Source organism: Gossypium hirsutum, chromosome D06 (genome assembly GCF_007990345.1).
Source record: "Gossypium hirsutum isolate 1008001.06 chromosome D06, Gossypium_hirsutum_v2.1, whole genome shotgun sequence".
Classification (NCBI taxonomy): Eukaryota; Viridiplantae; Streptophyta; class Magnoliopsida; order Malvales; family Malvaceae; genus Gossypium; species Gossypium hirsutum.
The window spans coordinates 62,540,284-62,612,372 of NC_053442.1; the positions used below are offsets into that span (position 1 = coordinate 62,540,284).

Consider the following 72,089-nt stretch of genomic DNA (forward strand, 5'->3'; position numbering starts at 1 on the left):
TTTCAGAATTGGTGGAATTGCGGCATTTTCGGTCGATCGTTGGTGTGTCAAAGAATATTAATCAGGTGTTTTTCTAAACCCTTAGTAATTAGAGATTATGTTACGGATGCTAATTCACGATTCTTGGTCTGTTTCGGTGTGGTTTCGTGGCCAAACGGGCATGTGCTGCACACGGGTGGCCACACGGGCGTGTGCCACACACAGGTGGCCAGACGAGCGTGTGCCGCACACAGGCGGTTCACACAGCTGTGTGATATTGGGAATTAAGGTTTTTGGGCAATTTTTGGTGCCACACGGCCGTGTGGCTACGATTATGGGATTTTGTCGAATTTCACACGGGCGTTTGTTTTGAACACACGGTCGTGCCCCTTAGCCACATGGGCGTGTGAGACTTCTACACGATTGTGTCTGCTCTGCACCTTATTTTGACAATTTTGGACAGTGAGTTACATAGGCTGTTCGCACGGCCATGTAACTCAGTCACACGAGCGTGTACCTCCTCCACACGGGTGTGTGCAGCTTGTACAAGGGTGTGTAAACCCCCACATGGGCGTGTAGACCTCCACACGGTCTAGGCACTACCACAGGGCTGGGGCACAAGACCGTGTGGCCCTGTTTCGTAGATTTTTGTTCCGTGTCGTATTTTGACTCGTTTTGTGTTTCTATGTGTTCCGGCCATCAGTTAGCCTTTGGTAATGGTGTTTGGACTCTGTTTTAGCTAGGACTCATGCATTTATCTGTAACTATTGAATTGAGTTAACGGTTTGATTAAATGTTAAAATGAAGTGTTAATGGGATTTGAAATGTTACCTAGTAATTGAATACGGGTATAACTGATTCTGAATCTGATTGATCGAGTATGTGCATTTCTGTTTCTGTATGATTGGTTGCATGTAGTGTGCATTTTGCATTTGCATGAAAACTTTGAAAGTGACCGACTGAATATGAGTTTTCGTATTTGTGAGACTGTAGTGTCTGATGAGCATTCATAAACTTGCATAAAATCGGGGTTTTTGGTTGCAAAGAGAAAGGAGTCTGATTCGACATTCCAACTGCAATATTTTTGTACTGCTGTTTATCGCATAATTCTATACATATGTCAGCTTTGCTGCATATCGTTACTTGAGTGGCTTAGTTCCACAATATGTGGTATGTAAGGTGGATGGCCTATCATAGTCCTATGTGGTGTGCAGGGTGGACGGGCTTGATATAGCTCATACGTGGTGTACAAGGTGGTTGAAGTGGTGTTTAGATGGTTGGGGCAGGTTTTTAATCTATTGCATTCATGTCACATTCAGTTATAAGTTTATCTGTTTGACGGTTGGGTTTATTGCGAAATAATGTGAATAGTCCGACGTGTTAATTACACCATTATGATATGTTTGTATGTTTATGGAAATTATCCGTAAGATTGAGTACTAATACTTGTTGCTCATTCATTGTCTGTGTGTACATACCAAATATACGTTTGATACTCTGTCAGTTGTTTTTGTTTGTGAATTCAGACTCACGCTGAGCTCGTATAGCTCACCCCTTAGTTTCCTCTCTTTCAGGTAAATTTTGTGTTTGAAGTTGGACTCGACAGCTAGAGGTCTCAGAAAGGTTGATTGATTCGGTTTAGCTAAAATTTTCATAAGATTTATATGGTTGGTTTTAAGAATTATTGTAAAGCGATTATAAACTGTGGTATGGGTTAAGGTTTAAACTTTTCGTTAGACTACGCGATTTTGGTTTTAAACAACATTCGGAAGTTTCATGTGCAGGTTTTAGTGGGGTTTCTGACTGTTTCAAAGTTCGCTCACGTTTTAGAATACAATATATTTTTCACACAATTTTTAATCTGATATTTCGCAGTACTTTTGGCAAATTTGATGCATTTTGAAACTATACAATAATTACCGTTTTAAAACGTAAATTGTTAAATGACTTAGTTCAACTTTAGCAAATTGTGTTCGAAATGAGATTTAAACAATTCTTTTTGTAAATTGCTTTTAGATCGCTTCAGTGGTCAATGTAACCTCTAGGATTTGGTCCAAACTTCTAGGCTGGGTTTTGGGATGTTATAGGCAATGTATCACAAAGAAAAAAAATAGAACATGCAGATTTTACGTGGAAATCATTTCGAGAAAAAAAACTACGGGCAAAAGAGAAGAAAATTTACTATGTTGAATTCAAAAAATACAAGAGGAGAGACGACTAAATCTATTTATAGGTTTGTAAAACCATATTCTAATCAAAGCCAAACAGAAGTAACGCAGTAAGGTTAAAACACCTTATTCTAATCAACATCAAATAGAGGTAGTATACTTCTATACAAAATTCAGTTGTGCAGCCTGTACCATGTCGAGGCCTTCACCCTCGTAGATCTCCCTATCTTGCTACTTGTATTTTATTTTAACAATAATTTGAGTCACATATCTTTAATAATTTAATCTTTATATTTATATTTTTAGGAATTTAATCCCTTATTTTTTTTCAAAAATTTAAAATTTTGGTCAATTTGTTAATACTGTTAAAATCCTTATGTTAAATTTGCTAGTGTGACGTTTTGAAATTTAAAAAAAAAATCATTTGGTATCCATGTAATGAAAAATAATATTATAATGGACTTAAATTTAATAGAGAATTTAATGGTGTTAACAATTCTTAAAAAAACACCTCAGCATTTTAATCAGAAAAAAATTTTTAGACTAACTAATTTGAGCGAAATATATGGATCAAAATTAAAATTTAACCATTCTTGTATAATTTTAAAAAAGTAGACGGATTAGAACTGAAATTCATTATTTTCTCATGTCAAGAGAAAAGAAAAGAAAAAGAATGAACAGATGTCTAAATTATGTCAAAATTAAAGTATAGAATTTAAATATTAAATTTGAACGAAATATAAAGATTGAAATTGAAATTTAACCATACTTATAAAATTATATAAAAAGTAGAGAGGTTAGAACTGAAATTTAACCATTACTTTTAGTGTGAAAAAAATAATCCACATATGTCTTTTAAGGAGTCTGACACAGGTTAAATTTTGTTATTAAATCCTGTACTTTATAAAATTTTTGGATTTAGCCCTTATACTTTAATTTGATCATTTTTAGTCTTTGTAGTTTTTGAATTGGTCAATTTTATTCTTTATACATTTTGAAGTTTGAAATTTTAAGTTTAATTCAATTTAGTCCTTATTATCTAAAATTATCAATAAGCTTTAGAATTTAGTCCTTTTTCATATCTAAGCTTAAAATCTCTCAATTTAACACCAAAAGCTTTCAGTTCTCAGTAATGGCATCTTTCAAAATTTTAAAAATTTCACAAATTGGTACATGAGCTAGCTAAATCAAGCTCCCATGACCTTAAATCTATAAAAATTACAAGAAACTAATTAGGGACTTACTTGAATTTTGAAGTTAAAAGAGCTTGGAGCTACGAAAATGACTTCTTCTTCTTGTTTCTATCTTAGGTTCGGTTGGGGAAGAAGAGTTTCTCTTTCTCCCCACCAAATTTCACACACATATATATAATTAACTTAGGTAATTAGGTAATTAATCTTAAATTAATATATAATACTTAGTTTAATGATAATATGCTTACGCCGTCCACTACCTAATGTTTAAACATGGTATATTTTTCTATTTTGAACCTTGAGTTAATTGCAATTTAAGTCCTCAATTCATTTCCTAATTAAAAATCTATAGCGATTACACTTTTGTAATTTAGTCCCTTGACCTTAATTAAACACAATTTCAACTAAATTACTTATCCAAATTTCAATTCACCTATATAAAAATATTTACGAGCTCGGTTTACGGAAACAAAATTCCAAAACCATCTTTTCTAACATCATTGAACATTGAACCATTACATTAGCAGCTTTTAAAAAGGCTTGAAATACATCAACTTCCAATACATTTAAAAGATATGGATGAGGATAAAGTTTTCTTTGAATCAATCTCTTTTCTCATTCAGTCAAGAAAAAAATAAATCATCCATCAACAATAAAGTTAATCTAAGCAAAAGCTAGAACCAAAATTATCCAAGTAAAAAATGTCAACAAACTCACTACATTTAACTTTCCCAACACATTGTTTTAAGTGCTATCTTGTTGTTCCAAGTCTTAAGGTGGGTTTGGATGGGCGATTGGGTGCGGTGCGGTGCGTTTAGCTTATTTTTTGTCTCACGCTATAGTATCTAATCTCATCGCCACCGCTGTTTTTACACTAAACGCAAGTAAACGCACCGCCCATCCAAACTCACCCTTATTCAAACAAAGAACGTAACATGTTGTCCAAAGTCTTGTCCTATCTTGCTATCCCAAGTGTTATTTGAACAAAGAATCAAACAATGGCATCCCATATAGTTAACCAACATAAAAATATATGTTAAATAATATTTGATTTAAATAATTAATGATTCTTTAAAAAAAAAAAGAATGGTAGTTCTTTTCTAATTTAATAAAATAATTCCTGAAGAGATAATTTTTTGTCAAGTATTGTTTTAGATATTTTTATATATTTAAATATTAATTACTAATTTATGTAAATGGTTTTTAGATCCTTTTGTTACTGAATTAATAAAATGAGCAGAATGGAAGGGAGGGTTGTTCTGGCAAAATCAGTGCTTGCTTCCCTTCCTACGAACACTATACAAACGACACTACTCTCGACGATAAGCTTCGTGGGGGGTTTTGTATGGGATTCGACTTTACAATCTAATTGAATTCATCTTATGTTCACCAACCAATGCAGGTGGAATGGTATTTCGTGCAATGAGGGACTGGAATCTTATCCTATTAGCTAAATTAGGATAGAGATTAATGGTCAAAGCGGATGCACTATGGCCGAGGGTTGTTCATGCGAAGTATCTTTCATCTGGGAACTTTTTGGAGGCTATTAAACCACTAAACTGTTCGCATACATGGAGAAGTATGTTGGCTGGTATAGAGGTGCTTAACAAGTGTCTTCGGTGCCGAATAGGTAATGGATCTATAGTGTGGTTTTAAAAAAGTGGTTTGTTAATTTTTAGTGCACTTTTGACCTCACAAGTCAGATGTTTTTCATTGCTTCTGCGGTGAAAAGCACTTTTAGAACCCCAAACTTGATGAAGAATGAGTTTTAAGTCGACCTCTAGATTGTATTTTGGAAGGGATCATAAGTCTTCTCCTGTTGCCGGTGGCAAATATGGCAGGCATGGAGAGAGAGAATTTTGTCAAATGAGAATCGCAAGAAGAGATTGATCAAAGAAGGTTATGGCCATATTGGAGACAGTACTTCGCATATATTGAGGGGCTGTTAGGCAGCAAAGGAACTTTGGTTGCAGTTTTTAGGAAGAGGTCATGATTCTGGATTTTTCTTTTTTGCCAACCGCTGAATGGTGGGTTGTATGATGGGAGACTGGTGTTGGACTGTTGTTTGAATTGCAAAGGGATGTGTGTTTGTCTTCAACATTCCTACAAGACTGCAATGGAAAGGATTATGGAAAATCCGAGCTTCATGGAAATCTTTTAAGTAGATGAACATCATGTACATATCTCTAAAAATATATATGATACATGACCCAAAATCAAGATTTATTTGAATAATATTACGAATATAATATAAGAAAAAATAATTAAAATATAACATGAATACACGAACATGTCAAAATCTATATAAAATATTATTAACCTATCAAGTTTTATAAAAATATACAATAGCTTAAATAAAATTAAGACATTAAAACCAAACATAAGCATCACGTAAATACACAAATTTTCTTTTTTATCTAGAAGTACATGTGTTCAACTTCAACCCCTATATCTTCATATGAACTTTTAAGAATCTTCTGAATACATAAAGGACCTAAAATAAAATTAAACCTTACTCATGTCTAAATAAAACCAGTTTCTAACAATCACACCCATGTCTGAACAACCAAATATTACACAAGGGGTTAAAGAGGATTACCAAATATCTTGTTTGATGAAGAGCCAATATAACTGAAACCAAGAATTACATCAAACAGAGACTTCCAACGCATATCAATAAACAGTGAACCAGAGAACCTGACTTCAAAAGTCAAACAAGGATGAAGCTTTGAACCTATTTTAAGCTCCAACTTTTCATTTTTATTGAAATATTCATGTCAGGCGTGTATTCGGACATGAATATAGAGATATGATCCTCTAAATATATGAAAGCACATGAAAAAATTGAATATATCCATGTCGAGCACATATTCGTGTGTGACAATCATACCCAAGCCAAAATAACGTAACTTAAGAATATCATATCATTACTACATACCATATCCATGGGAGCTTTAAGCAGCACATAACAAGGACGAGTACAAACTACAACCATTGACAATGTAAATTAGGAAATAATGACCAAGACTACTTTAAAAAAAATCAATCAATTTTGTTTTCCACCATTGAAGCCTTTGTGTTACCAGAGGAGTTTGACTGACTAACTGAATTTACATCCAGTTCTTCATTTCTCTTAGGAGATGATAGTCTAGAACTAGACCATTCTTCTAAAGCTTTGTAGTGGAGAGAGTTCATTTTAATACAAGGCCGCCTTTCTCGTATGTATTTTTCAGCGGCTTTCCAGTTTTCCACAACGCCTAAAGCCACCAGTAATGCACACATCACAGCAACACTTCGACCATGGCCTAGAAGAAGGACGAATAATTAAAATACGTTCTGACTTCTGTATGAACTTTCACTTGCAAAGTAAGTTAAGAATATCTAATATCAGTACGTGGATCATATAAACAATGAGGCATTTCAAATCTCAAATATCCTGCAACAACTATACTTAAGATTCATGGTTGATTGTGGCTTAGTTTCCCATTTTAAGTTTGTAGAAATTAACTCAAAGAAACACTAAATGCACTAAAAGTTGAGAATCCAAATACATTTAAGCAAATGCAAGTATATAAACAATAAAAGTGCAAGTCCCACGAATCTTGCAAATAGTCTTACTTAATAAGTTACAAAATATCATGCACATTTCAACTATGTTTCTCTGACTCTTCAGTTTATTTGAAGTAGCCATGTCTGACACAAATATGGACATCGGTATAGAGATATGACCCTCCAAGAATCCTCTAAGAACATGAAAAAACTTTTTTTAAAAATGAATATATTCTATCAGATGCATACTCATATGTGATACACTAACTAAAACCAAGTAACATTGGAGCATTTCAAATTAATAAAATCCTCACTAAAGATGCGCATTTATTTCTCTAATGCAAGAAAATTCACAATGCCTTCCTTTTTTCTTTTTCTTTCTTTTGGAAATACTCATGTCCTACACATTTTCACACACAGGTATTTGATATGGCTCTCCAAAGACTTTCAAAATACATGGAAAAACTTGGAAAAAATAGACCATACCCTTGCAGGACACATGCTTGTACCCAACACTCACACTCAAGTCCAAGCATCATAGAGTTAATGGAAATAGTAGAGGCACCTCAAAATGAAATCAATTTATATATCGGCGGGAAAAAGAAAAAAGGGAAAAAGGGAATGAATTAGAAGACGACAGCTGCTGGTTGGGATCAATTTTTATAAGTGGCTATGGAGAAAGTTCTAACATGACCTAATTCACAATCCCACTATTGAATCACTTTTAAATGATAATCGGATTATACCTTCATGTTTCAGCTACTAAAGACTCGGGACTAATCTCTACACATCTATTCAAATTGGAAAGGTTGAGATAAACTTGTTTTACCTCCGGCTAAGCCTAATTTGTTGTATGGAAAATGTTTGTCCTTGAATATATACACTAAGAGGTAGAGCCAAAAAAAGTCGTTGAACTCTATCCTAAAATGCATTCAAGCCCTCCAGCTTTCAGCACATTCAACCAAGAATATAAACTTGTTTAATGCAATCAGCCCATCATATATGAGGAATAGTGTATTAACTAGCTAAACTGGTACAATACCATAATAAAAGAAGTTTAACAGGATTAAATACATCCAAGTGAACAACAAATTTTACTAAACAAAATGAATTGGTGGTAGTAGGCCTCCTGAAGCTGAATTGATGATTGAGCAGGTTAAATCTATCATAAAAGCAGTGAATAGAAAACCAGACTGGACCAGCGAGTCAAACCAATTGAACCAGGATCCAGTAGCCTCTTCAGTTTGGATACTGCAAACCATACTCACCAACATGAACACACAAAGCAAGCACTTGAAACATAAATCAAGATCAGTATTTAAGCTAGCAAGCAAAAATAATAATAAGACTTTACTTACTAGTAATAATAATGTCATCATAGGTAAAAGCTTAAGCTTTAATACAAGTATGCGACTACATTTAACCATACTCACCTAGATGAGCATACAATGCAAGCATAAGAAGCATAAATCAAGACGCCATATTTAAACTAGTAATAAAAAATAATAATACTACTCCACTTACCAGTAATATCAATGTTACCATAGGTAAAAGCCTAAGCTTTAATACTAGTATGCAACCACATCGAACCATACTCACCTAGACGAACATGCATTTTTTTAAAATGGAAAACAATAATTATAGTCCACTCCACTAAAAACTAGTAATAAGAAAACGAAACTCCATGTTAAAGCAAGCAAATTGAGCAGCAATAAATGAGAATAAACTGTGTCGATTCAGTTTTCAGAACATACCATAAGCACGATGGACGTAAACAGGCTGATTTCGAGCTCTCTTTCGACATGCCCACTTCACAGCTGATTCTATCTGGCCTGGCTGAGGTGCCCTTGTGTCCCAAGTAGGAACACATAAATATGAATGACCCTTGAACTCCTTTATTCTTGGGAATTCAGATGTGCAATCAATAATGGCAGGGTTACCAGGCGGCAATAAACGAGGTGAAGCAGGCCAACCACCAACATATAAACCCTCACATATTTGAGAGTAAGGTTCTTCACCAGCAAGGAACCTTCTCGCCATTGAAAAAGCTCTAGCAAAATACAGATATGGGGAGAACATGATAGTGGACAAAATTGGGAAAGTCCCATCTGGGTTTTTGCCCAAAAGCATGGGAAGATCGATTGAAGGGTGAGAAGCAATTGAAACAAGCCATGAAATCAATGATGCATACAATAATGGTATTGCCAACACTGTGAACCCAAATCTACTGAAGAAGAGATATAATAACATCCATGCCGTTGCCTTCATAGCTATTAAGACTGATAAGCCTAAACCCATCTCTGATTCACAATCAGAAATCAAAAACAAGAAATTCCCAAATCAGAAATCGGAAATCGGAAATAATTTGATAATTTCACAAATTTCTTTATCTTTAGGCTACGAAACTGAATATTCCTTTAACGCTATTGTGACTGATAAGTCCAACGCGAATGCGGGAAACTTCCCTTACCCTTTGCCCCTTTAAAAATGAAATTTTGTGCGGGGAATGGATGGATTTTCTAGATGCCAATTGACTTAATTTATAAGAGGAAAAAGTTATGGTAGTAACTTTTGTTTGACTGGAATTATATTTTAATTAATTATATTTGAAATATATATTTTAGTCATTTATGTTATTGTTTTATTACGAAATTGTGACTTTATTGTTAAATTTTATTATCTCCCTAATGACAGTCCTATGTGGTCGTCCAAGTGGGTTTAAATATCAACTTAGATATCTAATTATTGGGATAAAAATATATTTTTAATTAAATAAATTTAATTAGGATTGTCAGGTAGGACATTTAAGTTGACATTTAAAACCCATTTGGACTGCCACATAGGACCGTCGTTAGAGAGGTAATGAAGCTTAACAGTAGAGTAATCACTTCGTAACAAAATAATAACGTAAGTGATAAATACGTAATATTTAAAACATAAATGACTAAAATGTAATATAAGACAAACAAAAGTGACTACTTTTATAGTTTACCCTATTTATTATTAATATATTTAATATAGTGATGAAATTTCAATGAAATTAAAATTAAAATAGTATAATAAATTATGGGGTGTTTGGTAAACATAATTTTGAGCCTTTTTTAGCTGATTTGGGCATAAATGAAGGATTGAATAGTCAAATCCTTTGTAATATTTGGTGAATGAATACTTGCAATACATTATTGAGCTAAAATCTCCAAAATAAAAAACGCTAGAATGGGTAACTTTTTTCACAACTGATTGGAAATGAGATATATGGAATGACATATTTGATCATATTTGCTAAAAAGTTACTTTGTTTGCCACTATGTACAATTATATTGGTACGCTAATAATATTTATCAATTTCCATAAGGTTAATATTTACAAATAACGAACTTAAGAAATTTGTTTATTTAAAATTTTAAAAATATTCACTAATTAATTTCGATAATGGATGTTTTAATTCATTGGTAATAGTGTTTTATTTCAATAATTTCACCTAATAAAAACTAAAGTATTATAAAATAAAGAAATACTTAATAATAAAATATGTAATGTTTTTATTTATCATTTTACACATATCAGCTTTCAGCTATCAGATAAGTTTTACTAAATACTTTTTAAATAATAGAATCAAACGGTCAAATCAATTAATAAAATCAGTTGATTAAACTAGTCATTACAATCAACTAATTACCAAACAAGATCTAAAATGTGGAATACTTTAAAATGTGATAAAAATATATAAAATAATTAAAACATTAATAATAATGTGAACACCATATGAATGATTTTTTTATATAAATTGAATCAACATAAAAAAATTATGAAATATATGAGATAACTTAATACATAACACAAACACAAAAATTATTTTTTGAAATAATTGAATTGTTGTAAAAATACATATATAAAATATAATACAATATGAATATAACATAAAAAATTATTTTTAATTGAATCACTATGATAAATTATATAAAATATAATATAATGCAGAAATAATTTAAACACAAAATGCACAATGAATAGTGTGAAAGTTATATATAAGTTTATAGTATTCTTAACACATAAATATAACACAAACACGAATATAATACCAGTCCCCCTAATTAATCCCGAAGCTATTAACCACATCTTGATACTAATGACAGTATTAAAAAAAACATTATTGGATTACTTTGAATCAATTTAGTACATCAAATGAGCTATCTAACTAATAAACAAATTTAATCCATATTAATGGACACATTATTTATCTATAAAAGCAATACATCTTAAATCGAAACAATTCATTAAATCAAAGAGTAAATTATCGGATAATCAATAGCAAACGCCACATTATTACTAGTTGAATGTTGCCGTCATTGTTGGTGTATTGCTGGTTGGGTCAATCATAAGATCAGCTGAGTATCCATATTTAACATTTATAGCTTTATACTCAGACACGCTTTGGTCTAATGAGTCTTTTATCGAATCTCACTCAATTTCTCTTTCACTTGCTTCATTAATCTCACTATACACCTGCAATTTATATTTAATACATAAATAATTATTTGAATTTCTGAAATGTTAAATATTAAAAAATTATATTCTGAAAATTATTTTATATTTACTTCATGAATGTGGTGAAGTTTATATATATATAATTCAGGTTGACTTTTGCCTAATTATTATGCAACAATAATTTTTTAAAATTGTTATAGTAAATCAATATTTGATTAAAGAATTCCAGTAATAATTGAACTTAATAAAATATATTTATTTAAATTTAATTATGATATATATTAATATAAAAAAATTTAAAAGTTAAATTATATTTTATTTTATTTATTTAAAAATAAATAAATTAACTCAGGTATATTATATAAAAAATAAATTGATTTTTTATTAAAAATTTTATGTATTTTATGATTAAAACCTGATTTATATATGTAATATAAAATGTAGGTAGCCTGTGTCATTATTTAATTATTTTATTGGTCACGTAAAATTATAATGGTAAAAATGAATAAAAAAATGCATTGAATATGAATGAATATGATACCTTGTTAAGCTTGGGCTGATCTTCGCTGTTGCTCCAGGCAATAATCCACCTAACCTTATCTCCGACAAGATACGAAACAGCTCCGACTGAACCTACTGAGTCTCCCGAGTGCCTAAACTCACTTGCCGACTGATTTTGAGCTATAGTTTCCGGTGGTTCTCCACATCCTTTCCAATTAATGAGGCCTTCCAGCTTTAAATCATGACCGTAAAGGCTCCGAAACTGGCACTGCGTAAAATGCAGAACCCCCATTAAATTTGACGGCGACGGTGACGACAAAACTTCAGGATTGGCAGCCATGATTCTCGTGCCTGAGCTTCTGCTGGGAACCGAATTTCTACGTAGTAATGGGGACTGTGTCTGTGTGGGTGTAGAAAGAATCGAAGCTGCACGTCCGTATTTCACTGCTGGATTGGCAGCCGCCATAGCTTTGTGGCTTTTGGCCGCTGTGTTTCTATGAACACCCATGGAATATGGTGCGGCTACTGCTGGATTGATGGCAGCCATGGTTAAGAGCTTAATTTCTTTTTTTGTTTACTGAAGTTTTACAACCTTGAAATGAGTATTTGGTTTTGATTGCTTTGTGCTTCCAAAGTTGTGTATATATACTACTTTGTAGCCAACATGACATTGACAAGTATGTACTCTTTTATTTTTATCTATTTTTATACTTTATTTTATTTTTTTTATCTAAATTTAGCATATTAACATATTGACAAAATTGGACCGTCACAAAAAGGTCCATCCTTATCTTTTCAGGTAAAAAACAATGTGAAGTGCATGTTAAAAGTACAAACCGACAATTATTATTATTTTTTATCACAGCCAACCTTGTGTAATTCATTTTGTTTTACAATCAATTATTTATTATATTTCCTACTTAATCAAGCAGATAACTCAAATTTAATTTTTAATTTCTTTAAATTAGTATTTATTTTTTAAACTTATTAAGAAATAAAATAAATTCCAAAGGCCCCAAGGATTATGCAATTTTTCTAAGTAAAATTTTAAAGGTTATAACATTCTCAAAATTTTTTTACTCTTTATATATTTGGAATTTTTGATAACAGAATGTTGATAACGATAATGTCAGAATGTTGACCAATTCAGTTTGCTTTCGTTTTAATGTCAGAATGAGTTTGTTAGTTTGGTGGTTAGATGTGTGTTAATTTACCTTTGGGTTATGGCTTCAAATCCTCATATGTATTTTGAAGAAGTAATTTTATTTTTTAGGTTTGTTTTTAAGTTTTAAAATGTTTATTTATTCTTATTTTTATTTTATTTTATTGAAAAAGGCCAAAAATCATTCTCACTTTCTCTTCTCCCTCTTTGGCACGTTTATTTTCTTTTTGTTTTCCTCCTCCTTTCTCCTTTTCGTTTTTGGTTGTTCTTTTAAACCATTGAACTTTTGTTTCTTCTTGCTTCTTCTGTTTCCGCATATTTTGTTATTGTTCGTTGGTCAAGGGGTTGTTTGTCCTCGCGTTTCCAACTGATTGGATTTTGAATCGGGTAAGTTTTAGTGTGGGTTAATGGTTTTTCTTGAGTTATAGGTTAATGTTTAGTTGATTCGCCTATATCGATCTGGATTAGTTGTAAATTAGCATGTTGGTTTCTAGTTTTCAAAATTGGTGGAATTGTGGCATTTTCGGTCGATCGTTGGTGTGTCAAGGAATGTCAATTAGGTGTTTTTCTGAACCCTTATTAATTAGGAATTACGCTGTGGATGCTAATTCACAATTCTTGGTCTATTTCAGTGTGGTTTCGTGACCACACAGGTGGCTACACGGGCATGTGCCGCACACAGGCGATTCACAAGGCCATGTGATATTGGGAACTAGGGTTTTTGGGTTATTTTTGGCGCCATACAGTCGTGTGGCTATGATTTGGGGATTTTGTCAAATTTCACACGGGCGTGTGTCCAAACACATGCCTGTGCCCTTTAGCCACATAGGCGTGTGAGACTTCTACACAGTCGTGTCTGCTCTACACCTTATTTTGACAATTTTGGACAGTAAGTTACACGGGTTGCTCGTACGGCCATGTAACTCGATCACACAAGCATGTACCTCCTCTACACGGGTGTGTACAGCTTGTACACGGGTGTGTAAACCCCTACACGGACTTGTAGACCTTTACACGGCTTAGGCACTACCACACGAGTGGGGCACATGGCCCTGTGGCCCTGTTTCGTAGATTTTTGTTCCATATCGTATTTTGACTCGTTTTGTGTTTCTGTGTGTTTTGGCCATCATTAGGCTTTGGTAATGGTTTTTGGACTCTGTTTTAGCTTGGACTTGTGCATTTATCCGTAACTATTGAATTGAGTTAACAATTTGATTAAGTGTTAAAGTGAGGTGTTAGTTGGATTGAAATGTTACCCAGTAATTGAATAAGGGTATAACTGATTCTAAATCTGATCGATCGAGTATGTGTATTTATGTTTCTGTATGATTGGTTGTATGTAGTGTGCATTTTGCATTTGCATGAAAACTTTGAAAGTAATCGACTGAATATGAGTTTTTGTATCTATGAGATTGTAGTATCTGATGAGCATTCATACACTTGCATAAAATTAGGGTTTTTGGTTGCGAAGAGAAGGGAGTCTGATTCGACAATCCAACAACAATATTTTTGTATTGCGGTTCACCGCATAATTCTATACATATGTCAGGTCTGCTGCATATCGTTACTTGAGTGGCTTAGTTCCACAATATGTGGTATGTAGAGTGGATGAGCTTATCATGGTCCTATGTGGTGTGTAGGGTGGATGAGCTTGATATAGCTCATACGTGGTGTACAGGGTGGTTAAAGTGGTGTTTGGATGGTTGGGGTGGGTTTTTAATCTGTTGCATTCATGTCACATTCAATTATAAGTTTATCTGTTTGATGGTTGGGTTTATTTCGAAATAATGTGAATAGTCGGACATGTTAATTACACCATTATGAATATATGTATGTTTATGGAAATTATTCGTAAAATTGAGTACTAATACTTGTTGCTCATTCATTGTATGTATCCACATACCAAATATACGCTTGATACTCTGTCAGTTGTTTTTGTTTGTGAATTGAGACTCACACTGAGCTCGTATAGCTCACCCCTTAGTTTCCTCTCATTCAGGTAAATTTTGTGTTGGAAGTTGGACTCGGCGGCTGGAGGTCTCAGAAAGGTTGATTGATTCGGTTTAGCTAAAATTTTCATAAAATTTTTATATGGTTGGTTTTAAGAATTATTATTAAGCAATTATAAATTGTGGTATGGGTTAAGGTTTGAACTTTTCGTTAGACTACGTGATTTTGGTTTTAAACAACGTTCAAAAATTTCACGTGTGGGTTTTAGTGGGGTTTCTGACTATTTCAAAGTTCGCTCATGTTTGAGAAAAAATATATTTTTCACACAATTTTTAATCTGATATTTCAAAATACTTTTGGCAAATTTTATGTTTTGAAACTATACAATAATTACCGTTTTAAAACGTAAATTGTTAAACGACTTAGTTCGACTTTAGCAAATTGTATTCGAAATGAGATTTAAACAATTCTTTTTGTAAATTGTGTAACACCCCTTACCTGTATTCGACACCAAAATAGGGTACGAGGCATTACCGGAGTTTACTAATTAATTTTCAAACATTTCATTTTTATCTAGCATTCATATTTATAACCAATCAAAATCAATACATTCATATTTAATTCCAATAATAATACACACATATATATAATTTTCATTACCAAATAGCATTCACTTCAATTAAAATTATTACAGAATATAGCTCATTCGAGCTTACCAGACTAAATTGCAGAAATACCAAAATTCAGGGATATTTTGGAAGTTTTCTATTTTTCTCAAATTTTCACTCAATCTTGATCTAAATTAATATTTCATTCCATTTACTAGTTTAAATAATAAAACAATTCATTTCATGCAATTTGGTCACTTTTTGACATTTTTACAAATTTACCCTTAAAATTTTACTTTCATTTAATTTAGTCCCTGAGTCTAAAACGTACAAGTTATCCATGCTAACTGAATATTCATATATATATTTGCCTCCTCCTCCTCTCCATTCCACATCCTTAATTTATAATACATGCTTATAAGTAACATTATCTATGATTTCACAATTTACTTGTAAATTTATTCAAAGTTGTTCATTTGAGTTATAGCCACTAAATTATTTTTATCTTGAGCTACAAAACTCCAAATTAGGATCCGTTAATTTTACCTGAAACTAGACTCACATACCTTCTTACCATAAAATTTTCAAAATTTTTGGTTTGTCCAATAAGTACAGTTTATTCTTTAAATTCACCTTTGTTCTGCTGTCTGACAATTCCGACCCTTCTTCACTAAAAATTAATTATCTCTTTTTTCAGAATTCGGATGATGTCCCCATTTGTTTCTCTTGAAAATAGACTCATTAAGGATTTTAAACATATAAATTTTAACCCATAACTATTTTTGTACAATTTTTAATGATTTTTCAAATTCAGAACAGGGGAACCCAAATTCATTCTGACCTTGTCTCACAAAATTTATTATATCTCATAATTTACAATTCCATTACTTACACCGTTTCTTTTATGAGAAACTAGACTCAATAAAATTTAATTAAATATTTTATTCATACTCTAATTCAATTTTCATAATTTATAGTGATTTTTCAAAGTGAGCCCACTGTTACTGTCCAAAACCATTTTAGTGCAAGATGTTTATTACCATGTTTATAACACCCTTATTTTCTTTCTCTACACTATTTCTCATCACTTTCTCTTATTTTCTCTTCACTAACATATCAAGAACATAAGACCATAAAAACTTTACATTAACATCATTTCCATGCTTTTTCAACAATATCAAACTTACAAGTATATTAAAATCTTGATGTACTTACCTTGTCATATTGATTTCAATCTTTAACTTGATTTTCTCTCTCCTCCAGCTTCTATTTCTTGAATCTAACTTGATATTCTAGCTCCCCATAGTCTCCTTGTTGTCTTTCTCTCTTGATGGATATGGAAATTTTTTTGATTTCTAGATAAAAATGATGAATTTTTGGTGGAAGGACTAAATTGTAAAGAAAGTAAAACTTTCTTTCTTCTCTTCTCTTTTAACGTGAATTGCATGGAAAAGATGGTGGGTTGGATCCTCCTCATCTTTCTTTCCGCATATATATATATACTAAATATTAAAATAATAAAATAATAACATATCATTTAAAAATCAAATTAAAATATTAATAAACTAATATTTATTTAATTAATCTAAAATATCTCCAACATCATCATTATTTTCTAGATTTCTCTCTCTTCTAATTGACCATTTTGCCCTTCATGATCTTTTAAAATTCCATATTGAGTCATCACTTAATTTGGTAAAATTTTGATTTAGTCCCTCAAACTTCTTCACTTTTTTTAATTTGGTCCTAATCCATCCATTTTTCTTAGTTTCTAGATCATTCCACCCTTAAAATATTTACACCATTGGTCCTTCAACTTTTCATATTTACACTTTAACCTCTTAATTTTTGAGTATTTACTCTTGAGCAACAAAACTTTTCTCACTTTTACGATTTAATTCTTTCTTGAACTAATATGTCATAATATACGACCCAATGTTGACATAACTCCGAAATTTCCCCTTTTTGACACTTTATTTTCTTACTTTATTATATCAAAGATAATATCTTACTGTAAAGATTTTCGGGGTATTACAAATTACTTTTAGATCACTTTGGTGGTCAATGTAACCTCTGAGATTCTTTCCAAACTTCTAGGCTAAGTTTTGGGATGTTACAGGCAATGTATCGCAAAGAAAAAAAAAAAAAGAAAACATACAAATTTTACGTGGAAATCATTTCAGAAAAAAAATAAGGGAAAAAAATTTACTATGTCGAATTTAAAAAATACAAGAGGAGAGACAACTACATCAATTTATAGGTTTGTAAAACCATATTCTAATCAAAGCAAAACAGAAGTAATGCAGTAAGGTTAAAACACCTTATTTTGGTCAACGTCAAATAGAACTAGTATACTTCTATATATAATTTAGTTGTGCAACCTGTACTATGTTGAGGACTTCGCCCTTGTAGATCATCCTATCTTGCTACTTGTATTTTATTTTAACAAGAATTTGAGTCACATATCTTTAACATAATTTAATCTTTATATTTTTATTTTCAGGAATTTAATCCCCTATTTTTTTCCAAAAAATTAAAATTTAGGTCTATTTGTTAACATTGTTAAAATCCTTATGTTAAATTTGTTAGTGTAACATTTTGAAATTAAAAAAACAAACCACTTGGTATCCATGTAATAAAAAAATAACATTATAATGGACTTAAATTTAATAGAAAATTTAATGGTGTTAACAATTCTTAAAAATTCACTTCAGTATTTTAATTAGAATAAAATATTTAGACTAACTAATTTGAGCAAAATATATGGATCAAAATTAAAATTTAACGATTTTTTTATAATTTTAAAAAAGTAGATGGATTAGAACTGAAATTCGTTATTTTCTCATGTCAAGAGAAAAGAAAAGAAAAATAATGAACAAATGCCTAAATTATGTCAAAATTAAAGTATAGAATTTAAATATCAAATTTGAACCAAATATAAAGATTGAAATTGAAATTTAACCATACTTATATAATTATAAAAAAGTAGACAGGTTAGAACTGAAATTTAACCATTACTTTTTCATGTGAAAATAATAATCGACATATGTCTTTTAAGGAATCTGACACAGGTTAAATTTTGTTATTAAATCATGTACTTTATAAAATTTTTGGATTTAGTCCTTATACTTTAATTTGATCATTTTTAGTCTTTGTACTTTTTGAATTGGTCAATTTTATTCCTTATACATTTTAAAGTTTGAAATTTTAGTCCTGAACCAAGTGTAGTAGCTAAATTCATTTAGTTAACTTCAATTACTAGTCTTATACTATGCGTGCAGTTGTAGATTTAGCCCATATTCTCCAATTGGATCATTCTAAGTCCCTATGCTTTTTAAAATTTGAAATCTTAGTCTTGATGCAAACTATCGTTGTTAATCCATTAATTGGAAAGATATTATCATATATGCAATGTTATGTTAGCTTGTAATTTCCACAAATTACTTACTAAAAACCCTATTAATCAATTAATAATTATCATTTGCATGTCAAGGCTAAAATTTCAAAATTCGAAAAGTATAGGGAGTTAGAATGATTCAATTGAAGAATATAGACAAAATCTACAACTTACATATAGTACAGAACTAGTAATTAATTTTAACCAAATAGATTTCACTGTTATTATTTGGATTAGGACTAAATTTTCAAAATTTGAAAAGTAGAGGGGCTAAAATTGACCATTTCAAAAAGCATAGGAATTAAAATTGATCAAATTAAAATATATGGACTAAATTCACAACTTCTGCGAAGTAAGAGACTAATAGTATAGTTCAAATTTAACAAAATAGATTTAACCATTACTGCTCGAATCAGGACTAAGTTTTCAAAAATTAAAAAGTATAGTGGCTAAAAGTGACCAATTCAAAAAGCACATAAACTAAAATTAATCAAATTGAAGTATATAGGCTAAATTCAAAGAAGGGGACTAAAAGCTACGACTTTCTGAAAAATAGAAAAGTATTTCCATATTCCATTGTCGGGAATTGAACCCGGGTCTCCTGGGTGAAAGCCAGATATCCTAACCACTGGACGACAATGGATTTTCGGAAAATGGTAGTGTAAAAATATCTTTAAACTATATAAAAATTTAAATTACTTTTATCATTCTAATTAATTAATTTTAATGATTTAATAATATTAATAATATCTTATAATTTTAAAATTATATATGGAAAATTAAATATACGATAACAGTTTAGAATTAACTAAGTATATTAAATCTATTTGGGGATAAATCTAAAATTATACATGAAATTTGGCTTAATGTGCAATTTTATATATAGAATTTTGATTTTAATCAATTCTCACAAATTATTAACACAATTATTGGTATATCATAATTTTATGTTTATGTATTACATACATAAATAATTCTATTTATTCAATATAAAAATAAATTGATGTATTTATTTTTAAATGTATATGATTGAATCAAAATTAAAATTTCATGTATCAAATTGCATATTGAATCAAAGTTCATGTATAAATTTGAGCAGTGGCGGAGGCAGAAAATTTTCTAGGGGGTTGAAATTAAATTGTAAATTTTACGATAGTAAAAATGTAATTTCCCCATTTTAATAGCCTATTTAATTATAATTTTAAAGGATTAAATTAAAATTTTAATATTTTTAGGGTGTCAAGATATAATTGTACCTTTATTAATTTAAAATTTTATAAATTTTAACGAGCCTAAATAAAAAAAATTTCATTTTTTGGACATCGATAGCTTGCCAAACCCTCCTAACTACTCCCTTGATTTTGAGATTAATTTCAATCTATTTATGAGTTAAGTTAGAGGCATAAAGTGGAAAAAATCATGTTGAAATTGAATATTAAATGAAGTTCTAAATAAACCTAAAAAATATTTTAATTTTTTTAAAAAACTACAAACAAATTAGGTATAGATTAAAAATATTATATTTTTTAATTTCTAAAATTAAATTTATGATAAATTATAAAAAAATATATACAATTATTATTTTAAATTAAAAAACCTAATTTTTTTTCTAAATGAGTAAAGAACAAATACGTAATTATTTAAATATTATTTTTATAAAATTTTATATCATAGGTCTAATTTTACTTGTGAAATTAAATACACTATTTAAATATTATTAGTCTATCAAACTTTTTAATTTCACAAACTTTTATCTTTTTCATTTCTATTTTGTTTTTCTCGGTTTTTAGCTTAATTATATCCTCGATCTTTATACTCCTCAAGCTTTTAAAATTTAGTTATACTTTTAATTTTAAGTATTTAATTCCTCTAATTGATTGGTTTAAAAAATAAAGTTTAACCGGTAACGCTTTTATTGGATTTCTGTTGATTTTGAATATGTGACATTTTAATATTCAAAGGTTTGATTTAAAAATTAAAATTTAATTAATAACATATATTCAAAAATAATAGAAATCAATTAATAACGTTATCAAAAACAATGAGACTAAATTAGACCCGTTCTTTTTCCCCAAATGCTAACATGTCAACATTTGAAGTTCAATTTTATATAGTATTCATTTGTATTTTTTTTATTCTTCATGTCCATTTTACCCCATATTTAGGGTTTATGGTTGCCCCTTCTAATGATATCGTCTCTAAGGTTCGAACTTACGTTTCCCCTTGAAAATGTAACGTGCCTTACAATTGCATTCAACACTTATTTTAATATATATTTATAAATATTTTGTTTTAGGTAAGATATTTTGGTAATTTACATTTTGAAAAGTTTAAAAAATAAAAGAGAAAAGTTGAATTTGCATAAAAAATTTATAAGGACTAATTATACAATTTGACCTAAAATTTTACCCGAATCATGACATTATCATGTCACATCAGCTTGCAAATCAATAATATTAATCATCATATAATTTTTTAAAGTTCAATGGTCCAAACGTAATTTCAAGCAAAATCGAGTGGCTTAATTTGTAATTTACCCTATATTTGTTTTGGGCTTATAGGTGACTTGGAGTTGGCCCAATAACAGCTCAAAATGCTTAATTCACATGCATCGGTGCTTCGTTTTTGGGGTTTTAGGGTTTTGCTTTTTGCTTCTGCCTTTGCTTTTTGCTTCTTACTCTCAACCAAAAATGACTGCTCAGGCCGACAAAGAGATCGAAGAGATCCTGGCAGCTCATCTCGACCAACAAAAAATCGATGTATTTTCTTAAAATCAGGATTTCTTCTTTTCTCCTGATTTTTTATATTTTTTTAATTGTTTTTTTTTTCTGATTTTCAGTCCGAGATACCAGAGCAACCTGTTGTTGAAGATGACGACGAGGAAGATGACGATGACGATGATGATGAAGATGATGCCGAAGGTCAATATTCATTTTCCATACTTTCTTTTTCATTTTCTGAACTTTAATTTTTTTTTGAGATTTGGCTTGAAGTAACTTGAATGACGCTATCGTTTTTGGTTATTGTAGTTCCTTTAGTTCATGGATTTTTATTTGATCTTTGGTTTGTGTTGTGAAATGTGCTTAAACCTTCTTTAAGATGCACTAGTCTGAGATTGATTCTGAGATGTGCTCCTACTTGGCTTCCCGATCTAGTTTAACTCAAATAGTTCAACCAGTCGATCTAGCCCTATTTGAGTATTTTAATAGGGAGCTGAGTTTCTCGAACCTTGAATATATGCATACTCGAGCTTCAGAGCAAGGTTTACGCTCTTTTGACTTGGATTGACTCAATTGCGCTCCTGTATAGGCTTACCTCTAAGCTGTTTTGTTGATATTATTTAAATACTTGTGCCTGCAAGCTACTCGGGTTTGAGTAAAAAAATAACTTCAATTTTTTCTATATCTCAAGTATCGACTGGAGTAACTTGTGAGCCGAATAGAGGGTTTTTTTTTTTTAAAAAGAAAAAGAAAAAGAAAAATTGATATTGAGAAAACTTAAATCGAACTTGATCTTGAGTTCAAGAATGAGTTATTGAATTTGAAGTCAAGCATCTGAATTGAGCACATATTTTACTAGGTAAGCGAGTTTAATCAACCCTAATCAGATAATATTGAGTTTTTAGAGTGAAACTCGATTGAGCATGAAACTAATATTGAGTCTCGAATTTTGAGTCAAGTTTGATTGTAGCTCTACTTCTACTTGTATGCGTAGTTTTGCTTCTTTGGAATGTACAAAGAAAATTGGCTGTCATAGTTGTGTATTAAATGTTCATTCGGATGGATTTAGATATTGTGTCATGAAGTGTTTTTAAAGGCACTTAAAATCCTTATTGTCGTTTTCGTGAGACAAAAAAAGGCTAACTGAATCAAGCACAATATGTATATTTGTGGGTCTATGCTGAAGATATAAAACTTTGTTTCAAGTTTGCTGTTGAATATCCAAATACTGAATTATAATTGTGTGTATAAATGTTATAGATGCACCAATTCCTTATATTTTTAAGTTTATTGTTGCAGTGTTATCAAGGCACGTGCCTAGGTATGCTTGTTCCTTGCACCTTAGTGCTAGACAAGAAAGCGTGCATGGTGTCTTGTCTTATAAAGTTTGAGATGCTTTTGTTGTCTAGTATTATGGTGCTGCGCCTGTCATGACAACATTAGTCTCATGTTCATCTTTGAAAATATTGAAACGTCAAATGCGTAAAGCTCTTAAAGCAAATTGTTTTAAGCATTTCCTTTTGGCATGCTAAATGTATCTATTTCTTACCAAATTAACATGCCAGGATTTTCGTGAATCACTTTATTCATAGTTTCACATTCAGGGAATTCATATGTCAATGTTTATCTATAAAGATATCCGTCTTTATATTGTTGTTATGTCTTAGGTCATCATGAGGGAGAAGGAGATGGAACTGGTAGGTCAAAGCAAAGCCGAAGTGAAAAGAAGAGTCGCAAAGCTATGTTGAAGCTTGGGATGAAACCGATCCCTGGTGTTAGCCGGGTCACTGTGAAGAAGAGCAAGAATGTAAGTTGTCCTCTTTTCATATTGTTAATCATTTATCTGGATTTAAATAGCTCTTCTAATATGATACTAGGACCATATTTTGCAATTTGTTCTTTTGGCTACCATAATGGCATTTATTGTGTTTTCAATCTCGATAATTGCCCCACAGTCACAATTCTTTGCAGTAAAAGTAGACTTCAGTCATTGAGATTTGAATTCTAAATTTGAACCAACGTTTAGTTGTTTTGATAACTGATATTTACATGTTGAATGCAGATTTTATTTGTCATCTCAAAACCAGACGTGTTCAAGAGCCCAGCATCAGATACTTATGTAATATTTGGAGAGGCTAAGATTGAGGACTTAAGCTCACAACTGCAGACTCGAGCTGCAGAGCAATTCAAGGCTCCTGATCTAAGCCAAGTGATATCAAAACCAGAGTCATCAACAGCAGTCCAGGACGATGAAGAAGTGGATGAAACAGGGGTGGAGCCCAAGGACATTGAATTAGTTATGACACAAGCAGGAGTATCCAGGTCAAAGGCTGTCAAGGCACTCAAGGCTGCTGATGGTGACATTGTTAGTGCTATAATGGAGCTTACTGCCTAATAACGGTGTTGATTTAGCAGCAGTTTTGGTTGCTGAAAGTTGTGTGCTTCATTTCAGATATCCCTACTGTTTTTTTGAGAATGTTATTGTGTCCTTTTTCTTCTTGTCGGTTGTTGTATTAGTAAAAAAACCATCTGTGAGGACGTTTTCTGTTATAAAAATGGTCTCGGTTAAGAATTCTTCGCTGAGGGAGAGAATCCCGTTACCAAGAAATCTCACATCGACTGTGTTCCTTAACAATTTTCCTCATAGCACAACTTGAAAGAAAATTTCTTGAACATGTGGAAAGACAACAATTTTCATGCCTTTTATTACAAGAGAAATAACCAATAACAGAACTGAGAGTGCAAACTATAGAAAGAGTAGAGATGCCAAGAAGAATGACCTATTTCGAAGGATCAAACTGTAATTTAAGAAGGAACAGAAATGATAGCAGAATGATTCGAACTCTCCCAGACCTCAATCCCTTCCACATTTTCTCTGCTAACAAACAATCTCTCCCCACCTCCTTCAATTCTCTTTATCAACCCTCTCTCCCCCATCTCCACTTTATCCACATAATTCCTCTTCAAACTCACCTCATCTCTTCCATTTTCAGTATCCCCTCTTCGCTCACTCCAACCTCCTCTCTCATTCAATCTCGACCAAACCTCCAATCCTCCATCTTTCCCCACGAATACCTGCCTTTTATAGCAATGCAAATGAACCTCATTCCCACCATAGCTAGCTTCTCTCATGCTAGGATTTGTATCTTCCATATATACCCAAGGATCATCACCTAGTTTACGAATATCTGCCATTGCCAAATCCCCAGATTTTGAACATATCTTGAAGAGTACCGAATCGTCAATATCAACACCGACGTCGGCGAATGAGTCTCCGAACCTGCTGCTCCGCCCCGAACCTGGCTCGTTAGTTTCCCATACCACTTCCTTCCTTCTCGGGTCCCATATCCTAATATAACCCGAGTAACCAAATGCCCCACATGTGACGGCACTTCCGATAACCAAACCAGTTTCCGGTAGCCACGTCACTTTTCCGGGGACTGTGTTCTTGGCGGCGCTTCCTGATTGGCGAGTCAACTCTGATGAGACCTGAAGCGTTGATTTGTCGATAACGAGGACGCTGTTTTCTCTATGGGGACAATCGAATGATACGAAGACCGAGTCGGGTGAGTTAGCGATGGCGCAGACTCGGGCTTTGTATATCCGTGGGTCGTCCTTGTCAGTCCAATGAACTGAACCGGTGTAGCGACGGCTGGAGAGGTCGTAGATATGGAGACCCGATGAGGATTCGGATCCGACAGCGGCTATTTCTGGCCATACCCGGCAAATCGAGGTGATATCATCGAGATGCGTACGGACGGCGGTGGAGTATGATAAGTAGGAATCGTATATTGAAATTTGACCACCGTGAGCGATCCAAAGTGAACCATCTTCTCCGGCGGAGAAAGTGGAAGGAACAGCGTCTGAGGCAGGGCGGATGGTATCGACGATGGCGGCGTCTATGCCATGAAGCGGCGAGGGCAAAGAGGCAGAGCGGAGACGGGACTCCACGCCGTAATAAAGAGCCTCTTCGGCGAGTTCCTGGATAGAGAAGCGGCGGAGGGCGGCGGAAGGGAGGCGGTTAGAGCGGAGGAGGGAGAGAAGGACGGAAAAGATTTCAGGATCCCGGTCAATGAAGATAGGGTTATAGGCAGCTCGGTTGGAAAGGGCAGCAAGGAGGGAATCAGGACCGGCGGACTGGAGGGTGGAGAGGGTAGTTTCAAAAAACTTGCCCCCGACATTGAGCTTTATGCGGCGGCCAGGAGTGGTTGGATTGGAAATTTGGGCAGCCATTGAAGTCATATAATTCAATGATTAGAGCTTTGAGATCCCCTTTAAGAAACCACAGCTTTGTCTGTAAGCTTTAAAGTCGACGCTTTGGGTTAAATATAAAATATGAAAAAGTAGGGAACCTCCCCGAAATCATCGACTTCAACACTGTTACATTTCTCTCAAACATTTCATCGAACAGTCTATAAGCAAATGTTTAACGTTTCTTCCACCACACCGCTCGGCATAATTGAAGGATTAAAGCTTTTCATTAACTTGAAGGATTGGATGGAGAATCGATCATAGATAAATAGTATGCTTCATGATTCGATTTGTAAGCTTACCATGAAACGATTAACGTTGATTTATGTTATTTTAGTTTGCAATCTCATAGTAACATATATCGCCATCGGTACCACTCAAAGAGCTTAACATGCATTCCACCAGCTCACAAAATTACAAAGCTTCACTTCTTTTTTCACCACACTAGTGGGAAAATCCCATCCGCCATTGAAGTAGCTCATCTAAGCTTCCCCACAGCTTTCAATGACACACCGTAGTGTATGTGATCAATGATCCCTCGACAAGACATCTCAAATAAGGCTGACCGAGAAAACCCTCATATAGATTTCGTTCAAATACTATGTAAATGTATTAGGGTCGATTTGATTTTCTGCTCACAAGTTGAAACCTCGTATGCATACATGATTGGAACGATACAAGGGATATGGATTTCGACGGTGCAACACAAGCTATAACATTCTTAAATGCAGTTAGAGAACACCCTTAAATGCAAGCTTTATACTTCAAAATCAATAGACTTGGCAACATCTCCCAGCAATGAAACATAATCAACTATGTTCTTCGAGGAAGTCTCATATTTCCATATCTATGCCTGAATATGCATCGGAGACATGAGTGTTCGAACACAAGAAAATCAAAGAATCGGAAACAAAAAATCTTGGTGACGAGAACAAACAACTTCAGACCTGGAAAATCAACCTCCGGTATAAATGAAAAGTAACCAAACCATATCATCACCAAATAAGTAAAGCAATCATTTTCCATATGTATGATTGTATTTAGAGGAACACCAAAGACGGAAAAAAAAAAGCTCATGGCTGAGAAAAGCATATGGAGCTCCTAATAGTTTCAGATTCCAAACAAAATGATAACCAACTACCCTGACCATGATTTACCACATAAGTTGATCTATGAATAACATCATATTGCTAAAAAATTATAGCACATGTTAGTGTACCTCAACCATTAGAGTAAAAATTCTCCCATACTTGATACCAACCAGTATAAGGAATAATAAACAACCACAATATGGATCCATCAAAACAACACACTGGATTCATCTCAATTATGGCAGCCAAAACTCCTAATTAATTTCTCCAACAAGTAGGGTAAGAAGCAGATTTGCAAGTTCTATTCAAAATTTAAACATAGCAAGAGAACAGTAATTTCACATGCGAAGTTCCAAGACAAAAGCCAATATAAGAAAATATTTACGCTCGGTTTAGTACATTATTTCTCGACTACCATGACAAAAAATTTAACATTTGTAGAAGAGAAAACAAGCTGATTGAAATATATTTTTTATATCTCACTTTCTATAGTAGTGTTGCCAAATTTATAATATATATATTAAGGAACAAGATGACAAGCAAGCTAGAGACAAGATATTACACCAGAGAATTAATATGGAAACTACTACTTGATAACCATGAAGTGATTCTTCAAGTACAAGAGATAAATTAAAAAGGGAAAAAAAACCTTAAAGCAAGAGACCTCGAAGTCTTTAAGGTTTTAAAAATGATGCCTAGGAAATGAAATTAATGGTTATCTCATAAACCTCACAAAAATGGGGGTGAATAAGTGGTTGAAAGTTTAGCCATAAAACTAATACATCATGAAACTGATAGTTCATAGAATATGCCAGTCAGCCGAGACAAAGTAAACAACCAGTGACAATTAAATAAGGGATCCATCCATTTACATGACAATCAGGTCAAGGGATGAGGAGAAAAGAACAGATAAAACCTATTGTAGTCATTATTAGACCTGTACGAAGTTAATCCTTCGCTCGTTAGGCCTTTGAAATAAAGGTGCAACCTGAATATTACATGTAAACAACTCTATTTCAGTTTTCCTCAAAAATGGAACCTGAGTTAAAGCTGAGTTAAAGCTAAAGAACCCGAATTCATTATAAAAAGAGAAAGCCCAAAACTGAGTGTCAACATATCAATTACATGAGCACATTATTCACATTATTATACCATTTCATCCTGTACGAATAATACATATCGATATGTAAATGAGCAATGCAACTATATCATGATAATATCAAATCTTAACTAGAAGCTAACCTCGAATTGCATGATCCTTTATATAGACAAATCTGAAACAGAACAATAACCAGTCATGAAACGAAATGCGATATTCTAGCAGCCATATTTGCCACCTGAGCCTGCATTTGAGCTTCCTTAACTTTGCAGGCAGTAGCCCTATGGAAGAACTGCTCCCTTGACAACAATCTCACATTCCTCAAATACTGATCAAACGGCACAACCCCATCTTGCACTGCCTTATCCAAGGAATAAACCACATCTTCGATAGCTAAATCAGCAGCTGTGGAATCCAAGACTTGTTTAGAAAGAACATCCACGCAATGAATCGCTTCATCAACATCTACATTATTATTCTTCTTCCCTAAGTTCTTTATTTTCCCTTCATTATCTCTAATCCAACTATCCAACACATCTGCATTCATCAAAACAACCTGTAATTGTTGTTCTAAACCTTCTTTTTCATCTTGCATCTCTTTCAACCCTTTATTAATCTCTTCCTCTCGCCTTCTTAAAACAGCTTGAGCCGAAAACATTCCTTCCATTTCAACTTCCCTTGCTTTTCTCATCCCAATTATATCCCCATGAACCATCTCCACCAGCTTATTCATTGCGTTCCTCTTATAAACCTCGGCGGCATCATCCGTGGAAGTAGGACGAGCTTGCGAATGCTGTGGATGCTGTACCCTCCCATAAGGTGATGGGGGATATCCTGCCGCCGCGGCCGTAGCAGCCACCCTAGGTCCTGGCGGCGGTGGATGTTGCCCATAAGTAGACGTCATGGAGGAATTAATCGAAGGGTTAGGGCTGGGGCTAGGGCTAGGGCTAGGGTTAGGATTGGGGCGGCGTTGCGAATAAAGAGGCGGATCACGAGAAAAAGCAGAGCTTAAATGAAGGACTAAATCGACAAGATTAGAACTTGGGTAAATCCAATTATGCAAATAAGGAATCGAAACTAACCCAGAAGGAGAAACATGAGGATGGGGTCGTTTGATGATCATGTCGCGCGTGGGATTGACGTAGACGGCGGGGGCGTAACGAGGGTAAGATTCCATGAGCCAGATAATGATGGGGATGTTGTAAGTGACGCCTTGGAAAGGCATAGGGATGGTGCCGTCGGCTTGGAGGAGGTTAACGGATCGGCCGTCGTTATGGGTAAAAGTGGCGGTCTTGGGTTCGAGGGAAGGGTAGTTGGAGATGAGGGAAACGAGTTGTTGACGGATTAGCCATTTGGTGTCTTCGGAGTAAGGGAGGGCGGAAGGGCCGCGTTGGGAGAGGACGGAGGAGAGGAATTGTTGGATTTGTTGGGGGTTTGGCGGCGGTGTTGACGACGGCGGAACCATTGGTGGCGGTGGGCGGTGGGCGGTTGGGTACGAGAGATTGTATTTGTTATGGCTTTGGGATTTGCCTTAGCTTAGCAATGAGAATCCTTGAGAAATTTCCTTTCCTTAGTTATGAATCCTTTGCTTTTTTATTTTATAAAATTACTATTTTATATGATTTTTTAGTATTATATGAATTTATAGGGTTAAATATAGATTTGGTACCTAAACTTGTCCACTTTTCCTAAATTGGTACTTAAAGTTTTTTTTGCCCCAGATTGATACCCAAATTTTTTCTTCGTCAACTAGTTTGGTACTTTTTCCGTTAAGTCTCAAACAGGTGACAGTATCTAGACCACACCACCATGATTGGCCGCTTTTCTGGCCCGAAATGACACCTAATTGTTGCTCTCCATTTTTTCTTTTGAATGCTTCGATTAAATTTCTCAAAAAATTCCCCAAAAGCCACAAAAATGCCTTCAATTTTTTAACTTCTATAACGTCGATCTAAAGATTCGACTGTTGAACCATCATGTAACTTCGACCACGACTTCTCCTTGGTATGATGAACTTCTTCACCACTCAAATCTCTTAAATGGGTTTCAAAAAAACTTACATTAAAAATATAAAACATTGGGTTTCAGTGTTTGATGGGTTGGCTATTACAGCCATTGTGGTAGGTATTTAGCCCTTTGCCAAATCATTTTCATCAGCCATGGGATTTGAGGGTCTAAGTATTATAAAGGATTGAAGGGTTGATTGATGGGGGTTAAGAGTTGATGATTCAAGTACCTCATATTTCATTGTTGTAGTTTCTTGTAAGCAAACAAAATTGTTGCGGAATTGGAGTTTTCTTTTTTCACAATTCTAAATTTAAGTTTTTCTTTTTGTTTCTTGGTATTCTAATTGATTTTGGGATTAAATGAACGACGTTTTCCCTTTTTTTTTTGTTGAATATTCATTTTAAGTATTCATTTAATTATTTTATTTATTTGCATGTTTGCCTGCTATCTTGAATCAATGTATTATTGATTTATTAATGAATGTTCTTCAACTTTTTTTAAATTTATTTGCAAAATCTCATAATTTCTCAAAATGTGATCTCCTTTAACGTGAAAGAGAAACGCTTGGTAGAAATAAAATCGATTAAAACCCAAGTTGATTCAACACATCCGACTCAAATAGAAAAATAATAAAAGCTCATGTAAGACCAAGAAATGGAGCAATAGATGAAAGACAAAGTAAGCAAATGAAAATGAAACAAATATGATGGAGATGACTTATTTGAATCCTATTGAGAAAATCTAAGAAAGATTTTTTTTAATTTATTATTTTTATATAAATTTTAGATTTTTAAAATTTTAAAAAAAATTATGATATTTAAAAATATTTTTATTTATTTTTAATATATATTTTAAATTATAATATCATTATGATGTCATTAATGTCACGTGTCACAACTATATTCTGTCACTTATCCTACACTTAACGACATTAAAAAAAGTACCAAACTAGTTTACAGAGAAAAAGTTTAGGTACCAATCTGGGACAAAAAAAATCTTAAGTATCAATCTGAAAAAAATGGACAAGTTTAGGCACCGATTTTATATTTAACCATATTTTATATGATAAAATATTATGAAGTTGATTTTTACAAGTCACTCAATTATAATTTTGAAAAAAAAAATTACTCCATTAACAATTTTAAAATACATCTATAGGAAAATTACTTGTTGAATTTGGTGTAATAAGTTAAAATAAGAGCATATTTGATCAACTAAATTATCATAATAGCTTAAAAATAATAAAAATAAAGGGCGAATTTAGGCAAAAATATTAATTTAAAACGAAAATTAGGGAAATACGATAGTTCTTTTGAAATTTAGGAAAAAAAGTTGTTTTTGCGAAAGTGCACAAGGAAAGACTGGGGTGAAAGCACACCTTCTTGCCACGTCAACCAAAATGCAATATAAAAAAAGGAGTCACGGATTGAAATTTAAAAAAACCGAGAAAAATTCAATAATTTTCTAAAAACCTGAGATGACATTTGCTCGTCTCATCTTTTTTATTGCAGAACCTTCATGTCATAATAATATTAAGAATCTTGGGAAAGAAAAACTTTTCAGAAAAGTGCTTCTAAAAGAATCTTGAGTCATGTTCGATCTTTTCCAACATTTTTGAAAAATATTTCATATCTGACGTTAGAGTTTTCTTATAAAATGAAGATTATATGGAGAGCGTTTCATAATTAAATTTCGAGCAGAAGGTTTGCATACTGAGCAGAAAATTATTGATGTTAAAAATCTGAAGTTGGAAAATCAACCCAACAAACTAAATTAGTTCAAGTAAGTAAATTTGGTGTCGTTGTTTGAATTTGGTTAATGAGTATGTGAAACAAGGTTTTTCTGGCGGAGATGAGTACATGGATTAGAGTCGTTATTTATTACGATGATCAAATTTGTGACACCGAAATTAGGGTCTTCTTTTATCAGCCCAATCTAGAGAATTGACTTTTAATGGGAGCATCAAATTGAACAAGTTTCTGTCAAGAATTAGAAGGAAAGTCTTAGCTTCAAGTCGGAGGAGAATTTCAAGCTTGAAATATAGATATCTAGCATCAATATACCTTGTAAGATATAATACATTTGAGCTCAAAGGCGACATGGATGTCGAGTTAATACTTGATGCTCATTGCTCAACTAGAAATGTTATACTAAAGTTATATGCCCAGTTTGTTGATATAAAGGAAGGTAGTTCGAGTTCGACAACAGTTCCAGTTAATTTGTTTTAGGAACAGGAAGCAAAAAACCCAACTATATAATAGTGCGGTAGTTTCACGATGTTGTTGCAAAGCTCATATAAGGGAATGTCAGAATCATCAATTGGAAGACATTTTCTATTTCAGCATTCGATTGCAACTTTGACGTACAATTGGGATTAGTTTGTAACCCGAGTGCAGAGATCCCAATACGACATTCTATGAGTGTCTTTGGTTTCAACTTCGAAACACCGATGTCCTATGCTAGAACCCTTATGTGGGTATGCCATCAAGTTAGACGGGTGGACAATCCGAAAGTAATATTGATCTTAACGTAGGGTTGCTAAGTACGAATGATGTTCTCCCTACCATTTGCACCGACGAAAGGACATCGAATCTGCATGTATGGCACCCTTCTAATTTTCGTATTTGCCACTGTTGAGTCCTTTATATAAATGCAGCCTAAACTCGCCAGCCACACCTTTCGCCAGCTCTCTAACATTCCCCAACATATAATGTTGGTGTAGACTTTGCGACCTTGTTATCAATCGAAACCTTCATGTTGTACTGTTTGATGGCAAACACACAGTTTGCTTTGTTCTTTAATCATTGCCTAACAAACAACTCTTTTAACTGAGAGTTTGACGCCAATCTGTGATCAAGGACTATATTGGCATACTCGGGGAACTCAGGTGCATGCACTACATCTGGATCTACACTCAATATGTCGCCCCCAAGGTCATTCCGTAAAACAATACCGTGACCTGGGTTACTGAAAGAAGAGGGAGTGAACATCTTCAACCTCCTCCGAGACTTTATCATCGATACCGTCCGAAACCTCATCAAGATCGGAGTCACTATAATATTCAACATCGTGATCAGAATCTTCACCATTGTTGGACCCTTCTTCAACGTTTGCATCAATGGCTATCACATCCAGATGTATTTGTAGACGGGACCTGGGCCAGGGTTGTTATACGAACTCCCACCATAATTTGGATTTTTGGGCATCTGTGATGTCCCTCCGCAGTCTGACTGATCTATCCATCCGACATTAAGATCAAAGTCAAACCTATGATGTTGACTTATTAGACTGACATTCTCAACAGGCTCTAAGTCAGTTAACTCAGCAAATAACTCAACTGGTTGGGGGTTCTCATTCCCGACCGACCACATATTTCCCTCATAATGCCCAAGTCATTATCATCTAACAGTTGCATCTCACAAATTTTCAACGGATCTGTAGAGATGGTAAACTTGTAAAATAATCTGAACATCGTCCTTCCACAACGAATAGCTATTTTCGCATTGATCTTTCTTTTCATTTTCTTCCAGCTTCACAGTTTTATTGAATCGTAACCCTACTCTCTGCCGACCTTGAAATACATAACCAACATCACCTTCTACAATTTCACCATAAAAAAGAACGTACACCAAAAACACCAAATTATTCATCTTCACCACAATTTGTGAGTTTTCCCACTAAACACAATAATTTCTCTCTTTTCTTCTTTTCCAGTGTAACTGTTGCAAGAATGTCAACAAGATTTATATATATAGCACCACAAATGTGATTATGGCAAAGAGAATGGCTCCATTAAAATCAAAAATTCATTTTTATGGAAGGTGGTGATGCCATTCTCTATGGCACCACCTAATAAATTAATAATTTCACTAAAAAAATAAAAAAAATGTTAAAAAATTTTAAACACTGTGACGCCATTCTATATGGTTCTACTAAATAATGTATCATTTTTAATTTTAAATTAAAAAAACATATTTAAAAAATGGTAGATTTCACTGGTGGCACCATTCTCTAGGCACCGTCAAATAAAATAACATTTTTTAATTTTTAAACTAAAAAAAATTAAAAAAATTAAACCCTAACACAATAAAATGGTGACGTCATTCTCTATAGCTCCACCACCATTATTTATTTTTTAGCCCCTCAATTATTGAAAAGTATTAATATTTTCTTGGTATTTATACTGGTGAGGCCATTCTCCATGGCTCCACTAAAAAAATATTTTTTTATTATAATAATTAACGTGACATGTTGGTGGCATCAATCTCTTTGACTCCACTAACTTTTATTATTCATTTCAAATCATTTATGTACATAATAAAAAAAGTGGGTCATTTTCGTAATTTAGTAAAACTTTAAGGTCATTTTAATAAAAACTTCACGAACAAAACCACTAACATTTAACTATTTAACTAAAAAATTGATTATATTAAAAAAGCAAAAAAAAAAAAAGACTAAAATGAAAAACACGCTTTCACAGTCTCTCTTTAAAATCGTCCTATTTTTTCAAAATAATAATAAAAAAAGACGAATTATTATGCCAAATAATTTTTTTTAGATATTTATATTTTCAAAATCATAATTTTTAGATATTTATGATTTCAAAATAGTAAAATGGGCTATCCAAGTTGCCCGAATTTGATTCGAATGAGTTTGAATAAGAAATTTGAAATGTCGGGCCGCGACCCAAGCCATGTACAGCTCTTGTGCTTCAGTAGTTTCACCAATAAAACCCTGTGCATCAGCCCTCAAGAACCAAATCTATTAGAAATACAATTTCACCAATAATCTCCACAAGAACAGGTTCCATTCTTGAAGTGGTGAAATCGCTGCATATCTCGAACTATGATTTCTCCTCCGGTTACGAGTGAAATGTATTTAGTTGCGGTATGACAGTCGCCACAAACTCTCAGGTTTTTTCTGATATGTATAGGTGTGCCTTGGCTGGTATTCAACAGTCCGAATGCGATTGCTAGCCTCTCACTGTGTGTGCTGTTCAGTTGCTCTTTAACGTCGTCTTCCACATCATGAATCGAACTTGTGTCAGGAGCATAACCGGCAGCTTTGATCTTATTTCCTAGCTCCTCGAGGAAAGCATAGATCCGTTTAGACTGAGGGTGGTTTGTGGTTCCAGAGTAGAAACTGTGAACTTCATTTCTCAACTCAACTACACTGCAGCCGGGTGTTTTCTGAAGCCCTTTCTTTTTCATCGTAGTTCGAACTTTGGCTACTTCACCCCACATTGAAGCTGTTGCGTATATGTTAGCAAGCAGTACATGGTATCCACCTTCATCCGGATTTAATGCAAACAGTTTGTTTGCAGCCTTCTCACCTAAATCGACATTTTTATGGATTTTGCAAGCTCCCAACATGGCACCATATACATTAATCCCTGGCTCAATAGGCATCTTTCGAATGAAATTCCAAGCTTCATTTAGTCGACCAGCTCGACCAAGAAGGTCAACCATGGCTCCATAGTGGTCCATACCAGGCTCTATGCCATAATCTCTCTTCATGCTGGTAAAGTAGCTAAGCCCCTCTTCCACCATACCTGCATGGCTGCAAGCAGACAGAACACTTAGGAATGTCACATCATTTGGCTTCATGACGCCCTTTTGCATTTCATTGAACAATTCTAAAGCAGCTTTTCCGAGCCCATGTGTCCCATAGCCATCTATCATAGCATTCCAAGTCGTTACATGCCGCTCATTCATCCTATCGAAAAGCTTCCTGGCAGTGTGAATTGCTCCACACTTTGCATACATGTCAACCAGTGCGGTCATCACGAAAATATCATCATCCAAACAACTTCTAATACAAAATCCATGAATCCACTTTGCTTGCCGTGTAACTGATAATTCCGCCAGAGCAGGAATCACACTCACCATTGTGAAAGTATCCGGTCTCATGTTTCGAGAATGCATCTCGTAAAAGTAGTTCAAAGCATCATTAACGCGTCCATTTTGCGCAAAGCCTAAAATCATAGCATTCCAAGAAACAAGGGTCTTACCACGCAATTTTTTGAAAATATCCACAGCAAGGTCAACTCTCTTACATTTGGAGTACATGGAAATCAAAGAGTTCATAACAGAAACATTGGTACCAAGTTTCAACTTATCCGATAACTTATGAACAAACATTCCTCGGTCAAGATCACCCAAATCAGCACAAGCACGAGCAGCTCCCATTATAGTAACATCAGTCGGTTCCACTCCTTCATCCAACATCTTCTCAAAAATAGCCATCGCTTCCTCAGCATACCCACTTCGAACATAACCATCGATCATTGAATTCCACGATACCATAGTCCTCCGTTTCATCCCATCAAAGACCAACCTCCCAATTCCAATATACCTGCATTTCGAATACATATCAACCAATGCAGTATTCACATTCACAAGCCCTTCAAAACCCGCTCTTAAAACATAACCATGAATCGACCTCCCTATCTTAACCAATCCCATATCAGCCACTGAAGGCAAAATGGAAACAAGGGTAACAGAATCAGGTCTTTGCCCTTCCTCCTGCATCTTAACAACTAAACCCAAAGCAAGTTTAGCCAATCCATTCTGCGCAAACCCAGAAATAATCGTATTCCAAGAAACCAAATCTCTCTCAGGCATTCTATCAAACATCTTATAAGCTTCCTCAATTTGTCTACATTTTGCATACACATTAACCACTCCAGTCATTGCAAAGACATTTGAAGAAAACCCATTTTTTATCAACTGCCCATGTATCTCCTTCCCTCTTCTAAGCTCCCCTTTATCCCCACAAACTTTCAACAAGTAAGTAAAGTTATAAACAACAGGCTTAACATTATCAGCTTTCATCCTAACAAAAAACAATAAAGCTTCGTGTAACGATGAGTACTTGGCATACCCTTTAAGCAAAGTGTAATAAAGAACTTCGGGTTTATCTTGGATAGGTTCGAAAACGCGGGCAGCTTCAGCAATGCAACCGTGGTTGCAGAAAAGGCTAAGGAGTTTGGTTTGAAACAAGTGCTCGGTGTAGAGATTGGATTTGATTATATGGGGAAGGATTTGGTAAACTTCTTTAATGGAAGTAGAGAGTTCTAAAAGGATAGCTGCTGGGTGTTTATAAACATGGAGAGGAATCTGAGTTCTTTGAGAAAGCGTGTGGGAACGAGAATGGAGTTTTGGGGTTGGGATTTCGGTGATAGTTGGAGAAGAAGATATGAGCTGAGAGCTCATGGCTGTTTTCTACCAATGCAATGTTACATTCTCATGAGCTTCAATTCAATGGCTTCTTCAAATGAGAGGACTGAAACTGGATTAGGATTGCGAGATTTTTTCTTTTCATTTTCTTTTGGATTTGTTTGTGATAAAATGGGCCGAATAAAGAAAAATCATGGGCCAAGTAATTTCTAATTTGGTCTAATTCTAAATTTCATCCTTGTGAAACTTAAGAAGTTAGTCCATCTATTTTTTTGCCAGAAAGTCCCTCTATTTTAGTTTGTCAAAATTTGATCCTTATATGTTATAAAAACCAATAAATTAGTCCAATTATTGGTAAATATATGAATTTGAGCTATTGATTTTTACTAATAAATTTACATATAAATTGATGAACTATTGATTTTTGCTAAATGCTTACATATAAATTATTGAATTGTTGATTTTATGTATAAATTTAACACCAAGATTAATATTTACCCAATTTGACTAACTTATTTTAATTTTCATAAAATACGATGATTAAATTCTAACAAATTAAAATAGAAGAACTAATTTATCAATTTTATATAATACAATCTTACACATTTCTATTAAAAAAGAACAAATAATTGCAAATTTCTATCAACAAGGTAAGCATTAAGCTTTTGAATTATCAATTAATTACGATAAACTATTTGAATTATCAATTAATTACGATAAACTATCTCCTCAATCACTCTAAAATTAGGTCATTCTTATTTTGTTCACCCTAATTTTTTTTTGTTAATTTGGTCGCCGATGTTAAAGAAATTGATCAAATTGACCACTCAACAATTAAATCCATCTCTTCTACTGATAATTTTTCCTTATTTTTTCTCTTCTCTCCTTTACTTCATCTTTTCCCTTCTAACCCAAGAACCCTAACTGCTGCCTCTTTAAAGATGTCATCGTTGCTTTCATCGAACAATCATTGACAAGCTTAAAAGTAGAAAGACATCTCAAAATAAGGCCATATAAACAACGAGATTAAGAGGTTAGAGCATGAAAAATATAAAGCTTTGGGAGTGACCTCACAATTTTTGAGGGTTTTCTTTGAGAAATCCAAGCCTATAGATTTGAAAACGAAGCTTTGGGCTTCACATCAGTAGTTTTAGATTGAGAGTCTATGTAAAGACCTAGTTTCTAGTGGTGTCAAAAAATACGGTTTTGAGACCTCGTTTTCATAAACTGAGTCCGTAAATATTAAATAGAGATATTTATGGAGTTAGTATATTGATGAATTGAAATTTGGTTAAGCGGTTTAACTGAAATTGTGAGTATTTAAGGCTCAAGGACTAAATTGTAAAAGTTTAATCGCTATAGGTTTCTAATTAGATTAAGACTTGGGGACTTAAATAACAATTATTCAAAGACTAAAATAGCTAATAGACCAATTTTAAGTTGATGATAGTGGGATGTGATGTTTATTATCATTAGCCTAAGTTAATTAAAGATTATGGTTTAATTAATTATGATTATGTAAATTAACTAAGCTTAATTAAAATTAAACAAACAATATAAGCTAATTAAATGGGAAAAAGATAAAAAAAAGCTATCATCATCTTCCTCCTACATCGTCCACCATAACCAAAGAAGAAAGAAAAGCTTTAAAACCCTTAAACATTCGACCTTCAAAATTCAAGTAAGTCTCTAACCATTTTTCTTTGATTTTTGTAGATTTGAGGTCATGGGAGCGTGATTTAGCTAGCCCATGTACCAATTTGTAAAATTGTCAAAGTTTTTGAAACCTGCCATTGTTGATATTTGAATGAATTTGGTGTGAAATTGTTAGAAATTAAGTTTAGGATATGAAAATAACTAAATTGTAAAGCTTAATTGTTAGTTTCGAACATTAGGGGCCAAATTGAATAAAATGCAAAATTTTCATGAATTGTTGGTAGGAATAGAAAATAGAGGGTCACTAATAAGTTTAGGTGAAATTAGATTTTAATCTAAAGCCCTAAATTGAAAGTTATGCTTGTCTTAATTTTAAGGACTAAATTAAATAAATTATAAAATATGTGAAATTTTACATTTGATTCTAATTTGGCTGGAAATTGATAATGTGATACGTTTTATGATTATTTTAGCTAACGACAACACCAAACAACCGAGAGGGAAAGGAAAAGAGAAAATCGTTGACGAGTAACGCACGAAACCTCAGTTTGTACTATTATTCTTAGGATAGAATTATTTGATTTTGTATCTATGCTTATTGAGTGATTAGTTATTGGGATGAGTCAATTTTCAATAATATGAAATGTTTTGATTGAATTGCTATGGTTGAGATTGTATATCGAAACAAGGACTAAATAGAATAGAATAGAAAATGATGTGATTAATTGATAAATGATAATTGAAATGAAATTGAGTTGAAATATGCTATGTTATAGATAGATTGATGATAAATTGTGAATATGGAATGTGAATTGAACATTAATACTTTATTAACTAGTCGGGCTAAGTCGGATATAGTTGACATGCCATAGGATTGGATTCTGTATTGGTTTATGTGTTTACACGCCAGGATGCACTTCGTCTGCCAGTATGCACTTTACATGCTAGTTTTCCCTTACTCTATTTTTTTGCTAATGCACTTCAATGCTAGTATGATGTGTTGGTTGGACGATCCGTGTATCTGTCTGAGTCCAAGTCGGGTTAATAGGGGTCACTAATAATAAGTTTGGTAACTAATATTGAAATGAATTGATATGATGTTGAGATTTTGAATATGTTCATATATGATTGATTTGAGAAGTATGTGTTTTATTATGCAAGCAAGTGAAATCGAGCCTGACATGTTGAATCGAACGTGAATGAGTCAATAGACTCCAAAATCGGATAGAATGGTAAGTATAAGGTAAGTGAATTGAAATTGTTATATAAAATTGATCCAATTGATACCATTTCCATATATATATATTGATGTTAATTGAAGATTGGATACAAGTTCAAAATGGTAGTGGAAAGATAAAAATGAATAGGTCAAATATGAACTTGCTTGCAAAGATGCCAATGTTATGTATGCATAGTTGTTGAAATCCTATTTGACTATAAGCATATAATGTTTATTTGTAAAGCATGTAACAAATGATGGATTTGGTATGATTGATGAATGTCTATTTAGGTTGAATTGTTAATTGGTATATGTATTATGTAATAACAATGTAGTTATGCTTTTATATCTTCAATCATGAACGTACCATTGAGCCCTATTGCTCGACGTACAACTTGTTTTCTCCATGTGCAAGTTTGGGTATTCCTCGAAGCCTCAGGACCTAAAGTCAACATCCAACCACCGTTTCCGACTTAACAAAGTTTGTATAGTGTGTTTCATTTTGGTCTTGTGGCATATACCTAGGGACATTTTGTTTAATGTTACAAATGGTTATTTGGTTGTATAAAGGTTGTGATATTGTGAAATTGATTTTGGTAATGCATATATATGGTTTTAATGACTTAGTATTTTTGTTTTGGCAAATTTTAGGTAATTAGAATGATTGATTGTGACCTTGGAGCCAAATGATAGTTAATATGCTAGGTTGGCAACATTGGAAAATAGGAACTTAGTGGTCTATTTCCAATGTCGCGACGCCACACTCTCAATGTCATGACATTGACCCTGTCCTATTTTGAAATCTTTTCAATTTGGTCCTCAGGTTGGGAAGTTTGACTATTGTCTTTAAAGTTGTGATATCAAGCATTGGAAGTCGCAACGCCCACTTGACCTACCTTTCAAACTTTCAATTTAGTTCTAGTTCGACCCTGAGATGGTATTGAGCTTTCATAAGGTTGTATATGACCTAGAAATATTATATAAATAAATATATTATGTTTTACACTTGTAACACATATATATTAAATGATTAATGATGGATTTTGTTTGTAATCGATCGTATTTGCTCCAACAATAAATGTGACATCTTATAGCTCGGACCCGACGATTAAGTTGGGTATGGGGTGTTACAATTTAACATCGAAGAAGACATCAAATGATCACAATAGCGATAGTGAGAAGTGGCAACCATAGGTAAGGAGAAGAAAGAAGAAGGAAAATAGGGAGAAAGAAGAAACGCCTGTCATCGTTGTTCATTGATAGGATAACACTCGCTGGCCATGGTTTAATGGATGAATTGACGACATCTTTAAGGGAGGTGGCGGCTAGGGTTTTTGGGTTAGAAGGAAGAACATGAAAAAAATAAAAAAGAAAAAAGAGAAAAAAAGAAAAAAGAAAATAAAAAAAAATGAAACTAGAGATTTCTTTTAAATTTAATGACGGAGTGACCAAATTGATCAATTTATTTAATGATAGTAACCAAATTAATTAAAACAATTTGAGGTGACCAAAATAGGAACGACCTAATTTTAGAATGACTAACAAGTAGTTTACTCATTAATTACAAGTGTAATTTTGTAAAATGAGTCAAATATGCTATGACTTTTATAACAGATTTTGTTTATGAGATCGACAGAACCTATTGAAGTCCTTTTGTTTGTTTGGTTGTGTTTATGGCTAGTAGGAGGGGTGGTCTCATGTTACTTCTGAATTAGATTGTAAAAGGCTCATCTCAAGATTGAAGAATCATTCTTCATTCAGAAATTGGATGACTAAAGCGATTGAGGACAATACCCTTTTCCTTTTTGCTCATTTCTCTAATGTTGATTTTAGTTTTGTGCCTAGGGATGCTAATGCCAATTGGGTAGCTTGGAAGACCCACTCAAGGACTTGTCCTTTTGATTGGGTGAGTTCGCTACCTTCTGTTATTTTAAGGGTAAAGTACTTAGTTGGTCATCCAATTTTTAAGAGGTTTTCATTTTGATCACCAAAAAAAAAAATTTATTGCAATTTCATCACCCAACTTTTGAGGTGCTGTTTAATCAACCAAGCATTAATTAAATATCTAATGAGGGTTAATTGTTAATGCCACATTATGTTTACATATTTGTTTTGGTCACCTAAAATATGAATATTTTAAGTATTGATCGGGGTAAAAAATATTAAGGATTGAAGTGAAACTGTAGTAGAAACTAAAAGAGTAAACTCTACAATTAGTCACCCAACTATTAGCGTGGTTCTATTTTGGTCACAAAACTATAAAAAAATTTAATTTCGTCACAAATGTTTTTAATTGTTCTGTTTTGGTCATTCTTCGTTAAATGGTTAATGGAAATGAAGCCGTGACCTTTTTTTTTAAACTGGTATAATAACACATATAGTCCTCAATACTTCACATTCTATCAAATTAATCTTAATTCTATAGAATTCAATAAATTTAACTCACCACGTTTACAAATTCTATAAATTTGATTCTAAACACATATAATTAAATAATTATTATATATTATGAAAAAGTAAAAAAATACATATTTTGTAACTTCTCCTGTTCTCTTTCCTTTTTTGGTGGATCTAATGCAACAAAGCTACTGGTTATTGGAGCTTGACAGTTTGGCTTTCTTCTTGGAGGTGCTGCAAGTGATCTCATCAACCAATAGGTAAAAATAATTGCAACAGCAAGCCCAGCGCAATAGGCCTAACAGATCGTGGATACTAATACCAGTAGGGACATGATTAAAATTAAGGTCAAACAACTTTTTGGTCCAGTGTCAAAAACATTATGTTGTAAGTATGTGAATTTGGGTTGAATCTGAAGTCACTTCAATCTCAATCTGAATCATCATTCGATCAATGTCCAAAAAAAATATCCCAAAACTTCCATGGTCTATCAGATTTGTTCTTACACCAAGAAACTGCTGTAGTCGAATTTGATTCCACTATTAGTTAATCCTAGGCACCCTCTAGCAGCCCCATCGACATTGCATTTAAGAAAACCAGAAGAAGGCTCCATTGAATTAGCAAACCATCATTAATCTTCCTTGTCATACCCAACAATTCTTGGTACTATCCACCAAGATGATTCAGTAACCATAAGTCGTCTTTGATGGCTTTAATCCAAAACATCGACCGCACTTCAGTAAGAAAGAGAACCTCATCACAAGACCATGACCAACATCAAATACCGACCCATTGCGTGCCAACCAAATTCACCAAAGGCTGCCGCACTTGCTACCCACCACACGTCCAAATCAAAAATTTCATTTGAAGTATCATACAAGTTATAAAAATAGTAACCTTGCCTTTCAAAAACTAATGTTAATTTTCTTAAAATTTATTTCTTTTAGGCGGTACATAAATTAAATTGATTTATTTAATAGTAAAAAAAATTGTATGTGATAATATCTATCAAATATTTCTACCTTGAAATTAAGATAATTATCAATGAGAAATTTATTTATGAATTTTTATTAATATTAAGTTAATTACTGAACTGAAATTTTTATTAATATTTAATTTTGAATTCCATCTCTAGACATTATTTACCTCTTCTTTCTATTAAAACAAATCCTCTCTCTTTCTTTTTTCCTGAACCACATATTTTCCAATAATATCTTACTTTTGAAATCTTGACCAAATGGTTACAAAACAGTGGTAAATGTGGAAACGACTAAGTTTCTATTTTCTTTTCATGCTTGAAGGATAGGAATGAATTATTTGGGATTCAACCTAAATTTTTATATATACAACATTATTATTTTTTTTAATTTTTAAGGTATTTATCAGAACGAGTATAGTAATTAGTCCTCTATATTTTGTAGGCCCATTAAGGGGTAGATGCTGGTCACGAGTTTATCGTGAAATTGGTCTGTAGATAACTAGGATATAATTTTTAGCGGTTTGATCAATGTGACACATCTCTAGCTGATTTATGAATTCTTCTAGTGTTGCAGTTACTTCCAAATTATTTTTCTTGTATGTTTGGATTATTATGCAAACATGACATTTGTACATCAATTTGTCGTATCTTATCGTTTATACTATGTGTCATGTTTTTATATTCTTGTTGTTCATGATTCCTATTAACTCTATTAACATTCTGTGCCGTAAAAAGTTGTAATAGTTATATTTATTTTTTTAAGTATATATAGACATATAAGATATATTTTATCCTATTATCTTAAAATAAATAATAGTCACTATAAATTTAAATATATGGTTTTTATCTGAAAAATATTAACAATTCTATTAAGTGGGAATAGAATAAAGAGATAACAGCACAACAGTATAATATTGGTTGATTTGATAGAATAATGATAAGGAATTTACAAGGAATAGATCACAAATAACAATTTTACCCTTAAATACAAAAATTTTACTTACATTACTAATACAATATGAAATTTTAAATAAATTAAATAGTTATTAATATAATTTAGTTATAGAATATTTAGTTAGTATCTACCCTTAATGGGTTTATAAAATGCGGAGGATTAGTTATTGGATTTGCTATAATAATTTTTTTATTTTATTTCATTTTCACCTTTTCTTTCTCTCTCAATGCTCTCCCTCTCTAGAAGAAAATATGAACATTTATCATCTTTTTCAGAATCCAACCGGTAGCCATTGTCCGACACCATACTGGCCGTCGTATGCCGCTGCTAGCTGATGTCCTTTCCTTCTCAAGTTTTTAGATTTGATTAATTTCTACCTCTTTTTTTTCATTTCTTTTTATCGGGTTTCTCTAAATCAAAACTTTCAAGGCTGATTTCGTCATCTTCCGCCGCTCCAACAACCACGTTTTTCCTTTGTTCTCCCCTCTCCAAGTTACAAGCCCCAAAACCCCATTTTCTATTTCTTCTTAAAATCTCTTTTTCTCCATCTGTTCTTATTTTGTTACGATAGATGATATGACTTTTACTGGAGAAGTTGTGATAAGAGATGAACAGTGATTTCATGAAATGAGTGATTCGGTCAGCCAAACATTGAATCAGCCTGAAATGGTCTGACTATTCATGCCAACCAAACATTCTCTAACAACATTAGATAAGAGAACTTACCATTCATGCCAACCAAACATGCTCTACGAACATTAGATAAGAGAACCAAGTTGCAAGGTTGAAGAAATATTTCATAAAAATACACAAATTTATATTAGATTCTTATCTGAAAAAGAAAGATTAAATTTTATCATTAGTTTGGGTAGATTTAATTTATGTACTCTATTTTGGTCAACTTCAGTTTTGATATTTTTATAAAATTTGAAAATTTAATAATAGCTAAATGATAACTATTAAATTAATTATCAAGTTAAATTATGTTATTTTTAAAATTTTATGTGGCCAACATATTATCTTATGTTTAATTCATGTTAACTTGCTAATTCTACATAATACTTAGAAAAAAAGTCACATAATTTTAGTAAGTAGATTTAGCACTACTATTTAAGTCAAGAATAAAATGTTTAAATTTGAAAATTATAAGGACTAAAAATGATCGACTTAGACAAAAGTGACTAAATCTACAACTTGCTCATAGTGCTAAATTAATAATAGAATTTAAACTAATAAATTTAACTACTACTGTTTAAATTAAAATTGACCAAATTAATGTATATATGCAAAATCTACAACTTACCCATAATTCAAATACTAACAACAATGCTTCAAAGAAAAAAAAATACTGTTATGAATCCTCATCTTAGCTTAGACGTGAAAAGGATGGCATTCATTGAGTTTGAAACTTAAAAGTTTCAAACATCTAAAGTATCTGCAACACCTTCTCTTAACCCTACACAAATATTAGGAAGAGATTAGAGTCAAGTTGATGATTTTTGCTGGGTTATGAATCTAGGTCTCCTTTACTCTCTTGAAGACATATTTTCACAAGGAAAAAATAAAAAATGGAGCAAGAGAGAAGCTAGATTCATAAGCCAATAAAAGTTCATATTTCAGAGATTAGACGTGAAAAGGATGGCATTCATTGAGTTTGAAACTTAAAAGTTTCATAAGCCAATAAAAGTTCATATTTCAGAGATTAGACGTGAAAAGGATGGCATTCATTGAGTTTGAAACTTAAAAGTTTCAAACATCTAAAGTGTCTGCAACACCTTCTCTTAACCCTACAAAAACATTAGGAAGAGACTAGAGTCAAGTTGATGAATTTTTGCTGGGTTATGAATCTAGATCTCCCTTACTCTCTTGAAGACATATTTCATAAGGAAAATATGCAAATGGAGCAAGAGAGAAACTAGATTCAAAAGCCAATAAAAGTTCATATTTCAGAGGTTGAGAAAAAATATAAAAGCAGAAGGAAGTAAAAGGGAAACTAATAGGCTCATATATTTATTTACTAAGTTTGCATTAAGTGTTTATTGCATTTTAATTACTTGTAATCATTTCCTTTTTTTTTCTAAATTATTTTTTCTAAAAAATTTGATATTTTTTTTCTAAATTATCTGAATGAAATAAATTAATGAATTTCCTTTTAAAAAAAAAAAGGAAATTGCAAAGTAGGTAGCATGTTTCTCTTTAAATGCAAACCTTTATGGTTGACTGTTAAGTCTATACCAAGTCAATTTTAAATAAATTTTCATGTTTTTTTATAGGGTTTATTTAGATAAAGAAGACTGAAGGAAAGTGGGAGGAATGATGGAAAGGAAACTCTAATAATTGTTCTAGAGAAGGAATATTTAATTAAAAGTAAAAATATTGTAAAATATTTAATTAAAAAATTTCAATATTTTAACACTCCATTTACTTTTCTAAGTTAGGAAGAATTAAAAAAACAATACTCTATATTTATAGGTGAAAGTAGATAATAATTCTCTTTATTATAAAGATTAGGTCAAATAAATCATTTTACTACTAAATAAATTAATTTATTTCACGTACTATTAAAAAAAATTAAACAATGTCAATTTTTAACGTTTATTGTTTAAAAAATAATATAAAAATTATTTTATTCATTTTTAGTTCAACTTCAAATAAAATATTTTTTATTGAATTTATTAAAAAATAATTGAAATTTTTTATTCAATTCACTTAGAAGAGGGACTGATTTGATAATGCTAAATAAAATAATGTTTAAATATCTTATGGATGATTGATGGTTTTTCCTTTCTTTTCTTAGATGTAGATAAAAGACAAATCTATAAAAATAGTTGTCTTTAATATTTTTAGATTTTTAGTGAATTATAATAACAGGGTAAAGTCTGAATAGCAATCGCGACTAGTGCAATTCAAACTTAGGCTATACCTGGGACAATGAAAACCATTGACCATCAAACCATTATATGGGGTTCTTTAATATTTTTAATTTTAAATAGAAAATCATATAATATTTTATCTATTTATATTGTTATTAAGTATTTAACTGAGTTGATGATATAATTTAAAAACAACTTTTTAAAATATAATAATTATAATATTTGATATTTCCAAAATAAAACCTATAAAAATAAATCAAACTCAAAATTTTATTAATTTATTTATTTTATATAAATTAATTTAATATCAAGTTGTAACTTATTAAATAGAGTAGCTGGAAGTGTGGAATAACATGGGTGGTGTTTTAAAGTTATGAGTACAATCAATGTTGACCGAGGAAAATATGCATGGATGATTGCAACACATGCATATGCGTCTAGAAATTGTGTGTTTAAAATATAGATTTGTATATAAAAATGACATTTAATTAAATTAGGGATTTAATTAAGTTGATATTCAATTAATTAGTGATTAAATTTAATCTAAATAAGACTTAATTAAAATTTTATTGAGATTTTTTATTATATTAAAAACCCTTAAATTATTATATATTGTTTAAATAAGTTTTTATGTTATTTTTGTAGTAAAATAAACTCTTAACCTATAAGTTTTACCCATTAAAACCCTTGATTTTAATATTTAGGTAAAAATATTTTCACCTTTTGTGACCTTCCCAACCTGGTCTAGACGTTAGACCCAAATTCGAGAGATTACATCAGTTACCGAGATGGCCTAGTAGTGATCGGGATTTATAAAACAGTTAATTTAGAACATTATTTATTTTGGAAGAAAACTTAGTCTACTTTCAAAAAAGCTCATGAGTTGACAAAAATACTATTAATTTAATATTTTTCTTGTAAAAAGGTGATTACCGTTGTAAACTTAGCTAATTTCTAGTTTATTTATTAGTCATTATTTAATTATAACCTAGCAACGAAAAAGTGATATTCAATTTAGTTATAATTTAATGAAAAACAAATTTTATGCATAAGAAATTAAAATCCATATTTCAACATTTAGAAAGAAAAAACAATTTAACTGTCATGCATGCTATATAAACCCAAATAGAAATCTATGTCTAATACCACAGTTCAAAATAAAATAATACAGTCTTTGAATAAAATAAGATATCAAATAACTACTTAAAAATATTTTAGTAAATAAAATCAATTCGAGACGTGCCCGTCGTAAGTTGAGTCCGCGCCCTAACCTGGTGGGTTACCTGTAAAGATGAAAATTAAAAGGGAAGTGAGCTATTAAGCTCAGTGTGAGTTCCTTCACAAGAAAACTGAAACAAAATAGTAGACAAAGCACATGAGTTAACAATTCTAAGAATAACTCCAATCACAAAGCACTTCAGATTAACGGTTTTTCATGTCATTACTTCACTGCACTATTTCAGAAATCACAATTTTATATGCATATGCTAATGAAAGCAATGCAGTTTCAAGTTAATAGAAAAGTCCTACCCAACTCCACTACACACCTCACTTATGAGTTCCCTAGAACTCATCTACCATATCATTTCGGATTGTGAACGATCCACCACTAATTTGCAAATAAATTGCCACTTTGTAACAAAACGGTGGGTAAACCACTAGTATTTTAGATAAAAACGTTTGTAGTTACTGCCACTTGTTGTGAGTGCACAACATGGTTGCAAATTAAACAAACTACCATTGGGTTTGTGGGCAAGCCACATATTTCCAGTTATTGCCACTTGTTGTGAGTGCACAACATATTTGTAGATTAAACAAACTGCCACTGGGTTTTGTGGAGGAGCCACCACTTGTTTGCAGATTTAATAAACTGCCACTCTTCCTCCGTACAGTGTCCCACCCCATGCAATGCATTATGTCATGCTATGTAACAAATTAATGCTAGTAGTAGACATGTAACATGTACCCAATTCATCACTAACACTTAACATGTTTATCATGTTCTTCGCAAGGCGGTAACAATATTATCACTTTTAATTTAACAGTTTCACTTTATCAGCAAACACATAATGTTCATGTATCACGTGATGTAATAAGAGCACTTAAAACATTAAACGCAAATTTCAGAATTCACACAATATCAGGGATTAAATTGAGCAAGGAAAAAAAACTCTAACAATAATTTAGAGAATGTATAGGGATTAAATTGGACATATCATACTTTTACATAATATTAATAATTTAGTCAATCAAATCATGGATTCTAACATTATTCTTATTGTCAGGGGCTTATTTGAATAAAATAAAACATTAAAAATAGTTTGGGGATCAATCAGGGACTAATCTGAGCAAATCACAAAATTCTGAGTAAAACTATAAACTTTGAAAAATAGGGGCACATGACCGTGTGGCCAGGCCATGTAATAGACTGAGGCCGTGTGGTTTACGAACTACACTAGGGTTTCTAAGGCACATAGTCGTGTGGTAGGCCGTGTGATCCACCTGTGTGGTCCACATGCTCGTGTGGCAAACTGTGTGGAAAGGTCGTGCCCATGTGAGAAGCGAACTATCCTAGGGTTTGCAAGGGGACATGGTCGTGTGGTCCACACACCCGTGTGGCCCTATCTTGGTGGTTTTGCCTCGATTCACTTGTAAAAGAACACACACCTTTCACTAGGGTCTTGAACGATGATCTTCACGTCCAAATTTGATCTGGGATACCTACAACGAGTCTTTCAATCGATGATTATGCTATAATTAGTAACGGATTTCAAGATTTATCAAGATTATCGAGGTTTTCCGGGAAAATTTGAAAAAAGATTCGTAATCGAGTTTGGAAAATTAATGAGAAATGATATAATCTAAAAAATTATGGGTTCTACTAATTAAAACGAGAGTACTTGCCGATATTTTGATGAGTATTCTGAGATGATTGATGATAAATAAAAAAAATCAGTAGAAAAATGGGTTAAATCGAGAATCGATTTTGATTTGGGATTTCAAGAGATAAATTTCCAATAACGAATGTAAACTTTTTATAGAAAGAAAAGGGAGAAATAAAAGAGAAAGGAAAAATTAAAGAGAATAGAGGAAATTCTATTTAGGGTTGGAGAGGAATTAAAATCAATGTATAATTAGGAAAAGTGATTAAATACTTAGATTTTAAGAATTTTGAGGGGCTGGATAGCGAATACACCCTTTTTGCCAAAAATAAAATGGAAAATGGGAAAGGTGGCAGAAGTCAAACCTAGCTTGCAATGGGAGATAGATGCTTAACCATTTAGACTGCTACCTTACTTGCTACATTCCTACCACATTCGATATATATTCTACTATGATTTGGTTCCTTGTTTGCTGAAATAAAAAATAAAAGAGAAATGGTGGGAGAGGAGTGAATAGAATCTAATCTCTTTGGGGAATATATAAGCCATTCTTGGTCATTCTTTACAATATTAACTCCCTATATTCTGGGTATTACCATTTTTAAATTAATTTGTTTTTATTGCTCTTTTAAATTTTAGATTGATTTTAAAAGTGCACAGAGTTTTTTTTGGATCAACAAGAAATTAATATAAATGTCTCTAATTCAAAATAATTTAATGAGTAAAAATAATAAGATATAGACTTTTTTTTATCTACAAAAATAATTTAAGTACTTGTAGTAGTTTAATTTTTTTTAGTATATTAATCATTTATTAATGATGATCCAAATTTGAATTGTGTTGAACTTAGATTAATTATGTTTCAATCATAAATTTATTTTTTTGATAGAAGGAGACATAGGCAAAGCCTAGATATAAGAAAATATGCTAATTACTAGTTGACTCTTTAAGAATAGTACTTGAACGAGTATCCTCTTCTAATAAGGTATTGATTTCACGCGGCAACTCCTCAAGAACCACAAAATGCTCAATATCACTACTAGTTATCTTGGTTAAACGATCCGCCACTTTATTATTTGTTCTTCGGATACTTTTAAATTTTACTCTCCAATCTTTAAGACACAAGTCATGAATCAATTGAATTTCAACAACATTGCTCACCGATGCAAGACCCAAATCATAAATAAATATATATTTTTTTATATTTTTAGGGTTCATATTATCCCTCTTAATAATGTTGATATTTGTAAAATTGGAACCCAAGATCATGATGATGATGATGATAGGCTATTGAGACTTGGTCTTTTATGCATCATTGATACGGTGAGTCTCTTGATAGCGGTTTCTTTATTGACTAAAGTTCATCATTAGGTTAGTCTAATAATGACTAGGATGGAGCTTTTAGTGGTTTGATCAAGGTGGCATAACTCTAGTTTATTTTTAAATTCTTCTAGTATTGCAGTTACTTTCAGCTTATCTTTCTTATCTTTTTGAATTATTCTACGGACATGGCATTTATACATCAATTTATTGTATATTATCTATCATTTGTAGTATGTGTCATATCTTTATATTCTTGTCATTCATTATTCCTATTAATGATAGTATTTTCTTTAAAAAAATATATTTTTGTATGAATATTGAAATATATATTGAATATGCACAAATAATTTAAATGAAGTTATTAATAGTTGATTTTTAAATAATATATTCCTTTTTCTAAAGTCTGTTGATGTCCTTTGGGATTAAAGAGGAAGTCTTCGCAATCAAAATTCTCTTAAGAGGCTGAAATTAAGGGTTAAAGCATATATATATATATATATTTGGTGAATTAGGGCAAGGTTCGAACAACTAACGCGACTAGCGTGCGATTTAAATCTAGGCTACATAAGGAGTGGTGAACACTCTTAACCATCAGATCATTACATGGGGTTCATATATAGACATATATTGTCCTATTATCTTAAAACCAAATAATATTGTTATTATTAAATTTGAAAGATATGTTCTTTATCTGAAAAATATTAACGGTATATCTGGCTCGCTGGAACTGAATAAAGTAGAAATTGAATAGCCTATTCGGTGAGAATAGAAGAAAGAAATAATAACATTGCTATGTTTAATTGACTGAATGAAGTAAAGCTGTAATATTATTGCATTGTTTGGTTTGACTGAATAATGATAGAAAATTTACAAGGAATAGATCACAAATTTACAAGGAATAGATCACAAATCACAAATTTACAAGAAAATATTTTTTCAATTCTAAACCCTATTTTAAAAAAAATTGAGTCTATTTGATGAAGAGTGTAATATCTTATTCTTTGGATATGGTGACGAATGACTATTATGGGCGAAGCTATAATAAAAGATGAATGATGATTCCATGAAACGAATAATTCAATGAACCAAACCATTGAATCATTGTTCATCATGGAATCAGCTCGAAATAATTTGACTATTCATGCCAACCATAGTAAATAAGAAACTACTCAAACAAAAAAAACATTAAATAAGAACAAGTTGATAGCTTAATTTTGAACTAAAAACACACAAATTCATATTCGATTCTTACCTGAAAAAGAAAAAATTATCAAGTTAAATTATATTATTTTCAAAATTTTACATGGCAAACATATAATCTCATGTTTAATGTATATAAACTAGTACTACTATTTGAGTCAAGATTGAAATTTTAAATTTAAAAAATATAAAAATTAAAAATATCAAATTAAACAAAAGTGACTAAATTAATACTGGACTAATAGTAGAATTTGACCAAACAAAATTACCTAATACTTAGGCATAATTCAAAGAATAACAACAATACTTGAAAGAAAAAGAAATATACTGTTATGAATCCAAATCTTAGCTTAGATGGTTTAAACAACTACCCTGAAAAGGGTGGCATTTACAACATCTGCAACACCTTCTTTTATCCCTATGAAGATATGGGGAAGATGAGATTGGAGACAAGTTGATGACTTTTGCTGGGTAATGAATCTAGGTTCTCCCTTACGCTCTTGAAGACATATTTTCACCAGGAAAATATGAAAAAATGGAGCAAGAGAGAACCTAGATTCATTGCCCAGAAAAAGTTCATAGATCAGAGGTAGAAAAAAACTATAAAAGAAGGAAAAGGGAAACTAATAGGCTATTATTTGGCAATGCTCATATATTTCTCTTCTAGGCTTTAGGAGGGTGAATACGAGGAGAGGCAAGCAGCTATATTTATAGGCTTCAAAAGTTTATATATATTTATATAGTTTTTATATGCTAAGTTTACAATAATTTCAGATATGTCGTGCTTAAGTTGTGATAGAGTTAATTATTGATGTACCATAATATTCTATTGATATTAAAATTAAAGCCTTTATTGTGTTAATAAAACTTGTCATTATTACTTACTATTGTTTAACCTTTTTTTCCTAAATTATCCGAATTACCGGATTTTCTCTTAATTTTTTTAAAAAATATGAAAAATTATTTTATTCATATTTAGTTCAACTTTAAATAAAATATTTTATTTGTAGGAACATAAAAATTATAAAATTTATTAAACTTTTATGGTTGACTTTTAAGTCTATACCAAGTCAATTTTAAATTAAATTGAGTCAAGACTATGATATTTTATATTTAAGTGGTTTTATTTGTTGGATTTATGAGAAAAAAATGTTTTATTTTGAATAATAAAATAAAAATTTGAGCAAATAATTTTATTATTGTTCCAAAGTCATCCATAAACAAGTCTAGTTAATGGTGTGAAGTGCCTACTATTTTAAAGGGTTTCTTTAGATGGAGGAGGAAGAAGGAAAGTGGGAGGAATACGAGGTATTAGTCTAATGATGATGAAGGGAACCTCTAATAATTGTAAGCACAATAGTTGACCGAGACAAGTCTTTTTATATTTTTAATTTTAAACTGAAAATGATATAACATTTTTATCTATTCATATTATTATTAAGTTTTTAACTTAGTTGATCATATGATTTCAAAATATTTTTTTAGAAAAAATAATTTTTTAAATATAGTGTTTATCGGTTTTTTATATTTTTAAATAAAAATTATAAAAATATAATGATACAGGTGAAAAAGCTTTTTGTGTAAAAATATAAAAAAATTATATCAACATAAAAATAAAAATTTTGATTAAAGTGTTAAATTAAAGATTTTATAAATACATGTGATTTAAATTTAAATCTTATTATATGTGATTTTTTTATTGATTTTATTAAAAATATAAAAATATAAATTTACCCTCATATAATATAAGTTTAATTGAGTTGGTACTCAGTTAATTTGTGATTAAATTTAACCTAAATAAGACTTAAAATTTTATTGAACAATTTTTATTATACTAAAAATCCCTTAAACTATTATACACTGTTTAAATAAGTCTTTATATTATTTTTGTCCTGGGTGAAACGGTGCGCATGAGGGTTGGGAATATTTTTCCCAGTTAGTCCCTCATCCTTTGAGCGTATTCTATTTTGGTCTCTGGCAGTGCTCTTTTCATTGTTCATAATTTTTACCCTAAATTTCATTCTGATTTTAATTTAGCCCTTATTCTGTTTAATTCCAATTTTTTTTTAAAAAAAGAAGGATAATTTTATTTAATATTTCATTTATCTATTTATTTATTTTCAATTTTAATTAAACTTATATTAGTTTTTATTTTATTTATTCATCTATTATTATTTTTTTATTTATTACTTTAAATTGGCTTTTTTATTATTTTTGGCCCTATTTATTGTTATTTATTTATTACGTTTTGTGCACTTTCAAACTTAGATTGTTGTTATTACTATTATTATTATCATTGTTATCATCATTATCGTTGTTTATATTTTGTTTCCATTATTATCATTGTTCATGTTGACATTAGGATTTGTTAGTATCAATGCTATATATATATATGCCTATTAAGTCATGGTTATTTTAACCATATGCTGTATTATCATTATTAGTCTTATACAATCCCTTTTTGTTTCAAGCGATTTCTCTTTAAATACAATCAAAATTGCACATGTATTTTTTTTAAATATTTCATTAGTTGTTACTCAAATATAAAATGCAAATTTTCAAAATAAGGAAATGATTTGCGTTTTAGAAATTCGAGAAATCATACTCTAACTTACTGGGTTTCGGTTTTCTTGATAAATCCAAATAAACGAACGTTTTTTAGCTAAATTTTTAAAATAATCTCGGGAATTAAGAAAAATCGTATTCTAACTTATGGAGCACGGTTTCTTCTTAAAACCGAGAGGATCAAACACCTTTCAATAAATAAACTTTTCGGTGTTTATTGTCGTATCGGGAATTCAAGATATTGTGTCCTAACTTACAGGACATAATTCTCTTTCTCGATTAACGTGAAATATGCCACTTTCTCGAAAATTCTCAGCATTTCAACAAAGGATCATATTTTGAATCTCTTCAAAGTTTCCAATTCTCGACACTAAGACACTAATTAATCAACTAGGTACCAATTTTTGGGCGTTACGAGGGTGCTAATCCTTCCTCGTACGTAACCGACTCCTGAACCTATCTTTCTGAATTTTGTGGACCAAAATTGTTGTTTTAACTGTGCTAATATTTATTATTTAAAAAAAAGATATGAAAATTATTTTATTCATTTGTAGTTCAACTTTAAACAAAAGATTTCATTTGTATCATAAAAAAGTTATTAAAATATTAACTTTGTTAAAAAGTTAAAGGTAATTTTTTAAATAGTAATGTTAGCGCACTTAAAATTTAGCTTGGTTCATTGAAAAGATGGGACCGATTTGATAAGATTTTTATAATAGAGGGACCTATTAGTGACTTTCACTGTTATTATACATATTCCTTCAGGGATAAATATCAAATTTATATATCAACTGTGGTTCAATGTGCAATTTGATATATGAACTTTGATTTAATACAATTATATACATGAAACATGAATTGTGGTTCATATAAATACATGAAACTTTGATTTTAATTCAATTGTACATATTTAAAGAAATGAATATGTACATTTATTTTTATATTGAATTAATATAATTGTTTGTGTATGTAAAATATCAATGCAAAATGATGTTAATTCGATAATGTTGTCAGTAATTTGAGAAAATTAAATCAAATTAAAATTTCATGTATAAAACTACACAAAATCAAACTTCGTATATAGCATTACTTATTAAATAAAAGTTAAGTTTTAATATTTTTGGTGGATCTAATGCAACAAAGCTACGAGTTATTGGAGCTTGACAGTTTGGCTTTCTTTTTGGAGGTGCTGCAAGTGATCTCATCAACCAATAGGTAAAAATAATTGCAACAGCAAGCCCAGCAATAGGCCGAACAGATCGTGGATACTAATACCAGTAGGGACATGATTAAAATTTAAGGTCAAACAACTTTTTAGTCAAAAATATTATGTTGTATGTGAATTTGGGTTGAATCTGAAATTACTTCAATCTCAATCTGAATCACCATTCGATCAATGTCCAAAGAAAATATCCCAAAACTTCCATGGTCTATCAGATTTGTTCTTACACCAAGAAACTGCTGTTGTCGAATTTGATTCCACCATTAGTTAATCCTAGGCACCCTCTAGCAGCCCCATCGACATTGCATTTAAGAAAACCAGAAGGAGGCTCCATTGAATTAGCAAACCATCATCAATCTTCCTTGTCATATCCAACAATTCTTAGTACTATCCACCAAGACGATTCAGTAACCATAAGTCGTCTTCGATGGCTTTAATCCAAAACATCGACCGCACTTTAGTAAGAAAGAGAACCTCATCACAAGACCATGACCAACATCAAACACCGACCCATTGCGTGCCAACCAAATTCACCAAAGGCTGCCGCACTTGCCACCCACCACACGTCCAAATCAAAAATTTCATTTGAAGTATCATACAAGTTATAAAAATAGTAACCTTGCCTTTCAAAAACTAATGTTAATTTTCTTAAAATTTATTTCTTTTAGGCAGTACATAAATTAAATTGATTTATTTAATAGTAAAAAAAATTGTATGTGATAATATCTATCAAATATTTCTACCTTGAAACTAAGATAATTATCAATGAGAAATTTATTTATGAATTTTTATTAATATTAAATTAATTACTGAACTGAAATTTTTATTAATATTTAATTTTGAATTCCATCTCTAGACATTATTTACCTCTTCTTTCTATTAAAACAAATCCTCTCTCTTTCTTTTTTCCTGAACCACATATTTTCCAATAATATCTTACTTTTGAAATCTTGACCAAATGGTTACAAAACAGTGCTAAATGTGGAACCGACTAAGTTTCTATGTTCTTTTCATGCTTGAAGGACAGGAATGAATTATTTGGGATTCAACCTAAATTTTTATATATACAACATTATTATTTTTTTAATTTTTAAGGTATTTATCAGAATGAGTCTAGTAATTAGTCTCTATATTCTGTAGGCCCATTAAGGGGTAGATGCTGGTCACGAGTTTATCGTGAAATTGGTCTGTAGATAACTAGGATGTAATTTTTAGCGGTTTGATCAATGTGACACATCTCTAGCTTATTTATGAATTCTTCTAGTGCTGCGGTTACTTCCAACTTATTTTTCTCATCTGTTTGGATTATTATGCAAATATGACATTTGTACATCAATTTGTCGTATCTTATTTATCGTTTATACTATGTGTCATGTTTTTATATTCTTATTGTTCATGATTCCTAAACTCTATTAACATTATGTGCCGTAAAAAGATCTAATAGTTATATCTATTTTTTTAAGTATATATAGACATATAAGATATATTTTATCCTATTATCGTAAAATAAATAATAGCCACTGTAAATTTATAATATATGGTTTTTATCTGAAAAATATTAACAATTCTATTAAGTGGGAATAGAATAAAGAGATAACAGAACAACAGTATAATATTGTTTGATTTGATAGAATAATGATGAGGAATTTACAAGGAATAGATCACAAATAACAATTTTACCCTTAAATATATATATTTTACATACATTACTAATACAATATGAAATTTTAAATAAATTAAATAGTTATTAATATAATTTAATTATAGAATATTTAGTTAGTATCTACCCTTAATAAGTTTATAAAATGCGGAGGATTAGTTATTAAGTTTGTTGTAATATTTTTTTTATTTTATTTCATTTTCACCTGTTCTTTCTCTCTCAATTCTCTCTCTCTCTAGAAGAAAATATGAACATTTATCATCTTTTTCAGAATCCAACCGGTAGTCATTGTCCGACACCATACTGGCCGTCGTATGCCGCTGCTAGCTGATGTCCTTTCCTTCTCAAGTTTTTAGATTTGATTAATTTCTACCTCTTTTTTTTCATTTCTTTTTATCGGGTTTCTCTAAATCAAAACTTTCAAGGCTGATTTCGTCATCTTCCGCCGCTCCAACAACCACGTTTTTCCTTTGTTCTCCCCTCTCCAAGTTACAAGCCCCAAAACCCCATTTTATATTTCTTCTTAAAATCTCTTTTTCTCCATCTGTTCTTATTTTGTTACGATAGATGATATGACTTTTATTGGAGAAGTTGTGATAAGAGATGAATAGTGATTTCATGAAATGAGTGATTCGGTCAGCCAAACATTGAATCAGCCTGAAATGGTCTGACTATTCATGCCAACCAAACATTCTCTAACAACATTAGATAAGAGAACTTACCATTCATGCCAACCAAACATGCTCTACAAACATTAGATAAGAGAACCAAGTTGCAAGGTTGAAGAAATATTTCATAAAAATACACAAATTTATATTAGATTCCTACCTGAAAAAGAAAGATTAAATTTTATCATTAGTTTTGCGTAAATTGTAGATTTAATTTATGTGCTCTATTTTGGTCAACTTCAGTTTTGATATTTTTATAAAATTTGAAAATTTAATAATAGCTAAATGATAACTATTAAATTAATTATCAAGTTAAATTATGTTATTTCTAAAATTTTATGTGGCCAACATATTATCTTATGTTTAATTCATGTTAACTTGCTAATTCTACATAATACTTAGAAAAAAAGTCACCTAATTTTAGTAAGTAGATTTAGCACTACTATTTAAGTCAAGAATAAAATGTTTAAATTTAAAAATTATAAGGACTAAAAATGATCGACTTAGACAAAAGTGACTAAATCTACAATTTGCTAAACTAATAAATTTAACTACTACTGTTTGAATTAAAATTGACCAAATTAATGTATATATGCAAAATCTACAACTTACCCATAATTCAAATACTAACAACAACGCTTCAAAGAAAAAAAAATACTGTTATGAATCCTCATCTTAGCTTAGACGTGAAAAGGATGGCATTCATTGAGTTTGAAACTTAAAAGTTTCAAACATCTAAAGTATCTGCAACACCTTCTCTTAACCCTACACAAATATTAGGAAGAGATTAGAGTCAAGTTGATGACTTTTGCTGGGTTATGAATCTAGGTCTCCCTTACTCTCTTGAAGACGTATTTTCACAAGGAAAAAATGAAAAATGGAGCAAGAGAGAAACTAGATTCATAAGCCAATAAAAGTTCATATTTCAGAGATTAGACGTGAAAAGGATGGCATTCATTGAGTTTGAAACTTAAAAGTTTCAAACATCTAAAGTGTCTGCAACACATTCTCTTAACCCTACAAAAACATTAGGAAGAGATTAGAGTCAAGTTGATGACTTTTGCTGGGTTATGAATCTAGATCTCCCTTACTCTCTTGAAGACATATTTCATAAGGAAAATATGCAAATGGAGAAAGAGAGAAACTAGATTCAAAAGCCAATAAAAGTTCATATTTCAGAGGTTGAGAAAAAATATAAAAGCAGAAGGAAGTAAAAGGGAAACTAATAGGCTCATATATTTATTTACTAAGTTTGCATTAAGTGTTTATTGCGTTTTAATTACTTGTAATCATTTCAGACGTGCTTGAATTTTGCTATAATGTTTTATTAATATTAAAATTAAAGTTTTTATTGTGTTGATAAAATTTGTTATTTATTATCTACCATAGAAATTTAATATTTTTTTTCTAAATTAAATTAATGAATTTCCTTTTTTAAAAAAAAAAAAGGAAATTGCGAAGTAGGTAGCATGTTTCTCTTTAAATGCAAACCTTTATGGTTGACTCTTAAGTCTATACCAAATCAATTTTAAATAAATTTTCATGTTTTTTTATAGGGTTTATTTAGATAAAGAAGAATGAAGGAAAGTGGGAGGAATGATGGAAAGGAACCTCTAATAATTGTTCTAGAGAAGGAATATTTAATTAAAAGTAAAAATATTGTAAAATATCTAATTAAAAATTTTCAATATTTTAACACTCCATTTACTTTTCTAAGTTAGGAAGAATTAAAAAAATAATACTCTATATTTATAGGTGAAAGTAGATAATAATTCTCTTTATTATAAAGATTAGATCAAATAAATCATTTTACTACTAAATAAATTTATTTATTTCATGTACTATTAAAAAAATTAAACAATGTCAATTTTTAACATTTATTTTTTAAAAAATAATATAAAAAATTATTTTATTCATTTTTAGTTCAACTTCAAATAAAATATTTTTTATTGAATTTATTAAACAATAATTGAAAATTTTTATTCAATTCACTTAGAAGAGGGACTGATTTGATAATCCTAAATAAAATAATGTTTAAATATCTTATGGATGATTGATGGTTTTTCCTTTCTTTTCTTAGATGCAGATAAAAGACAATTCTATAAAAATAGTTGATCGGGACAAGTGTTTAATAATTTTAGAGTTTTGGTAATTATAATAATAGGGTAAAGCCTTAATAGGAATTGCGACTAGTGCGACTTAAACTTAGGCAATACATGGGGCAATGAACATCATTGACCATCAAACCATTATATGAGGTTCTTTAATATTTTTAATTTTAAACAGAAAATTATATAATATTTTATCTATTTATATAGTTATTAAATATTTAACTGAGTTGAAGATATAATTTTAAAATAATTTTTTAAACTATAATATTTATAATATTTTATATTTTCAAAATAAAATCTATAAAAATAATTTAAACTCAAAATTTTATTAATTTATTATTATTTTATATAAATTAATTTAATATCAAGTTGTAGCTTATTAAATAAAGTAGATGGAAATGTGGAATAACATGGATGGTGTATTAAAGTTACGAGTACAATCAATGTTGACCGAGGAAAATAAGCATAGATAATTGCAACAAGAAATTGTGTGTTTAGGGTTAAAGAGGAATTAAAATCAATGTATAATTAGGAAAAGTGATTGAATACTCAGATTTTAAGAATTTTGAGGGGCTGGATAGCGAATACACCCTTTTTGCCAAAAATAAAATGGAAAATGGGAAAGGTGGCAGAATTCAAACCTAGCTTGCAATGGGAGATAGATGCCTAACCATTTAGACTGCTACCTTACTTGCTATATTCCTACCACATTCAATATATAGTATACTATGATTTGGTTCCTTGTTTGCTGAAATAAAAAAGAAAAGAAAAATGGTGGGAGAGGAGTGAATAGAATCTAGTATTTTGGGGAATATATATATATATTTTTTGAGAGAAAAACTGACCCCAAATAAATATTTTTAATATTCCTGCAAGAGTGAATCAAAGTTGAGCATTGCAATCTCTATCATTCTAAATTAAAATATTAAATTTATTAATTCCAAAATTACATAATAAAGTTTTTGAGAGTGGAAATTAAGATAATTATTAACAAGAAATACATTTATGAATTTGTGTTCTTTGTTATTCTTTTAATTTTTTTTAGTTTTGTTTTTATTGTCCAGTAACATAAGGCTTTCAAATTTAGAATTCGTGTTATACCTCTTAATAATGATGATATTTGTAAAACTGGAATCCAAGATCATGATGATGATGATGATGATAGGCTGTTGAGACTTGGTCTTTTATGCATCATTGATACGGTGAGTTTCTTGATAGTGGTTTTTTTATTGACCAAATTCATCATTAGGTTAATCTGATAATGACCGGGATGCAACTTTTAGCGGCTTGATCAAGGTGGCACAACTCTAGTTTTATTTTTAAATTCTTCTAGTATTGCAGTTACTTTCAGCTTATCTTTTTCATCTTTTTGAATTATTCTACGGACATGGCATTTATACATCAATTTATTGTATATTACCTATCATTTGTATTATGTGTCAGATTTTTATATTCTTGTCGTTCATTATTCCTATTAATGATAGTATTTTCTTTAAAAAATATAATTTTATATGAATATTGAAATATATATTGAATATGCACGAATAATTTAAATGTTATGAAAGTATTTCTACAACAAATTGACACTTCAAAGTTATTAATAGTTGATTTTTGAATAATATCTTACTTTTTCTAAAGTCTGTTGATGTCCTTTGGGATTAAAGAGGAAGTCTTCGCAATCAAAATTCTCTTAAGAGGATGAAATTAAGGGTTAAAGCATATATTTTTTTGGTGAATTGCAAGTTTCGAACAACTAACGCAACTAGCGTGATTCAAATCCAGACATACGGAGTGGTAAACACTCTTAACCATCAGGCCATCACATGGGGTTCATATATAGACATATATTATCCTATTATCTTAAAACCAAATAATATAGTTATTATTAAATTTAAAAGATATGTTTTTATCTGAAAAAAATATTAGCGGTATGTCTGGCTCACTGGAACTAAATAAAGTAGAAATTGAATAGCCTATTCGGTGAGAATAGAAGAAAGAAATAATAAAATTGCTATGTTTAATTGACTAAATGAAGTAAAGCTGTAATCTTATTACATTGTTTGGTTTGACTGAATAATGATAGAAAATTTACAAAGAATAGATCACAAATGACAACTTTACCCTTAGTTCACAATATGAAAATTTAAATAAATTGACTTTTTAAAAATTTAAATAATTATAAAGATAATTTAGCTATAGAATATTTTATTAAAATTAAAATTAAAATTAAAATTTAAAAATTATATAAATTATTTATTAGCTTTTAATATCATTTATTTTAATATTTTATAAATTATAATAAATATTATATTAAAATATAATCACCAAAATACATATATTAATCTAGATAGAATCTTACCAACAAATGGTTGAGTGTAATGGTAAGACACACTCATTCTTAAGTGAATGACCCATGTGTGAATCTTAGAGACGATATTGTTAGGAAAGATAGCTATGAACCCCAAATATGAACCGTGAAATGGATGCGAAGGATATAAAAAGAAAATATTTTTTCAATTCTAAACCCCATTCTTTAAAAGAATTTGAGTCTATTTGATGAAGATGATTCCATGAAACGAATAATTCAATGAACCAAACCATTAAATCATTGTTCATCATCCAATCAGCTCGAAATAATTTGACTATTCATGCCAACCATAGTAAATAAGAAACCACTCAAACAAAAAACATTAAATAAGAACTAAGTTGATAGCTTAATTTTGAATTAAAAACACACAAATTCATATTCGATTCTTACCTGAAAAAGAAAAAAATATCATGTTAAATTATACTATTTTTAAAATTTTATATGGCAAACATATAATCTCATGTTTAATGCATGTAAACTAGCACTATCATTTGAGTGAAGATTAAAATTTTTAAATTTGAAAAATATAAAAATTAAAAAAATCAAATTAAACAAAAGTGACTAAATTAATACTGGACTAATAGTAGAATTTGACCAAACAAAATTACCTAATACTTAGGCATAATTCAAAGAATAACAACAATACTTGAAAGAAAAAGAAATATGCTGTTATGAATCCAAATCTTAGCTTAAGTGGTTTAAACAACTACCCTGAAAAGGGTGGCATTCATGGAGTTTAAAACTTAAAAGTTTCAAACATCTACAACATCTGCAACACCTTCTTTTATCCCTATGAAGATATGGGGAAGATGAGATTGGAGACAAGTTGATGACTTTTGCTGGGTAATGAATCTAGGTTCTCCCTTACTCTCTTGAAGACATATTTTCACAAGGAAAATATGAAAAAATGGAGCAAGAGAGAAACTAGATTCATTGCCCAGTAAAAGCCCATAGATCAGAGGTTGAGAAAAAATATAAAAGAAGGAAAAGGGAAACTAATAGGCTATTATTTGGCAATGCTCATATATTTCTCTTCTAGGCTTTAGGAGGGTGAATACGAGGAGAGGCAAGCAGCTATATTTATAGGCTTAAAAAATTTATATATATTTATATAGTTTTTATATGCTAAGTTTGCAGTAAGTGCTTATCTTGCAATAATTTCAGATATGTCGTACTTGAGTTGTGATAGAGTTAATTATTAACGAGCCATAATATTCTATTAATATTAAAATTAAAACTTTTATTGTGTTGATAAAACATGTCATTTATTACTTACTATAGGTGTTTAATGTTTTTTTTTTCTAAATTATCCAAATTACTGAATTTTCTCTTATTTTTTTTAAAAAAATAACACGAAAAATTATTTTATTCATTTTTAGTTCAACTTTAAATAAAATATTTTATTTATAGGAACATAAAAATTATAAAATTTATTAAACAATAAAGTTAATCACTCTTAAAATTCAGCCTTATTTGATTTTTTTAATAACTAATTAAGTAAATTGACCCATTCAATAAAAGTGGTGGCAAATTTGATAGTACCAAATAAAATAATGTTTTCACATGGAAGATTGATGGTTTTACCTTTCTTTTCACCAATGTAGATAAAGACAATTATATAATCAATCAATCTCTCTCCATTTTTATGTTAGATGATATCATATTTTTCAAAATAACAAAATGATTTTGAGGTTTTTTTACACAAGAAGAAGAAGTCGAGATTAGTTAAAATAATTAAGGGTCAAAGTGTTAATCAAATTTTAGTCTTTTCAGTGGAGGTTGTAAATGTTATAAGAACATTAGAGAAAAAAATCACTCAAACAAAAACATTGGATCCTTTTCATGTGCTTGCAAAGTTGAAGAAATGTTTCGTAGAGGTACACAAATTTATCTTCGATTGAAAAAGAAACACCTTCTTTTATCCCTATAAAAATATTGGGAAGATGAGATTGGAGTCAAGTTGATGACCTTTGATGGCTTATGAATCTAGGATCTCCCTCACTTGAAAAAATGGAGCAAAAGAGATACTAGATTCATTAGTCAATACAAGTTCATATATCAGAGGCTGACAAAAAATATAGAAGAAGTAGGCTATAATTTGGCAATGCTTATATATTTCTCTTTTAATGGATTTCTAAATATGAGATCACAAGCAGCTATATTTATAAGCTTCAAAATTTTTAATATATCAGTACTTGCAATCACTCCAAATATGTTGCGTTTGAATTATGATAAAATCAATTGTCAATGTGTCATCTATTGACATTGAGGTTGACATTTTTATTATGTCGATGAAACTTATCTTTTATTACCATTTATGAAATAAATTAGTGAAAAACTTTTATGGTTGACTTTAAGTCTATACCAAATCAATTTTAAATTAAATTGGCTCAAGACTATGATATTTTATATTTAAGTGGTTTTATTTGTTGGATTTGTGAGATAAAAATGTTTTATTTTAAATAATAAAATAAAAAATTGAGCAAATAATTTTATTATTGTTCCAAAGTCATCCATAAACAAGTCTAGTTTATGGTGTGAAGTGCCTATTATTTTATAGGGTTTCTTTAGATGGAGGAAGAAGGAAAGTGGGAAGAATACGAGGTATTAGTCTAATGATGATGAAGGGAACCTCTAAAATTGTAAGCAAAATAGTTGACCGAGACAAGTTCTTTAATATTTTTAATTTTAAACTGAAAATGATATAACATTTTTATCTATTCATATTATTTTTAAGTTTTTAACTTAGTTGATGATATGATTTCAAAATATTTTTCTAAGAAAAAATAATTTTTTAAATATAGTGTTTATCGGTTTTTTATATTTTTAAATAAAAATTATAAAAATATAATGATACAGGTGAAAAAGCTTTTTGTGTAAAAATATTAAAAAATTATATCAAAATAAAAATAACAATTTTAATTAAAGTGTTAAATTAAAGATTTTATAAATACATGTGATTTAAGTTTAAATCTTACTATATGTGAGTTTTTTTTATTGATTTTATTAAAAATATAAAAATATAAATTTACCCTCATATAATATAAGTTTAATTGAGTTGGTACTCACTTAATTTGTGATTAAATTTAACCTAACTAAATAAGACTTAAAATTTTATTGAACAATTTTTATTATACTAAAAACCCCTTAAACTATTATACATTGTTTAAATAAGTCTTTATATTATTTTTCCCAGTCAGTCCCTCATCCTTTGAGCGTATTCTATTTTGGTCTCTGGCAGTGCTCTTTTCATTGTTCATAATTTTTACCCTAAATTTCATTCCGATTTTAATTTACCCCTTATTCTGTTTAATTCCAAATTTTTTAAAAAAAGAAGAAGGATAATTTTATTTAATATTTCATTTATCTATTTATTTATTTTCAATTTTAATTAAACTTATATTAGTTTTTATTTTATTTATTCATCTATTATTATTTTTTTATTTATTACTTTAAATTGGCTTTTTTATTATTTTTGGCCCTATTTATTGTTATTTATTTATTACGTTTTGTGCACTTTCAAACTTAGATTGTTGTTATTACTATTATTATTATCATTGTTATCATCATTATCGTTGTTTATATTTTGTTTCCATTATTATCATTGTTCATGTTGACATTAGGATTTGTTAGTATCAATGCTATATATATATGCCTATTAAGTCATGGTTATTTTAACCATATGCTGTATTATCATTATTAGTCTTATACAATCCCTTTTTGTTTCAAGCGATTTCTCTTTAAATACAATCAAAATTGCACATGTATTTTTTTTTAAATATTTCATTAGTTGTTACTCAAATATAAAATGCAAATTTTCAAAATAAGGAAATGATTTGCGTTTTAGAAATTCGAGAAATCATGCTCTAACTTACTGGGTTTCGGTTTTCTTGATAAATCCAAATAAACGAACGTTTTTTAGCTAAATTTTTAAAATAATCTCGGGAATTAAGAAAAATCGTATTCTAACTTATGGAGCACGGTTTCTTCTTAAAACCGAGAGGATCAAACACCTTTCAATAAATAAACTTTTCGGTGTTTATTGTCGTATCGGGAATTCAAGATATTGTGTCCTAACTTACAGGACATAATTCTCTTTCTCGATTAACGTGAAATATGTCACTTTCTCGAAAATTCTCAGCATTTCAACAAAGGATCGTATTTTGAATCTCTTCAAAGTTTCCAATTCTCGACACTAAGACACTAATTAATCAACTAGGTACCAATTTTTGGGCGTTACGAGGGTGCTAATCCTTCCTCGTACGTAACCGACTCCTGAACCTATCTTTCTGAATTTTGTGGACCAAAATTGTTGTTTTAACTCTGCTAATATTTATTATTTAAAAAAAAAGATAGGAAAATTATTTTATTCATTTGTAGTTCTACTTTAAACAAAAGATTTCATTTGTATCATAAAAAAGTTATTAAAATATTAACTTTGTTAAAAAGTTAAAGGTGATTTTTTAAATAGTAATGTTAGCGCACTTAAAATTTAGCTTGGTTCATTGAAAAGATGGGACCGATTTGATAAGATTTTTATAATAGAGGGACCTATTAGTGACTTTCACTGTTATTATACATATTCCTTCAGGGATAAATATCAAATTTATATATCAACTGTGGTTCAATGTGCAATTTGATATATGAACTTTGATTTAATACAATTATATACATGAAACATGAATTGTGGTTCATATAAATACATGAAACTTTGATTTTAATTCAATTGTACATATTTAAAGAAATGAATATGTACAGTTATTTTTATATTGAACTAATATAATTGTTTGTGTATGTAAAATATCAATGCAAAATGATGTTAATTCGATAATGTTGTAGTGATTTGAGAAAATTGAATCAAATTAAAATTCTATGTATAAATCTACACGAAATCAAACTTCGTATATAGCATTACTCATTAAATAAAAGTTAATGTATAGTTTTGATATTTTTCGATAATTGAAAATAAAATAATGTTTATCTCACATGCAAGATGGCTGGTTTTATTTCTTTTCTCCAAGTCAAGTTGACCGAATCAAAGTCTTTATGATTTTTAATTTTAAACAAATAACTATATAATATTTTATTTATTTATATTAAATCTTCAATTCAATTTATCTCATGACATGTAATATTTCTTTTAAAAAATAAAAATATTATTATAAGAGTGTTTTTATAATTTTATTTTTATATAGAATTTACAAAAATAATTAAACAAGAAAAAAAATTTATACTTCTTGAATGAGATAGAATATAGTATTTTTAATTCTTTATTGGATGTGTGGAAAAAAAAAAAGAAAAGTCAACAAGAAAATGGGTTTTGAAGGGGTTAGGTAGTAAATAAAAATTTATTAATTTAATATCAAGCTGTAGCTTTTTTAAAAAGAGTAGGGTTGGATATCATTAACCAAGATAGATATATATTTGATTTAGGGTTAATTTATTACTGAGGTTGAAAAGCGTTTTTGAAAAGTTTGATAGTATTTATATTATTATTGTTCATAAGTGATTTTGGATAGATAGAATGTCTATTTTAAACATGATGTTGTAAGGTAAAACATTTAAAGGGGATGAAAAGTAGTTTTCTTGAAAACACTTTTTCAGAAGTCAAAAGCTAATGAGTTTATCTTTTCAACTTTTGATTGGAAAAGCGACTCGTTTACTAAATTTTTTGATTTGAAATCATGGTTTGAGTTAAAAAAATGTTTTTCAACCTCAATGGTAAACTCATCCTTAAAAATATTCTTACGAGAGAAAAAGAAAATAATTCCCTTATTATTTTACCAATGGTTAAGTGGATAAAAATTAATATTTTTAATATTCATGCAAGAGTGGAACAAAATTGAGTGCGGGTAATTTCCATTCTACTTTATTGTAATCTATATCCTTCTAAAATTAAAATATTTTTTTAATGTCTAAAAAAGATATTTTAGCCTTCAACCACAATTTTTGGCAGCAATGGAGAACGCTAAAAATTAGCAAACCGCTTTGAATGAAGGTGAAGATAGTTTCTCTTGAGAGTCTTGAACGGCCTATAATATATTTTAGTTTCATTTTCATTTCAAATTATAAAAATATGAACTTTACTTGTATTTTCATCTCCATTGTTGCTATTATCATCTTCTTTGAGCAATCATCAAAGAAATTCTTAAACTATCTTTCACCCTACTCTTGTGTTTATTTTATTGTATGATTTAAGTATGTGTTGGGGTGTTGTTTGCATAAAAATGATGTTGAGTAACTAAACCTATGGTGATTGGTTGATGAAAATTTTGTTTGGTTAGTTTTTGGTACATGGACTAAATTATAAAAATTGGACTAAATTGAGTAAACTTCAAAATTTAGAATTGACGCCTCTAGGTGAATATTTAGGTAGGTAAAATTGAGAGGAGAGCCTATCGAGCACCAATTTGGTTGTCCCAATTTAGTTTAGTGGGGTCGAGAGATAAACTAGACTAAATCGTCTAATTTGGTAAAATGGTGACCGAGAGGAAAAATTGAACCAATTAGAAGTTTAAGCCTTTTAGATACCTAATCCAAAGGCTAATCAGTAACATGGAAGTCAACCGACCACTTTTGTGTCTTGAATTTTTAATTGCATAATTTTAATTGTTTTACAATTTGATCATTCTTAGTGTTAGATAGTCAATTAGTGTAATTACCCTCGATTAAGATTTGTTGTAACATAGTACTTAGAGAGTAGTTAGCTAGACTTCTTATTTGCATGCTTGTTGTACATTCATCACTTTGTCCCCGAACTCTATTGGGTTCAATCATTGGAATACTCGAGTTGTTCCATTGTAACACTATAAATATTATAACTTGACCTATCACACTTGCAGCATACCACCAGATATTTAAGTTTAATTATGTTGATTCATAGCCCCAATACACCTACGTCGAGGTGCGATTAGTTTGGGTTTTGGTGAGGGGTTCAACAATAGGAATGAGCCAACAAGCAATGTTGATAGTGAGGGGTCAATGAAGAATAAGGATGTTCCCTAATAAATTCTTGAGCAGCAAAAGGTATTGCCCCACGCTAGCCACCGTGCTATTACTGTTATGGAGTCAGATACTGTAACACCCCTAACCCATATTCGTCACCGGAATAGGGTTTTAGAGCATTACCGAAACTTATCGATCAAACATACATAAATTTATACATTGATATCACATAATATTCAGGTCAAAAACCAATTAAATTCATATATAATGTCCCTTATTTGAGCCCTCAAGGCCCAAAATACGTGTTAGAAATAAATTGAGATTGAATCAGATACTCCAGGAATTTTTCACAAAATTTCAAAAATTTTCCTAGGTGTAGGGGACACACGCCCATGTGTTAGCCGTATGTCTCTCATAGTCCAATCACACGCTCGTGTGTCTGGCCGTGTGGACTCAAAATGTACCTTTAACAACAAATTTACCATTCCCTGCAAGCTTGAATAATAAGCAAATCAAAAATCATTTGTTTAGTCAATTCAAAACACAATCAAACACATCTAAAATATGTCAAAACAATCATCCTAGGTGCCTAACCAATGTATCCTCATAAGTACCACAATTATATCATCAAAACATATCAATAAAGCATCATTCAAATCCAATTTGTAAACATGCCAAATTCAATTTGTTTTACCTATTTCATGTTCATTTAAACATTAACTTAAACTTGCCATAATATGACATCAAACATAAACACATATTTATATGTATATAACCATCCAATATTAACTTATAATTTTATTTACAATCAATCCAAAAAATGATTAATATTTAGACACCCTAGGTACATGCTGACACAAGGAAAAACATCACCACGTTTGAGTTCGGGATCCTTGATGGATGCTGAATCGGCGATCAAAATTAAGTACCTAACTTGTGCACAGAAAACAAAACTGTACGCTGAGTAAAAACTCAGTGATATTTCTATAATCTGAATATTTAAAAATAAAACAATATAATATGTATAATAAAATGTTAAGCGCAATTGAACATTTAAAACCATAAAATACTAAAATTTCCATCACTTGCTATAGAAATAGCTTTTCACAATTTTAATCACATTTCATTTATGCAATTGCTTTATCCATACCATATTCAATTCATTATTCTACTTCATTTCTCATATCATTCCATTTCAATATCAATTATAAGACTTTATTATTCATTTACCCCTATTAACATGACTCGGACTCGGACGGATACACGGATCCAACCAAAACACACCAGTTTGGAACCCAGTGCCTTATCAGATAATTTGAAGTAATAAATTGACACCCGATGTTGGTTAAACCAAATTAAATTGGCATCCAGTGCCTCATCAAATTAATCCGAAGTAATAAATTGACACCTAGTGTCTCATCGACTCGAAGTCGAAGAAATCCATGAACTCTTCCAATCCTATGGCGTGCCATCTATATCTAACTCAGCTTGATACAGTTAATAGGGTTTCAATTCATTTTCCAAATGCAACCAATATTCATTTCAATTCAAATAATCAATATATTCAATATATATACCAATTCAATCAATATAAATTCAATAAATTCATTGCATACTAAATCAATTCATTTCAATTGCAAAATACAATAATTCTCACCTTAATCACTTACCATAACAATTATTCAAAATACAACAATTAATAATTAGATTTGGATTATAGAAACA

General features: G+C 30.8%; 6 protein-coding genes and 1 non-coding gene across 10 annotated transcripts; 1 reads left to right on the forward strand and 6 right to left on the reverse strand.

Annotated features, from left to right (window-relative positions):
- Positions 1–6,162: 6,162 nt before the first annotated feature.
- On the reverse strand, positions 6,163–9,402 carry LOC121218617 (uncharacterized protein YnbD). Of its 2 annotated transcripts, XM_041096111.1 has the most exons (3): positions 8,644–9,402; positions 8,102–8,140; positions 6,163–6,645 (listed from the first exon to the last, which is right to left on the reverse strand). In XM_041096111.1, the coding sequence occupies exons 1-3, from the start codon at positions 9,185–9,187 to the stop codon at positions 6,383–6,385; spliced, it is 846 nt and encodes a 281-aa protein (XP_040952045.1). In that variant the 5' UTR covers positions 9,188–9,402; the 3' UTR covers positions 6,163–6,382. The 2 variants fall into 2 exon arrangements, with proteins under 2 accessions (XP_040952045.1, XP_040952046.1); XM_041096112.1 differs by lacking the exon at positions 8,102–8,140 and having other exon boundaries at positions 8,644–9,396.
- A 1,616-nt stretch (positions 9,403–11,018) lies between these two features.
- Positions 11,019–12,496, reverse strand: LOC121218621 (uncharacterized). The gene is made up of 2 exons (XM_041096114.1): positions 11,919–12,496; positions 11,019–11,395 (listed from the first exon to the last, which is right to left on the reverse strand). The coding sequence occupies exons 1-2, from the start codon at positions 12,423–12,425 to the stop codon at positions 11,351–11,353; spliced, it is 552 nt and encodes a 183-aa protein (XP_040952048.1). The 5' UTR covers positions 12,426–12,496; the 3' UTR covers positions 11,019–11,350.
- Positions 12,497–19,566: 7,070 nt separating this feature from the next.
- TRNAE-UUC (transfer RNA glutamic acid (anticodon UUC)) lies at positions 19,567–19,638 on the reverse strand. Its single transcript has one exon. It is a non-coding gene; the product is annotated as a tRNA-Glu (tRNA).
- A 1,931-nt stretch (positions 19,639–21,569) lies between these two features.
- Positions 21,570–24,328, forward strand: LOC121218623 (nascent polypeptide-associated complex subunit alpha-like protein 1). Its single transcript, XM_041096118.1, has 4 exons — positions 21,570–21,754; positions 21,835–21,916; positions 23,383–23,522; positions 23,778–24,328. The coding sequence occupies exons 1-4, from the start codon at positions 21,602–21,604 to the stop codon at positions 24,108–24,110; spliced, it is 708 nt and encodes a 235-aa protein (XP_040952052.1). The 5' UTR covers positions 21,570–21,601; the 3' UTR covers positions 24,111–24,328.
- Positions 24,329–24,394: 66 nt separating this feature from the next.
- Positions 24,395–26,236, reverse strand: LOC107955340 (protein ENDOPLASMIC RETICULUM-ARRESTED PEN3). The gene has a single exon (XM_016891090.2). The coding sequence runs from the start codon at positions 25,955–25,957 to the stop codon at positions 24,521–24,523; it is 1,437 nt and encodes a 478-aa protein (XP_016746579.2). The 5' UTR covers positions 25,958–26,236; the 3' UTR covers positions 24,395–24,520.
- Positions 26,237–26,686: 450 nt separating this feature from the next.
- Positions 26,687–29,742, reverse strand: LOC121218622 (protein ELC-like). Of its 3 annotated transcripts, none has more exons than XM_041096117.1 (2): positions 28,300–29,742; positions 26,687–26,819 (listed from the first exon to the last, which is right to left on the reverse strand). In XM_041096117.1, exon 1 carries the CDS (start codon positions 29,619–29,621, stop codon positions 28,353–28,355), a length of 1,269 nt encoding a protein of 422 aa, XP_040952051.1. In that variant the 5' UTR covers positions 29,622–29,742; the 3' UTR covers positions 26,687–26,819; positions 28,300–28,352. The 3 variants fall into 3 exon arrangements, with proteins under 3 accessions (XP_040952051.1, XP_040952050.1, XP_040952049.1); XM_041096116.1 differs by having other exon boundaries at positions 26,791–26,913; XM_041096115.1 differs by lacking the exon at positions 26,687–26,819 and adding an exon at positions 27,834–28,045.
- A 4,953-nt stretch (positions 29,743–34,695) lies between these two features.
- Positions 34,696–37,489, reverse strand: LOC107955338 (pentatricopeptide repeat-containing protein At1g11290, chloroplastic). Its single transcript, XM_016891089.2, has one exon. The coding sequence runs from the start codon at positions 37,375–37,377 to the stop codon at positions 34,942–34,944; it is 2,436 nt and encodes an 811-aa protein (XP_016746578.2). The 5' UTR covers positions 37,378–37,489; the 3' UTR covers positions 34,696–34,941.
- Between the last annotated feature and the right edge of the window lie 34,600 nt (positions 37,490–72,089).

Coding starts and splice junctions, on each gene's coding strand:
- LOC121218617 (XM_041096111.1), bottom strand. CDS start 9,187: ATGGGTTTAGGCTTATCAGTCTTAATAGCTATGAAGGCAACGGCATGG. Junction 8,141..8,643: donor TTACGTCCATCGTGCTTATG/GTATGTTCTGAA, acceptor TATGGTTTGCAG/TATCCAAACTGAAGAGGCTA. Junction 6,646..8,101: donor ACTGGATCCTGGTTCAATTG/GTTTGACTCGCT, acceptor TCCTTCTTCTAG/GCCATGGTCGAAGTGTTGCT.
- LOC121218621 (XM_041096114.1), bottom strand. CDS start 12,425: ATGGCTGCCATCAATCCAGCAGTAGCCGCACCATATTCCATGGGTGTT. Junction 11,396..11,918: donor ATCAGCCCAAGCTTAACAAG/GTATCATATTCA, acceptor TATAAATTGCAG/GTGTATAGTGAGATTAATGA.
- LOC121218623 (XM_041096118.1), top strand. CDS start 21,602: ATGCATCGGTGCTTCGTTTTTGGGGTTTTAGGGTTTTGCTTTTTGCTT. Junction 21,755..21,834: donor TCGACCAACAAAAAATCGAT/GTATTTTCTTAA, acceptor TCTGATTTTCAG/TCCGAGATACCAGAGCAACC. Junction 23,523..23,777: donor CTGTGAAGAAGAGCAAGAAT/GTAAGTTGTCCT, acceptor TGTTGAATGCAG/ATTTTATTTGTCATCTCAAA.
- LOC107955340 (XM_016891090.2), bottom strand. CDS start 25,957: ATGACTTCAATGGCTGCCCAAATTTCCAATCCAACCACTCCTGGCCGC.
- LOC121218622 (XM_041096117.1), bottom strand. CDS start 29,621: ATGGTTCCGCCGTCGTCAACACCGCCGCCAAACCCCCAACAAATCCAA.
- LOC107955338 (XM_016891089.2), bottom strand. CDS start 37,377: ATGAGCTCTCAGCTCATATCTTCTTCTCCAACTATCACCGAAATCCCA.